The sequence below is a fragment of the Ahaetulla prasina genome, chromosome 2 (genome assembly GCF_028640845.1).
Source record: "Ahaetulla prasina isolate Xishuangbanna chromosome 2, ASM2864084v1, whole genome shotgun sequence".
Lineage (NCBI taxonomy): Eukaryota > Metazoa > Chordata > Lepidosauria > Squamata > Colubridae > Ahaetulla > Ahaetulla prasina.
The window spans coordinates 161,891,328-161,963,416 of record NC_080540.1 but is presented as its reverse complement, the minus strand read 5'-3'; the positions used below and the strand labels follow the sequence as shown (position 1 = coordinate 161,963,416).

Below are 72,089 nucleotides of genomic sequence, written 5' to 3'. Positions count from 1 at the left end.
TACTTATTATGGGATAGGGAGAGAAGAATATGAATGTATATCATGTAATAATGTTCAACTGAGAATGGTTCTGGAGCAGTGGGAGCATGTATCCTAATTGCAAATTATTCCACACTGTGGATAAGCAATAGATTTAAATATCTAAGATAGATAAAAACCATACTAAATGTAAACAGATAAGCCCAATTGTAACAAAAGAGCGTTAAAATACCCTTCAGAAACAAATTAAAAGCCAGAGGGTAGAAATGATTGTCATATTGTTGACCTTTTGGGACCATCACAAAGAAGGCAATGGCTCTATCAGAGGAAATTCTTCTTCTTCCTCCTCTTCCTCTTCCTCCTCCTCCTCCTCCTCCTCCTCCTCCTCCAACTTTGCTGGATAGTGGTCATGTAGGTAGGATAAGAAGTAAAAACACTGAAGACCTGACAATCGGATAATCCTTCTATGTAGAGCAGAGTATGCCAGGCACAGAAAGTCTTTCTTACAATATAATTTGCTTTTGGGGGGGGGGAAGTAGGTAACAGATGGCTAAGCAAATTTAAATCAAATTTAGAAATGATGCACTGTGCAATGTATACCACGTGGATTGAAGGTGATGTACAAGGGGTTTATTCAGAGATAGCTCTACATTGAATGTCGTTCCTATGTATATGCCCATTCAATCATATATACACTTTTGTTCAATATTTGATTATTCTTTTATTTTATTTGTAACCTACAGTATTGCATGCTATCGCTTATATTTTGCATAATCTTTCCTTGACATCTTTAGTATATTTCGATGCAATTGCAATCACTCTCATGCATTCAATAGCTGATAAAAAAATAGAACCTGTTGAGAGAAGGAGAGAGAAAGGGAGGGAGGGAGGGGGAGAGGGAGAGGGAAGGAAGAATATTAATTCAGAAGCATTATTCAGTATGGGCATCTTCCTGAGTGAAAAAGAACTGGTTGTACTACTAGTTTAAGCTGCTGGGTGAAACAAATGAACTGCCCATCCCTAAATTGTTTCCTTGTTTACATCCAACTCAGAAGCACCAGAAGGTTTCTTAAATCTCTCTGGTTATCTTGAGGAAACTTTTTAGTTCTAGTACATGGCTGGAGATCAGTAGAGGAACTTTGCACTATCTGCAGATGGATGAAGCCAGTTCCATGAAAACAATTGCAGGTCGATGGCTTAGGCTCCACAGTCTCTCGTCTCAGTGGCAAAGAGGCCATTTCTCCAGCTGCCCATGAGAAGCCAGATGTGCAGGGCCAGCCACCTTTCTTCTCTGATTCAAGCTGTAGCAGAACCTATCCCACGGGAGTTGCCAAGATGCAGCACTTTCCTTCTGTGACAGATGGAAAAGAATTCTCTAAGACTGGCATGCTGGTTGACAGAATCTGAACTGAAAACGAACCATTAAGCCCAAAGAAGCGCCAAAATGTCATTCCTACAGATGGCATAGAGATGCCAGTTGGGCCAGACTGAAAACCTTATCTCAGATTGATTGTTCTTGGGGCAAGATTTCTCTTTCCATACAGTCCCATCCCCTCTCCTTCCTCAATTCAAGTTCCCCAGGATCTGGTAGTTTCCCTGGCCTTCCTCCAACAGACACAACAGACCTTTTTGGAGAATAGCACAATATTATTGTAACAAATACCAGAACATCCACACACACACAACCAACCCCTAATAATCCTATTCATGAAACAGTATCAAGCTGCATAAGTATCAAGATTTGCATAAGGAAAGCTACAGCCTCTTCCATGTGAATTTAGGGACTGACCCTTTTCTTTTTGGTTTAACACAGATAATGAATGATAAAGGCATCCTCTCCAAATTGAACTGCCCAACATTCTTCTCCCTCACCACCTATCATCAAGTTGAAGTGATAATGGCAGGTGTGCAACCATTTTCAAACCACAAGCATGAAATTGGACCCCTATAGTTCATATTTCTATCCCACCACTAACTACCCCATCTTAGTTTATCCTGCTAGGCTTAAAAGCAGACTGTAGTACTCAAAAAGCAAGCATGGCTAGCCTTCATACATGGCTAGATTCATAGATCCTTTTGTCCCTTTCCAGGTGTGCCAGCAAAACAGCCACCATCTGAGTCACTGTGATCATCAGCCATGATCTCTGATGGCCTATCAGCTACACAAGGAACATGTTTGGTAATTGTTAAATGAATTGCAGGGTTCTTCATCCCATAGGCTAAACAAAATGGCCAAGCAACAACAGAGTCAACTTCGTATCTTTTATAGCACAAGCAAACAACATACTAAATTTAAATCAGAACTTGAAGACCAAATCTTTAAGCAGGGATTTTAAGCAGAGCTATCCCAAGCAAGAGGCCTTAAATCAGAGTTCCAGGTTGGTGGCCCAGAGCGGAGGATGGTTTTGTGGGTGGGACAGGCGCGCACGAGCACTCGTTGCTCGTGTGAGTGGGGCTGAGAGCGCTTCCAACACTCACGTGAGTGGAGCCCCAGCGCCTGCGACACTGGAGCAAGTGGGACCCTGAATGCCTACAACACCATGCAGCCCAGTTGCAAATAGGCCACGGATCAGGGGTGAAATCCAGCAGGTTCAGACAGGTTTTGGAGAACCGGTAGTGGAAATTCTGAGTAGTTCGGAGAACTAGCAAATATCACCTCTGGCTGGTCCCAGAGTGTGGTGGGAAGGGAGATTTTGCAATATCCTTTCCCCAAGGAGTAGGGAGAGAATGGGGATTTTGAGTATCCTTCCCCTAGAGTAGGGTGGGAATAGAGATTTTGCAGTATCCTTCCCCTGCCATGCCCACCAAGCCATGCCCACCAAGCCACACCATGCCCACCAAGCCACACCCACAGAACCGGTAGTAAAAAAATTTGAATTTTACCTCACAGCACTAAAAAGGGTAACAATAGACCTCTGCTGTCTTGTATGTTCCACATACATTAAAAGAAAACACCCATCATCCAAAGTCAGTGCCTAGGTTGGCTAGGGATGATAAGAATTGTAGCTGAAGCCCATTCCAAAGGCATCACATTAGACAGAGCTGGTTTCATTCCTCTTTGTACATTTTCCCTTAACAAACTGAATTCTGTTCTGTTCTATGTAGCAGACCTTTTCTTCTTTTAAGAACGCGCCCTCAGATATGTCCTACACTTGAAAATGGCGGGGATACTTACTTCTAAATTTCTATATTCAGAATTAAGGCCTGCTGTATCTAATAGGATTTGTTTACTAGCAGGGATGGCCCAAGACAAGTGGATGGCCTGAGGCACTTCTTTCTGTTCCATCTGCAGATGCCATTTGGTTGATAGTTGTGTCCTCCAACATGCCTGAAGGACACAGGTCTGTTTAGGAGGTGCAGGAAAGATTGTTTATCACATAAAACTCTCTCTTCCAAAAGAGGGGAATGTCCAGAGAACACAAGAAGGCCACCAGGAAACTGCCATCACTGCACTCATCCTCTTCCTGAGACAGGTGCCACACTGCTTAGTATTAAGGCTGACCCTCCTCACTAACGCAATCTCAAGAGCATCCAAGCATGAATCCGTGAACATACCTCATGTAATTTGGTAGGATATTGGTGAATAAACCCAGGAAATGAAAGACTGTGACTTCTGCTTAAACCATCTCAGGAGAGCTTTGTCACAAGCTGGTCTTCAGCATCTTAGAGGATCCTGAGGAACATTTCTCACTCCAGATAATTAGTATGTTCACTCAACTGCAATGGAGTCATTACCTGCCACAATGGTTCAGCAATAACAGACTGATTCCCAGAGATAATAGCAGCTACTTGTGTGCTTTGCAATTATCCAGTCAATGGTTTGCTTAATCATTCACTGGCCAAGGGTGCAGAAAGCAGTGGGGGCAAAGAAGATCTCTGAGGTTCTAGAATGATGAGAAGGAAACCTCCTGAGCATTGGGTTCCATATTAAAGGGAGAAGTAAGCACATGTGTGACAGGTTCTTCATGGTTGTGTCACATTTTTCTGGGAGGGTGACTTTTACAGTCATAAATGATACATCCAAAGCTGACCAGATGGAGGCCACAATTTGCATATTCACAGCCATTTCATTCTTTACATCTTTTTTTCCCCCCACAATGGGATTGGGGAAAAAAACATTTGGTTGTTATGAATTTCAACCATTACTATCATTCACGTTTATCACTGAATATATTAGCTCTGACCTCTTCAGAGTCATAAGATGAACCCCAATGTAGAACATAAGACTGGGTTCCATATTCAAAGAATGTGTATTGGTTTCATAGAGTCACATTTCTGAGAAGTGACAGTCGTGTATATTTAATGAATAAACAAATGTTCAGTAGAAATGACCTACTTAAGATCACAGGACTGGATTGGTCCCAAATGTCTTTGGGTATGTCCTCCAAAAAATTGTTAATAAAAATTTATTTGTGCCTAACAGAAAGAGAAATCCTTAAATATAAAAATTTAGATAGAGGGTAATCATTTTAACTATATTTGACTTTAAGATAATTATGTATCAAATTGCATCATTTTTGTCTGGCCCCTTGCCCTATTTTCTTAAATATGGTCCTAGGCACAAGATTCAAAGGCTAAGTGCAGCCCTCATTTTAGAAGAAATACTTTTTTTTCCCATACCCCAATGTCTAGTAATTTCAAATTGATGATTAAATGTTCAGTACAATATAATACAACAGGAGGACGCAAGATGTTAGACTGGACTCACAGTCGTAAGCAGATTTGCTCTGCAATCCAAACCCATCAAATTTATATGGCTGCCCATCTCACAAAAAGTGAATGTAAGTTGTGTAGAACAATTAATTAAAATAATAAATATATATAAATATTTATATAAAAGGTAAAAAAAAAGACACAAGATAGAATGAGTGTTAATCACAACAATTTACCATAGTTTTCAATATAATTGCTTTTGAGTAACTTGGATATAATTATAAATGAGTGCTATTTAAAGACCAGGCCTGTTTTGCTCCTGCAGGAGACCAGCATCATATCATTCTCTGAGCTTCTTCCCCGATCCAGCTGTCTAGAGTCGTGAGTCAATACATCCTTGTCAAATCATAGAGTTCATTCATATTATATGATTCAAGATCTATTTTAAACCAAAACCACTCTTATGTTGTCATATTTTATTTAGCGGGCGTGTTTATCCTGATTTATATCCCGCTCAGAGAAGCAGCTTTGAATAGTCTGTAAGTATCCACAGCCCTGAAAGAACACAAAATACACCACATAAATTTATGTGGGAATGAAAGAAAAGTGAGAGTAGCGGGATAGGGAAAGCCCAAGAAGTTTAAATGTTGACTCAGGGGAGAAAATAATGTATGTTTCACTCCACTAGGTTTATACATTTTAATGAGGGCAGTCTGTGTACCTAGTCTAGTTTATTTAAAGCCCACATTAATTAAACACCAGAAAAACTGGAAGTGGTGATCTGAGACCTGGCCAAGCTTACTTTGCTTTATCTGGTAAGATAACAGAATGAAAGAACATGTAGAGAAGTGAATAAATAACACTCTGAGATACATTTTCTGAGAATAAGTGTAGATCTTAGAAACTTTCATTTAAATGCATTAAATAGAATACATTTGTCATACTGTAAATATAAATAAAATCAAATAATCTTAAGGCTTGTCTATCTGCATTAAGTATTGTTATGTATTAAGTGACCAGATTTCAGCGATGGCAAAGCGGGACACCATTGACAGGGGGGGGGGCTGCGCATGCGCACTGAGTCTTGCCACCTGCCTGAAGGAGGAGGAGTGGCTACTGCTTCTCCACTCTTCCAGGCAGGCTCGGCTCTCCTCTCGGCTCTTCCAGGCAGGCTCGGCTCTCCTCGGCTCTCCTCTCCGCTCTTCTCTTCCTTTCGGGTGAAGTCAAGCGGCGTCTCTCCTCCCTCTCGCGCCCCCTTCTCCACCACTCTCCCTTCTCCGCCTCCTCCTCTTGCATTGCTGCCTCTCATTTTCAGAATGGGAGTGAAACAAAAAAAAAATCGGGATTTTTTAGAATTGCTGCGGGACGCGGGACAAATTATTAAAAAGCGGGACTGTCCCGCCAAAAGCAGGACGTCTGGTCACTATACATTATGGCCCTTTTGCTTTATAAGAAGAAAGATTTTTCTAAATCGCTGTAGTTTAAATGATGAGTTCAACACGACAATGCAGCAGTTCATTTAAAGGAACTCGCTAACCGGATGTTCTTTCCCCCACAATTCAGTTGTTTGATTGTATTATTTTGTCTCTTACGAACCGAAACTCTTCCCAAGAAGGGCCTTCGCGTGAGATAGGAGCTTTGCAACAGGTTCATGTGTGCACACCCCTGGAGTCTACAGCCAACCTTGCCAGTTCCACCTCCATAAAGCCTGATTTATGGCATGGGTCCCATCTTCCTTTCACCATACTGACACAGTCCAGCCAAAATGGGATGTCACAGGGCCGTCTGCTCAGACCAGCTGGGCCAAATGAGAACACGCCAGCAAGTTTGGTATTGCGATGGAGCCTTATGAATTTTAGCACAGATGCTTTCAATGAAACAGCCGAAAATAGCTCTGTGTGGCTCCAATTAAAGATATTTCTCAGTGCCTGAATTTTGAAGAGTATCTCTGTTGAAGGGGTTCAGGGCTTCCTAGCATCCAGAGTGAATGAAGAGAAAGACAAGGAGATAGAAGCAATGGATCAAGTGACCTCATGAAATGAAGTCTGCTACTTATGTCAACTAGTCTTTGTTTTCAACTCAGTGACCCCCTATGAAATGGACATACCAGAGACTTCTAGGGATAATGCTATTCTGGGACATGCCACTATCCCACTTGAGCCTTTATTTTTATTTTATTTATTTATTTATTTTGTCACAACAGTACACACAAGCATCAACATAAAATAGCTCCGTATCATATAAGCATATATATGAGCAAAAGTATGCAATAACTATATTAATTTGATATAATGAAAGGAAACAATAGGACAGGAACGGTAGGCACTTTTGTGCTCTTATGCACGCCCCTTACAGTCCTCTTAGGAATGGGGTGAGGTCAATAGTAGACAGTTTTTGGTTAAAGCTTTTGGGATTTTGAGAAGATTTAGGAAGGCTACAAAGCAGAACGTTGCATTCTGAACATCTGGCATGGAACTTCAGTAAAAAGCATCATGCATGCAGTAGCCCAGTTCAGAATCTTGGTCCAATTTTTTTGGTCTTCGTACAGAAGAAACATAGGAAACTGTTTTTTACTGATCCATCTAACTCAGTATTGTCAGAGCCAAAAGTTACAGGTTTCAGGTAGACATTCCTTCTTCTAACCCTGCCAATATACACCAAAGACAAATTCCTTGTATGTCCAATTACACTTGGCCAATAAAGAATTCTATTCTATTCTATTCTACAAAGATATATGAACTCCTGCAGGCAAAGCATACACTTTGTGACTGAACTCCACCCAGCACAACCTTTCTTCTGTTCCATAGTAATCATAAGAGACAAGATCATGAAAATCAGACTCAAAATCAGGTCTACTCATGGAGACCTGTGTGTCATACCTAAAAACAGCACATCCCATCCTTCCCTAATATGAGCAGGGATTTCCAACCCCTGGGCCGTGGACCGGTACCAATCCATGGTCTGTTAGGAACCAGCCTGCACTCCTGGAGGTGAGCAACAGATGGGTGACCAAAGCTTCAGCTGTGTTTGCAGCCACTACCCAGAGCTAGCATTACTGTTTCAGCTCTATCTTAAATAATCAGGCATTAGATTATCATAGGAGTGTGAACTCTACTGTAAACTGTGCATGCAAGGGATGGCTTTGGTCATCCCTTGGTCATTCATGGGTTTCTTTAGCACTATTAACTTTTGATCACAACATCTGCAGAACCAAGGTGTTTGTAATGCAAATATGCATTTTGGCCAGTGTAAAATATAGACCCTGTGCACCGTTGGCAATTAACAAGAGAGAGAGAAACATAACACTGCACTGTTGAACATTGAGCAAATCTTAATTGCTCAGAGTTGATTTAATCTTTTAAACCAACACACATATTAAACAAATAAATAAATGTGAACAGGGTAACAGATAAGAGTCCACTAAATAAACTTTAAGTGCTGACTGAAACTAGGAAGGATTTTTTAAAAATAGAAGCATGGAAACGCCATAAGGAAGATGCTGGAAAAATCTCCTAGGGCAATACATTATATAAGTAAAGTGTGCCCTAAAATTATCTTGCAAATATAATACAGGTAGTCCTCGACTTACGACCACAACTGAGCCCAAAATTTCTTTTGCTAAGTGAGAAATCTGTCAAGTGAATTTTGCTCCATTTTACGGCTTTTCTGGCCACATTTGTTAAGTGAATCACTGCCGTTCTTAAATTAATAACATGGTTGTTAAGTGAATCTGACTTGCTCATTGACTTTGCTTACCAGAAGGGGATCACATGACCCCGGGACGCTGCAAAGGTCATAAATATGAACCAGTTGTCAAGTATCCAAATGTAAATCACGTGACCCTGGGGATTCTGCAACAGTTATAGGTATGAAAAATGGTCCTAAGTCACTTTTCTCAGTGCTGTTGTAAGTTTGGTCACTAAATGAACTGTTGTAAGTCAAGGAGTACCTGCACTGATACAGACAGGATGCATGAGATTCCTTTGTTAATCAAAGGATAGGCAAGTTTATGGAAGGTGGTGTCTTTGCTGGTAGTTGATTTCCGCACATTTGGCCACATTCCATGTTCCAGGGTGCTATCAGGCAACTTGGAGGGAAAGAGTCACCTCTTGAAATAATGAGCAGGAGGGACGCCACAAACACATAGCTCTTCTCACAGCCTTTGATTTGAGTGATTTATGGGTTATAGTCCGAGTAGAAGGCCTGGCATTTTGAATGGATCCAAATGACCATCAAAAGCAGGGAGTCTCCAACGTTTTTGGAACAGTAAGAGTATCTGATATTTGGGGAGTATGTCCATTCACAAAACATGCACCTAGCCAGTCACAGAATATCTGTTTACTGAAAGGCAAACTGGCAGCTACCACATCCTCTAACCATCTACAATACTATTTTTTCTCCCCCCCCCATTTTTTTTTCAGGACCACCTTCACAAGCAAAACCAGGAATATAACAACCTTTTTTCTCTCTCTAATAATTCCTACAAGGTTAATGCAGACCTCAACAGCACTATGAGAACAAGGACAGCTCTGGAAGTGGTCTGTCAGTTTTGAAAGGTAATTTTCTTTTTGCTTCTTAACTGCCACATATTTTAGCTGGGGAAGTTGGGAGGGGGTTGTTGTTGGAGCGGTAGAAAGTTAGTCATAACAACATTCTGTATTCAAGGACTTTTGTCTGCGTCTGATGTAGACTGCCTGAAGACTGTATCCAATTGAGTGTGAAGAGTTGATTGGACAATGTGATGAATTTGTGGGTGTGGGGCAGGGCTGTGAACTGTCAACTGGGTATGGAAAAGCTGGAAGCTTTCAGTTTCGGGTTTTCCCAGCTGTGCCAACTTGACATCTCTAATAAATTGGAACTCTGAGGAACCTCAAGCCTCAGGGCTTTATTTCGTTGGGGATGTTCCTTGGAACCCTGACATGGTCTTTTTGTCAGGGTTCCATGTAACACACCCAACGGAATCAAAACTCCTGCTGTCAATGGTGCTTAAAAAAATTAGCCACCAAAAGAGTTCCCTGCTCCCAAAGCACATGATCAATACTTCAGCAGGTGAACAAAAGGATGATGAAGGGTAGACAAAGTCAAAAGAGTAACATAAACAAGATCTGAAAAGAACCATGATGCAAGTAGATCTAGCATAAAGCCCAGAATTGCACTTAGGACCGTTTGCATTTGTTTTTAATGAAGGATGAGAAAAACAGCAAATCATCTGACTCACAAATGGAAGTTATGGATATGTGTGTGTGTATGTGCGAGCCAAATGTTCTTCTGATGAGCAGGTTCACTTTAGACCCACTGATTGGCAGGCAGAGAGAGAAGAAAATCAGCCTGGCGCGACAAGGCGGGCTGGCACACAGTGCGGGGCTGGCCGCAGAATGCCGAGCCAACAGCCCCTTCTGTTCATTTTAATGCCAGGCCTGGCATCCGAGAGGCAGATGAGCCAGCCGGATCGAAGACTTAATTAGGTCCCTCTCAAGCAGTGGTCTCTGTTTTTTTAGCACTGTGCAGCGTCACCATCCTCCAAATGGCGACAGCAAGCTGGGGCACAGAAAACATTTTTATGCGCAAGCAACAACGTTCTCAGCCACCCACCCACCCACCCACCCACACAGATTCGTGCATTCTTGTCACACATGCATTCATGCCACCGAGAAACTTGCTGACATGGGGCTCTGTGGGATCTTAAAAGCACGTTCTGAAGATACTTCAGTTCCTGTTTTAAATCAAAGAAGAGTCTTGTTGCTTTTTATGTTATGAAGCCCCAAGTAGCTGTAAAAGTGAAGGCTCAGCAAAGCAGACACCGCCTCCTGTGCTTCCCTTCCATTGCACAAACCAGCATCATTCACACTGGAATAACTTTGGTGGGACACAGCAAAGAAGCACAGTGAGGTGGCTTTTCATGATCCGGTGGGACCAAAATATTAGGAGTCTCTCTCTCTCCCTCTCTCTCTCCCTCCCTATCAGTGCTTTCTGTTCTCTTACTTTGTCAGAATGCTACTAACAAAGTTCACTTTGCAGGGAATAAAAGAGCTATTTTAATACTAGGCTTGTACAGGTAGGCCTCAGCCTCAATTAGTATGCTGTATTTTGTTTTAAGAGGCCAACTTGGGCCATTAAGAAACAAATACAATGTTGAGAAGTAACAAAAATTGACCAGATATTGGTTTAAAGTCAATAATTTAGATTACTGACCAATTTATGTAATTTGAAGCAGATGCCAAAAACCAAATTATAGCTCGAAAGGCCTAAAAATGAAGTCAACACTTCGGTGCAGGCAAGCCATACTGATCAAGGCGGACCCTGTTAGCTTTTTGCAAGGCTTTAAAGACTTGGGTGTTTCTACAGCTATTTGAGTCAGGCAGGTAAATGAGCTCTGTTCTTAACGGTGTGCATTTTTGATAAGTGTTGTTTATTAATTTATTTAAGAAAATATATACGGCCGCCCACTCACTCTCAGTGACTTTGAGCGGCTTAGGAAAAATGTGGGGGTTATTGTTGCACTGGGCGGGGGGGGGGGGTTGTCATGTTGTGAGACTCCAGACTAGAAACCCACTCAGGATATTAGCAGCATCTTTATTGTAAGGTTACATTGACAGAATCTTGCAGGATTGAAATTATATTTCTCCACTCACTTGGAAGAAACTAGGAAGGCTCCCTTCTGAGACCTTTGCCATATTCCATTCATTTTGCCGGCTCATCTGCCTATTACCTGGCCATTGCCAAGTCTGTGACTCTTCCTCCTGCCTTCCAAAGTCATTCCCACATATCATTACTTTGAGGTAAGTTGAGCGGCCTAAAATTTGTATCAATAAATAAATAAATTACAGGGTTATGTGCGGTAGGATTTTTTTTGTATTTTAATCTTTGCAATTCATTTGTGTGAGATGGGTGGCTATATAAACCACATAAATAAATAAACAACATTTGTCCCACTCCCTTGAATGCATACAATATAACCAACAATGCAACCCATGCAGGAATGGGGTGCTGGATAGAAGCTGTTTGCGGATCTATTTCTTTCAAAGATGCGGTCCTAAAAGCATTTTCTCCACTTCTCAGTCATCTAACATTATTGCAATATTTGACATGCTCTGTTTTTCAATTTGTCTACCTACTTGATGTTTAACCGATCAAGTTATTCTTCTTCTTAGTGTGGCAATACTGTAACGCATGAAGCTTCAGCTGTCTAAATTCTATTAATATGTCAGGCGAGTAGCGGTTCATCCCGTCCCCTCCCAACAGAAGTGGACAATGTGGAACAGTAGCTTATCTATACACTAGTCAGAGGAAGCGGGTGGGTTCATTTAAATGCTGAGGGGCTTTTTCTAACAGAATATATCAATCAATAGTGATGTTGGGTACAACTGTTATTTTTTAATATCCTGGCCAACAGGTGAGCAAGCTAATTAAAAGGTAACCCACTTGCCTGTGGCAGAAATTTCCTACAATTTGTCTGGAAATTGCTTTGGCAATACTCCAGGAAGAGAGAGGGTGCTTTTAGATGAGGCTTTTAATATCTAATCGCCCTCTCACATTCAAAGAACTTTATGGAGGCAAGAATAGGGAAGAGGTGAGCTTTTATACAATGTTGCCCTCCTTTTTGTAAGCATTGTTTTAGTCTTTTTGCCTTTCCCGAAAATCTGTTATGGGGGGGGGGGGAATGAAATACAATAGGTACCCATACATTCTGGTTAAGACATCTATAAATTGTTGGTCTGGAACACTAATGTTGACTCCGCTGGCGCCTCTCCCTCTCCCTCTCTCCCTCTCTCTCTCTCCCTCCCTCACACACACACACTGAACAAAAGAGAAACAATTCTCTTATTACCACTACAAATGGAACACTAATGTTGACCCTGCTGGTCCCTCCCTCTCTCTCCCCTCCCTCTCCCTCTCCCTCTCCCTCTCTCTCACACACACACACAAATGAACAAAAGAGAAACAATTGTCTTATCACCACTACAATCCATTTAGGCCACCCTGAACAGTGGCACTCAGTAGCAGCAAAAAATGCCAGGCATGAAGTAGAGGGCTAGGCCATGACTTCAGCCCTAGCATGACGAAGGACTCTCGTAATTCAAAAATAATCTTGGATCTTTCTGTGCGCACTGTATCATCCCCTAGATTTTTCATTAATACACAAATCTGGGGCCCTCGAAGGCTATTCCAAAACATTTATGTTCTTTCCTTTAAGTTCTAAAAGGTTGTTTTGGAAGTCAGTATTTTTCACTGACTGTGGAACTTTTAATTCCTAGTATAAATTGATGTATTTGAATCCATCCTTAATTCCCTCTGGACCATATTTCCTGTGCCACTGGCACCACATAGCCTCAAAGCTACAGTGCCTGTCCCTTTTTTTCCCCTCCAAATGTATTTTATGTTAGTTTCGTTACTCCAAAGCACTTTATTCCAAAGCACTTGAGGCTTATCGTATTTTCTTTTGCATATTTTAAACCATGATTTTTATGAGGAAGTTGGAGAAAAGATTTTCTATTGGGAACTCTCCCATCAAATCATTGTTCTATATGCAATGTGTACCGTGAATCTGTGGACAGCTGTTCAGCATCAGCTAAACTTTTCAGCAGGGCATTTATAGTTAGTGTCGTATCTCTGTTGTAGATTTGACCAGTCTGGGGGCAGAACTGGCAGAGGTTTTTCTTGGTCTTCAAAGCAATGTTCTACAGAAAGTGAAGAAACTACTGAATATTTAAGCAAAACAACAATCTGAAACATTATCTCCAAATTATGCCATATTGACAAGAAAGAGATAAAGGTTTTGGAATAGCATTCGTAAGGAAGACTTCTTTAAATCATAAAATCTTATGTGGGTTAAGTGCCATTCTCTCCAGCAACACCAAGATTTCAGTCTACCATATTTTCTAGCAGGAACAGCAAACCAGAATTGTGGAACTGTTAACTGTGAAGGTTTGGTTCTGCAACCCAACAAGAAAGACACAGACTTCAGAGGATAATTAGAACTGCAGAAAAAGCAATTACTACCAACCTGCCTTCCATTGAGGATCTGTATATTGCACGAGTCAAAAAGAGGGCTGTGAAAATATTTATAGACCCCCTCGCATCCTGGAAATAAACTGTTTCAACTCCTACCCTCAAAACGATGCTATAGAGCATTGCCCACCAGAACAACTAGACACAAGGACAGTTTTTTCCCCAAACGCCATTACTCTGCTAAACAAATAATTCCCTCAACACTGTCAAACTATTGACTAAATCTGCACTACTATTAATCTTCTCATCGTTCCTATCATCCATCTCCTCCCACTTATGACTGTATGACTGTAACCTTGTTGCTGGTATCCTTAAGATTTATATTGATTGTTTCCCTATGACTATCATTAACTGTTGTACTTTATGATTCTTGACGAATGTATTTTTTCTTTTATGTACTCTGAGAGCGTATGGACCAAGACAAATTCCTTTATTGGCCAATCACATTTGGCCAATAAAGAATTCTATTCTATTCTATTCTATTCTATTCTATTCTATTCTATTCTATTCTATTCTATTCTATTCTATTCTGTTAGATGGTTAAGGTCACAGGAAGCCCTATGCTGATTTCTGGAGGATCTCAGTATGTTCATTCTCTACTAAATCTGCACCACTTCCTTCTTTTGTTTCACTCATCTCTTTTCGTGTTGAAATGTAAAAATTAGGAAAGGGTTTCTACTCACTCTGTCATGGACTTACCTCTGCAGCCGTGTTCACCAAAATATACAGAAAAAGCATTTCTGAGTTTGCCCAGACAGACAGAAAAAAAAGCTGCCTCAGTTTAAAAGCAAATGAAAATGAAAAAAAAAAAGAGGTACAGGAGAACTAAAACCACTGACTATCTATAGGATGATCTATAGGATATGGTAGGAATAAAAGATACAATACATTAGGAAACCAGCAAGCCAGGGGAAACACGATCTTACCAAAAATTGAGAAAACGGTGACAAATTACATCCTTAAACTAGCAAAACAGTATTTGAGCACACCACTAATGAAGCATGTTGCAAGTTTCCAAGTTCTAATTATTAAATGTTCATCCAACAAATGAGCATTGAAAACCCACAGAGAGATTTCAGTCACATTTTGGATGGCTATTTATATTCAATGAAATACTAGTTTACCAGAGCTGTGTAATAGAAACTAAGAATGCACAATGAAATATACACATGAGAATTTCAAAAAAAATCACTTCAACCCACATTGGTAAAATAATTTCTCATCCTGCTTTTCTTTGATCTCTCTCTAAAATGAGAACAAGGCATAAACATGTGGACAGAAGAAGCAGAGACTCTGTAGTATGGAGCAGGGATGAAATGCTCCCGGTTCGGACCGGATCGCCTGATCCGATAGCAATGGTGGCGGGTGGTTCGGAGAACCGGTAGCAAAAATCCCTGCCCCCCCCCCATGCCCAGCTGAGCCGCACGATCATCAGAGGGTTTTTTTTAACTTTTAAAAAGCATTTTTTCTTTAGCCGAAAAAATGCTTTTAAAAGTAATAATCCAGAGTTGGAAGGGACCTGGAGATCATCTAGTCCAACCCTGCTCCAGCAGGACATTGTTAATGAGTTTCTGTCTTTTGATCCCCCAGTCACATGGTTTCATAGCCACGCCCATCCAATCACATGACCCCACCAAGCCACACCCACCAAGCCACGCGCACAGAACCAGTAGCAAAAAAATTTAGATTTCACCCCTGGTCTGGAGTATTGAGAGACCGAAGACAAAGGGGTTAGGGTTAGTTGTTAAAGGGCTGACCCATATTATGACAATCCGAGTTCCTCCCGTCAAAATAATTTTACAATCCTAACACTTGGTTTAACTGATATTTAATACCATGTTTAAGGAAAACTGCCATGTTTTTCTGCCATGTTGGCAGAAAAAGACAAATTCTGTCCTTCACTTTGAGGTGCAGCAGTCCTCTCATATTTGCAGCCATCTCTCACACTGACCACTAGTGAACTTTTACATTCCTTCTCCATTTTATTATAGCATTATTATTGTTAATGTTGTTAAGATTTTACAGACTGCCCAACGCCAGAATAACTATCTTATGCTTAAAAATAGAATGCAATCAAAAGGAACCTATGTTTGGACAAACGACACATTATATAGCATTGCAAACAAACAGCTGGGGCTCTACAAACATCCTACTCCAAGACCTAGGAGAACAGCCAAGTTTTAAAGCCTTCTGGAATTAATCAGAATGGGGAAATTATGTTTATCTAAGGCCATACCATTCCAGAGGACATGCACCATAACAGAGAAGGCATACTTCTTGAGTCCTGTTATAGGCCATTGTTTAATTGACTAATATACAAAAGAGGCACAACTATAAACAGTTAGCTTTCACCATTAGACACTCCTGCTCTGCTCAGCCACATGATACTGACTTCAAGGACTATATATGCTTCCATGTGAGAACAGCAACGGAATGCTCAATGAAGCATGCCAAATTGTTTCCAGGGCAAAGCATCAAATACTTTTTCAATGCAATATGACACACACACACCCCAATGGCCTGTTAAACCACTCGCATCAAAAACCTCAATGTTAGGACCAAAACAATTTGATTGATAGACACAAAGGGCTACGTTGCTTATTCTTAGATTTTCAGGAGGCATGAAAAAAGAACTGTACTAACCATTGTTGAAGTACAGAAATTAAGGAACCGCACAATTGTGTAAAACGAACAGAGTTCTTCCCTCACACAGGTTTTGAGATATTGCATGTAAGGTTACAGGTAAGAGATAGAATGTTTATACAATATTGACACAATTTATAGCTGGTTAAATACCACTCCTCTCTTGCTCCAACTTCAACCATGTAATGCAGATTGCAAGACCCGTATAGGCTTCCTTGTGGGAACTGCAAGCAAATGGTCGATGAAGCATGTCAAATTGTTTGCAGGATAATAATTGTGTCAGGATAAGGGGGACAACCTACAAAAAAACCCAAAGAACTATCAAACCAACTTCAGGAATGGCTAGGATTAAGATGAAATAAATGTCATTAGGCTATGACAATGAACAGGGGTTGTCCATAATACATACGCCCATCTATCATGCTTGGGATATACCGAAGACATAATCCAATTTCTACAAAAATCCACAAATTTACTTACTCATCTCTGCCCATCATGCAAACCCAAATTAGACCAACTCAGTATCATGTCCGATAAGATCAACACCATGGAAACACAACTATCTTCCTTTAACAACATAGAAACACGTTTACTATTATCCCTTACCAACATAGAATCACGCTTAGTATCTCTTGAAAACATAAATACAACATAGAAAAGCGAACATCCAGTAAATCAAAATTCTATCCCAATTCAACAACCTCAACAACAGCAGCAGCAACAACCACAACAACAACTCCTACCACAACCAGCCACCTACCCAACAAATGACATTTCTTTACTCATCAAAGATGCCAATGAATGAGAACAGAAACGTCACAATGTCATTTTATTTGGTCTTGAGGACACCAATGAATCTAATGATATTACAAAAGTACGTGACATCATCAGCAATTGTCAGACACCATCCATCTCCCCAGAAGAAATCACTGATGTTTCCTGAGACAGCGCTGAGTTTAAATACAGTGATGGCTCAGCGGCCCCACATTTCTGCAGAGTAATATGCAAAAATGAGACCAGCAAAAGGAAATTCATTCATACCATCAACTCAATTGCAAGAAGCAACTGAAACTATAACAAACTTTGCTCAAGGCCTGATCTATCTACACTTCAAAGAATCCACTCCCGTGAACTACGTGCTGAACTCAAAACGTGCCAAAACCGGGGAGAAGCAAACTTATACATTGATTACCGTGCTGACTGTATTAAAAATAAGAACAGTCAACACCCCCAATAAGCACATTACAAAAAGTAGTGGTGTATCCCTCCTCAAGATCCATTACTCAATTCAAATCTTTATTGTCAGTGCACAACATATGTGCAATGAGATTGGTTGAGCTCCCTCAGTGCACCCCCCCCAACACAATACAACTCACAGTGAAGACAGAAAATCCCTAACCCAATAAATCATATTAACAAAACACCCAGTCCTATTGCACCAGTGTGAACAGGTTACACGTTGCGCCGGCCCTGCAGTCCATCATACTACGTAGTTATGATGTTATTTCATGTTCAGGAGTCTGTCAGCCCACGGATAAAAACTGTTCTTCAGCCTGTTTGTATGGCTGGCTATACTTTTATATCTCTTCCGGATGGTAGGAGGGTAAAGAAGTGATGACCAGGGTGAGAGTCATCCCTGAGAATTTTCCTCACTCTTCTAAGGCAGCGAGCCCTAGCGATCTCATCTAGTGGTATCAGGGAACAGCCCACAATGTTTTGTGTTGTGCTTACCCACCCTCTGTAATGTTTTTCTATCCGCGGCTGTCAGACCGACATGCCATACCGTGATGCAATAAGTGAGGATGCTTTCTATTGTGGACCAGTAAAAGGAAGTCATCGATTGTTGTTCCACCCTGTTTTTACGTAAGACCCTAAGGAAATGGAATCGCTGTTGGGACCCTCTGTTGGGCCTTCCTGACCATCTGGATTGTATTGTTTTTCCAGGTGAGGTCTTCACTGAGATGGACTCCCAGGAATTTAAAGGAGGAAACTCTCTCTACAGAGCCCCCCTCAATGTAAAGTGGGGCAGGTTCCTTTCTCTTGCTCTGGAAGTCCAACACTATCTCCTTGGTCTTGATGATGTTCAGATGCAGATTGTTTTTTAAGCAACATGTGGAAAGTTTTTGAACCTCCCCCCTGTACGCTGTTTCGTCTTCACCTGTAATAAGACCCAGTATAGTAGTATCATCTGCGAATTTAATGATCACAGTAGATGGGTCTGACGGTACACAATCATGTGTGTACAGTGAATACAGGTAGGGACTGAGCACACAGCCGTGGGGAGCCAGTGCTAAGATTAAGGGGGTGGATTTGACTCAATTAATCTTAAATAAATATTGCCCAATCTCCAACCTTTCATGATGGGAAAGGTTGCAAAGATAATTAGGGAAGGCTCTGGGTGGAGTGGATACCATATTTTTGGGACTATAAGATGCTCCAGGCTATAAGACGCACCTAGTTTTTGGGGAGGAAAATAAGGGAAAAAAATCTACCTCTGCCTCTCCCTCCCAGCATTTTGCCCTGAAACAGGCTGAAAATGAGGTGTGCGGAGGCCAAAAATGGGGTGCACGGAGACGGCGATAGGCAGCGACAGTGGCAATGGGCAGCGGCAATCCCTGCAGCCTGGAACAGCTGATAGGCGGTATTCCGGGAGGCAGATCCAACTGCCAATCAGCTGCTTGTGCTAAATCAGGCTGTGCTGAAGCTAACCAGGCTATTTGCTATTTGTTGCCAGGAGGCAAATTGCTGGGAGGCAGAAGCCGAAGGGAAGGGGCCGCCGGGTGGGCAGGGTTTTGGCAACATTCACTCTATAAGATGCACAGACATTTCCACCCACTTTTGGAGGGGGGAGTGCGTCTTATACACCGAAAAATATGGTAATGTTGGTCCTTGTCAGGTACAAGGAACAAAGACCACCACAAGGAGTTACTCTCAGCTTTCCCTCACCACCTGCGCTGGCACCAGGCTGGTCAAACAAACAACGAACAGAATTGATGCAAACCTGGGTTTAATAACAGAATCTGGCCGGGATCTGAGGGCGTCTTCTGCTTTTAACACGCCTTCCCCCCACACACACACACATTCTGTGAGGTGTCGAGGGGAGCTTTGACACTCGACAGTTACTTTGGAGCTGTTTCTTGATTGTTGCTTGCCTATATACAGGAATCTTGCCAGACTAAAGCACAAATCTGCATAGCTATTAGAAATACTCTGTGAAATGGTAGGAAGTGTCCTCCCTGGCTCTATTCCTGCCTACCAAAGATTTCATACTGATCTGCCTCTTTGCTTCTTAGTGACTCTGTATACATTCCACCTCAGTCTTTCTGGTCTAGGTTTAAGCCTTGGTACTGAATGAAAACTGCACCAACTGCTCTTGTGGAAGACTTGTAGCGGGACTAGGATGGGGGGACTGTATTCCTCCATCTCCCACCAATTCCCATATATTAAAATATCCTTTTGAACCACTGCAAGAATTGGAGATTGGGACATTTTTTCAGACGTTCTGCTTCTTCATGAATGGTTCCAATTAGCACTGTTTGGGTGGATAGGTTGAACCACACCTCGGTGTCAGTTCCCCAAGCCTTCATCCTCCCCATCTCTGAAACAAAGCATCATGGGAAGGTATCATAAGCATGCTAAAGATAGCTATCTGAAAATTTCTACCCCAGGCCAAGCAGGAGATGAAGTGCAAGTTTTGATCTGGTTGTTCAAACCTGGGACAGATTGGATGGGGTTGGACACGCTCAGAAAGAATCCCATCAAAATAGAGCTACTTTATTCAGAGACTCTCTAGTACAGAGGTGTCAAACTCACATTGTCACATTGTCATCACGTGATGTATCAGGACTTTCCCCTCCACTTCGCTAAACCGGGCGTGGGCGTGGCCAGTGTGTGATGTATCCGTCTATGGGCTGAGAATTTGACAGCCCTGCTCTAGTACTAGGCTAACTCCATCTTTAGTTCATGACTGAGTAACATTCTCGCTGAAGGACCATGCGTGGATTCTGGATATCCCATGCAGCTTCAGCTGGTTCACCATTTGCAACTTTTCCTGGACTTTTATGCCCTTGTAGTTTCTTGGTTAGATTATTGCAATTTACTTTACATGGACACAATGGAAACTATAGCTGGTAAACAGGGTGGCTTCTTTCATGAGTTGCTGACTGATGGAACCCAGTACAGCAAAGATACAGTTTATCTTATTTACAAATAACTCAGGACAGCAGACATATCCAACACACCTTCTATTTTCCCCAAAACAACAATCCAGTGAGATGGGTTGAATTGAGTGAGTGAGTGAGTTACTGGCCCAAGGTCATCCAATCTTCTGCTTTTTAGCTGGTGCCTTAACCATTAGACCAAACTGGCTCTCACTAGATCATCAGATATTGTAACTACTGGTTGCTGAGAGGCTTCTGGGACTAATTCAAAGTACTAGTTGTTTCCTATAAAAAAATCTTTATGATTCTAGACCTTATTATCTTTAGGACCGCTCCTCCAACTATAATCTGCCTGTGCAATATGAGCAAGTTAAGAAGACGTGTGCCACTTTTCTACCCCCAGGGGTAAGGGAAGGACTTGTCTTTTTCTAGTACATTCCCCTGACTCTGGAACAATTTGCCCCCCAAGGTTAAAATGGCCAGGTGTTGTTTTTCCTGAAAGCAGTGTAACAGAGTTGTATAGTTGGAAAAGAAAGAGATCCATAACAATGGCAGCATCTAATTGAGAGATTGGCTACTGGGATGGCTTATTTGATGCTGTTTAATTATTGTCGGTTTGTAGCTTTCCGGGTGATTTATTCCTGTACTATGTAGTATTAGGAATTTGCAGCATATAAATATTTGTATAATTGAAATACTTAAAATATTCAAAACATGGTTAGGGACAAGTACAGTGCTGTCTTGTACACAAAAAACTATGCTGTCTTGTTATTAAATCTGCAGTTGGTCTTTTATAACAATGATGTAACAGAAAATAGAGATTTACTCTAGGTATTTGCTCTCTATTTATGGTACGTATATGCATTTGAGATTGATTTCCTGACCTTGATGTTACCCACTTGAATATCTTTTTAAGCTATTTATTGGCATGATGCCCATGATTAATTTCCTATTTTTATCTTTGGATCATGATCATTGTATACGATGTCTCTATATATTCATTGCCCTGTGTGTATATTCAAATGTGTGTGTGCATTTTATAGCCCTGTTGTTGTCATCTCTGAATTTTTATGTAGTAGTTTTAGTCAGATCCCAGAGGATTTTGTGGGGGAAATTTCTCATAGTACTTAGGAAAATAACCTCAGAAAACATTCTGAGACGAACTCTCCGAATCTTAGATTTACCACCTTGGCAACTTGAGCCCTTCGCAATGATTTATTTTCCTTCCCCAGTGAACTGCTTCCTATCTCCCTGAAACCCAGGTGCTCCCTGGAACTTGGAGTCCCACTGCCACCATTTCTTCTTGTCTCCCTGGGCCTCAGAACTACCAAACCCACAATGCCAGGCGTTCTCTCGGCCCTCCGTGGCAACTTGAATCTTACCTCTTCGCTCATCTTTAAATTTACGAGCAGGGAAAGAGAACTACAACTCCCGGCAGCACTTAGAGCTTCACCGGCCTCCGCCTCTTCTCAGCTGGCTTGAAGGCTGTTATTGTTGTTACTAAAAGATTAGTGGACCAGCTGGTTGCTCTCTGGGTAAGAGACGTCTTCTGTATTGGGGAAAGGGCTTTTCTAATTTTCTCTCCTCCTTGCTTTCTCTTTGGTAATTGCTCGGAAGCATCAGATTTGGGGTGCATTTGGGGAGGGGGACACCCCTCCCTTCCTCTCGATCCTGAGTTCAGGAGTTTTTAAATCAACTGTACTTCCTGTCGGGACAGAAATCAAAATCAAAAAGGAGGCTGTGGATGCACAGGTTTTCACTTCTCCCTGCATGAAAGGGGAGAGAAAATGTACGAAAGGCTTCAGTGGGCCTTTAAACTCTGAACTTGCAGCACAAAAAAGCAGGCAATTGGGAAGAGCACTCGGTGGAAAAAGGGAATTTCTAACCCGATTAGCTTGAAAACTCTTTAAACCTCTGCTTCACCCTCGAGCTGCCCGTTTCCTTTATACAGACAAGCACTGTTCGGTGTTGGGGACACCCCAAATCTTTTCTTCCCTTTTATAACCGCTGAAGATATTCGCTGCCTGCTATCTTTCGCTCCTTTCTACTAATCTTAACTTCGGGATCCATTTTGACTCCAAAAATCTGTCCCCCTCCCTCAGCCCTCAAATCTTCCCCCCTCCCCCCCCCAAAAAAAACCCTAAACGGAACTGCGACGAAGCTTCGAGGTTCGCACGATTTGGTGTTTTACGTGGGAGAACTAGGCAGGACGCGATGAGACTTGTGGCTTCTCGCCAGCTACAGTCAAATTTTTCTTTGTTTGGCTTGAAGCTGCCCAGTCTTAAAGCGTGTGACGCCAAGAGGACGGCGCCTTTGCAGGAGAAGAGTTACAGCTTTCCCCCCCCCCACCTTTCCCCAAACAAAGAGGAGGGGGGAGAATGAAGAGCTGCCTCCATTCCCTAAAAGTCCATCAGAAACCGGGAAGGGAGGGGAGGGGTCTTTGCGCAAACCTCGCATCAAGCCAGCGAGGCGCAAGATCTTCCCACGCCTCCGTCGTCTCTTCCCATAAGCGGCTCCGCGGTGGCTAATTTGTTTTGCTGGGCTCCTTCTCGGCCTCTGATTGGCGTTTGTCTTGGAGAAGCCCCGCCCCCCCGGGGTTCTAGTCGCTCCCGGGGAAAGGAATGTAGCGGCAGTGCCGGGAGCTGCCAGGCTTGGGTTTCGTGCCCACGTGGCTCGTCTGGGTCACGCGGGGGGAAAAGCGCCTTCCCTTGGCATGCGGGGGAGAGGGGAGAGACTGTCTAGTGCGGGCAAGCCCGGCTCCACCTGGTTTCATAACAGGCCTCTCTTGTGAGGGAGGTTTGCCACGTCCGAGCATTTCCCCCACCCCCAGTTTACACTAGAACAGAATAGGATGTTTTTTTTATTGGCCGAGTGTGATTGGACACACGAGGAATTTGGCTTTGGTGCATATGCTCTCAGTGTACATAAAAGATACATTCATCGAGAATCATAAGGTACAACACTTAATGATAGTCATAGGGTACAAATTTAACACTTAATGATAGTCATAGGCTACAAATAAGCAATCGGGAAATATGTAATATGGAAGCCCAAGAAGTCTTCAGAAGAACGCCCTTATTTATCTGAAAGGGGGGGGGGGAAATCTTAACCTTTAAGATTCCTCCGTGCCCCCCTCCCCCGGCCCCGAAGGTTAGATAGAAAAATATCTGCTATATTCTCAAGCCTATGTAAGATCATCCCCTATTGTAAATATAAATCATCTGCAAGAACAGGAGGCTTGGTCTTTTCAGTGGAATACTGCAGCTGGGGAGGTGACAACGAACTCTTCCTTTTGCCGTTGAAATAATACAAGAAGCTGAACATCGGGCTGAAAGGTAGAAAGAACCACTACTGTGGTATCTCCGTGGTTAACCGGGAAGGGGGGCATTGGTTGTCACAAGAGGTAGTGATACGGAGTAACTTGAAAAGGCAATTAAATTCAGAGAAGGTAATCGTAGGAGGAATTAGGATAACAACTTCTTCAGCCCAAGTTTAATGTTAACATTCAAGAAACACGGCATTAACCATGAAAACTCAGCCACCCAGAGTTGCATATGTGAAATGGGTAGCTGGACAATTTGAATAAATAAAAAGAATGGAATAATAGAATTTATGAAATGATCAGTGGCCACAAGTCGCTCTGATAACATTAAAATGTCAAAAATCCCAAGATGAATAAAATGTGAATGAAAAAGGATTTTTCACTATGCATCTTGACTTTAAAGGTAAAGGTAAAGGTTCCCCTCGCACATGCGTGCTAGTCGTTGCCGACTCTAGGGGGCGGTGCTCATCTCTGTTTCAAAGCCGAAGAGCCAGCGCTGTCCGTAGATCTCCGTGGTCATGTGGCCAGCATGACTCTACGCCAAAGGTGCACGGAACGCTGTTACTTGACTTTAATAACAGGAAAATCCTCTAAAGAGGAGGCTGTTTTTCAGGATGGGAATCTCAACAGAAAAGCTATTCTTGTTTCTTGATACCCAATAAATGTCCATAGGATGCAACAGAACCAACAGCACATTATGCGATCATCATAGCCATTAGGCAGAATTCTTTGGGAGAAAACACTCAGTTATCCTGATAGGACATACAAATAACTTTAATACTATTTGCTTTCAAAGCAAGCAGTGTTATGCAAAATCCAGAAAAGGAATAAGCTGCAAAACAAATAAATAAAAAACTTGAGATAAGAAAGATAGCTAAATAACTCTCCATTTCTCTCTATCTTACAAAGCACCTTTGTTTTCACCATTATCCATACAATGCTTGGTTCATAATGTATTTTGTACTCTAAATCTATCATCTCTCTCTTACCAGCTCTATCTAAATAACAGTTTTCTGGGTCTTACACTTCTCAACTCATTCTTCCTATATTAGTTTTTAACTTGATTCACATTCATTCTTTCTATATTAGCAACCTACCACAATGTACTTCTTTCATACTGTGTATTTGAAAGTCCACATTCATTTATCAGCTGTTTATCTTGACCCCTTATCTTTTAGTCATGTTTTCCTACACTGTACGTGCTTCTTCAGTAACTCATTCCCACAACATTCAACTTTTGTGTTTCTCCTCACATGCCCTTCTCACTTCGGTGTTACTAAAACATTCCTAGGCCTGCCATTTTGTCTGTCAGCAATTTTCTGTAAATCATTTGGTGTAGTTAGCAATGTGGCATCATCTGCATACAAGTCTACATATACATTTCACATCTTCAATTAACATACTCCTGATGTCATTACATGCATTATTTATTATTTTTTATTTATTTATTATGCATTATTATTTACAACTAGACACAAGAACAGTTTTTTCCCCGAATGCCATCACTCTGCTAAACAAATAATTCCATCAACACTGTCAAACTATTTACTAAATCTGCACTACTATTAACCGTTTCATAGTTCCCATCACCAATCTCTTCCCACTTATGACTGTATGACTGTAACTTTGTTGCTGGCAATCCTTATGATTTATATTGATATATTGACCATCATTTGTGTTGTAAATGTTGTACCTTGATGAACGTATCTTTTCTTTTATGTACACTGAGAGCATATGCACCAAGACAAATTCCTTGTGTGTCCAATCACACTTGGCCAATAAAAAAATCTATTCTATTCCATTCTATACATTTTGTCCACAAATGCAATCAACTATTTTTGTCTTAATCCATGCTCAGCATTGAATAAGTATTTCGTATATTCTTCTATATTATTAGATGTTTGTTTTACTTTATAATTGAAGCCTATTTATTATATCATCCACTTTCTCTAAATCACCCATGGACAATGTCACATTTTTTTTCTGTTTCAGACTTACACCACATATGCCTGGTTGATTTACAAGGAGTTTACTGGTGAGTGTTTTGCAGTAAATTACAAAGATATAGTGTGGCCAGTGCAAGTTGCTCCAGAAAATATAGGGAAGCATGACCTTGCTGATAGCTGCTCAGATTCCAGTGCATCTTGAGCCTAGGTTATATACCAGGGTTTGACCTTCATGACCTGACTTCTTCAGCACCTGTTCCTATTGATTTTTCTGCTGATTCAGCCTTAGGTAGCTGATTGTCCGCTGATTTCTGAGACTGGAACTCCAATGGCTCATACCTCTCTGTCCAAAACACATTCACACAATTCTGAATGACCTATCAAAGAGCAAAAAAGTGATCTATATGCCACCTGCTATGCATAAAAGCTACACTGCATTTACAAATTTTTCCCAATGACATTTCTCATACCTTTTCATTTAGAATTTTACTAAGTGCCTTCCCAGGCACGCTTAATCCTCTTTACCTCTTACAACCTTTCCCGTTTATTTATGAGATTTATTTACTACTGCAATCTGATACAAACTATAAGTGATTAAAATAATAAAAAAAAATCTGGCACAGAATTCTGGCACTGATGACTCCACATATATCAGTTCATACATGTTTTCTGGAAGAGAAGAGTTTTTACAAGTCTGTAGAAAAGCATGACATATCTCCAGTTACACCAGGTACAGTTGCAGTTTTATCGTTTTTCAACACTTTCTCAATCTTATGATTTCTTTTCCCCCATTTTTTTAACATAGATTGTATCTATATCACTTTAATTCTGCAACGTGTTACCATTTTCACTTGTCTCTCAACTATCCCTTCCAGCATTTTCTCACTTTAGTTTCTTTCCAGATTAATTCTTAATCTCAGTCATTCAGTTGTAGGCCCTTTTGTTTAGCATTTTTTATCCATTTTCCAAAGACTATATTTTTTAATCAAAATTGTTCTGCATTTCTTTTGTCTCTTAACCGTGTTTAGCTTTCTTTGAATATATTCTTTGCACCATCTGATTCTCTGCATATGCATTATTATTATTATTATTATTTATTGAATTTTTATACCGCCCTTCTCCCGAAGGACTCAGGGCGGTGTACAGCATATACAGCATATTTCTGTCATCTTCATTTTTTCAGCAGTCACTCTCTTGTAGGTGGTTTTTCCTTTATGTCATAATTTTACCAGGCACTGTTCTTCATACTACTGTTAGCATAATTCCACCTGCTTTCATGGTGTAGTAACATATTTATTTTAAAGGATGCTCCACATTCCTTACATCCATTCAATCTACTGGGAAATTGATCGGTCTTCTAATACTTTTTCATAATGGATGCTACATTCTCTTCCTGCTATCTTATTTTCCACTCTTATTTCTTTCCCTTCTTTCATTGTTTTCCATATCTATTTTTCATCAAAATCTACTTTTGACTCTACCCAAAAAAATGCCTGTCCCGCATTCTGAATCCCCCATCACCCTCGTATCCTTCACTAATTTTCTCTCAATCCTTCATCATAAATGAATAATGCTTTAAGATTTATATTCATTCCATGGATGCATAAACACAGTTATGTTTAACACTTGCATTTGAAACAAGGTTATGTATTGAAAAGCAAATATGTTTAGTCCTTTTTCGAAGCAGCCATTTATCAAGATCACCATCTTCTTTGATCATCTTCTCTGAATGGCACCATCCTTTTTTCTGTAATTTTTTTTCTTGTTCCAACCAAAACATTCATGACACCTAATGGAATACTTTCCTCCTTCATTACTTTCAATCTGCATATTGCACAAGTTTTCTTCAAATTCATCTTTGGTCCTTCTATTATCAAAATTCATTGGAGCATAGCATGCAATTATCACCAAACTATGAAGTTTTACTAGCATATGAAACCTGTAACATCCTAAATAGCACTATTTCATACTTTCTGACATATGTTTTAGCTCTTTCATTCATAATTAACCTACACTTTCATTTGCATTTATTCATCAGCTGAATTCTACAGACCACTTCCTTATTCAGATCTATTGCATCCTTCCCCTTCCTTAAGTTTCACAGATATGTACCATATATTGTTCCTTTTTATCATTAATTCATGTTCCTTAACACGTGACATATTCCATTACATTCTAAGTTGCACTCTTCCTTTGCCATGACCGTGGCCATCTACCCAACTTGTAGCTATGAGTTCTACCACCATGGCTTTGTACAACTTCGTACAACTATTTTTTTTTATTTGCATTTATATCCCGCCTTTCTCCGAAGACTCAGGGCGGCTTACACTATGTCAAGCAATAGTCTTCATCCATTTGTATATTATATACAAAGTCAACTTATTGCCCCCAACAATCTGTGTCCTCATTTTACCTATGGCTTTGACATAATATTTTTATTATATTTGACATAATATTTGACATAATATTTTTATTATATTTGACATAATATTTTTATTATATTTGACATAATGCTTTTAGTAAATTTCACCTAAGATGTTAGCTTTAATTATATTTATGCTACATGAAGCATTCTCTGCTAACAGTAATGACAGTATGGTACCATTTAGTTTTGACACATTGTGATTGTATCCCATAAACACAACCAACATTTTTTTCACCTCAAACATGACCAGACTATTAGTATAAGCTCAAATTAGTACTTTGCAAATCAACAACTATTGTTGTTTGCATTCCGCCAACTAAGAGGTACATGCAGTTTACTGATCTACAAACAGGCTGCATTTTCAAGTCCCTTATTTATTAAAATTATATAGATTTCCCAATTTTGAGGCCTCCTGATTTGCTAAAACTACAAGCCTGCCTGACTTGAACTATTTTGAAACATATAGGCCCAAAATATCTGGAGGCATATATGCTAACCACAAACACCAGATATCTTTTTCTGAACGTTAGTTGCCAGGTCTTACAGCTATCTTGTCACTACATGTTCTGGTTTTGACTCCTTTCAAGCTCATTTCTTGCTTCAGATGGGCTGAGATTATGTGGCTGGTTTCATCCAGTATGATTCCTCTTAATGCTCCAGAATTAATACAGAAAAAACTAAACAGAGTCAGGTCCACATAATTGTGGCTGTACAGACAGGAGAAATACATTCTCCTATCCTTAGGCTATAAATTAATTTCTCTGACAATAGCGTATTGTTCAGGTAAACTATCCCTAATCTACCTTCTTAAGGTCCAACCTCATTGGAAAAAGCCAAGGTGGTTATTCTTGGTTCTGCTTCCAAATTTTTATAACTGGATACCTCTGGAAACTTGATGTATGGAACAAAAAGGCTCCTTATCTCTCAGTTCTTGAAGCTGGTATTCCAAGGTTCACTGTTTATATACATGGATGTTCCAGTTTGTTTTATGTGTCTGATCTTGTGATTTACCTACACACCAAAAAAAGCTCCCATCCCCAACTTGGGTTTTATCCTATGTTTATAATCTTTAAACTCTTTGAGGGAGGTTGTGTTCTGACCCAGCCTTAGCAGAACCACGAAATAGACTCCTTGTGCCAAAAACCCCCTCTTTATTTAGCTACTGCAAAGTCATGGCATTCACACACAGGAAAGTCCAGGCAATAATCCTTCCAAGGGTTAATTGCAGTAACAGACCTTATCATTCCTTGGATAATTGCCAGGCCGGGATCTTCCAGTCTCAAAGCTGTAAATTAATTCCTGGCGAGCAGTCTCTGAGGCATGAACTACAAATCTTCCGAAAGAAATACAGAACTGTTGTCTCCTGCAACCACCACTCCCTTTTTGCTTCTATTTATTCCCCAGCCAGGGAGGGGCCATTCAGCATCCACGTGTGCCTTTCTTCCTCAGTCGGCTCCTTGTCCTCAGTTGTTCTCCTCTCCTGACAATTCTGTGCATATGCGCATCTGGAACAAGCCCCAGCTGTTCTTCTTCCCCACTTATCTCTGACTCCGAAGGCAGCTCAGAAATTATGTCAGAGGGCTCTGGCTCTATCCCTGCTTCTGACGCAGAGCATCCATCAGAGCCTTCCCCAGACTCCAGGACTGGCCCAAATTCCTCCCCAACGTCCTCATCCTCCGAGTCTGCTGCCAGCTGGCGGGCTACAACAAGTGGGCAGTTTAGAAATCTAAAATATAAATGGATGGATGGATGGATGGATGAATAAATAAATAAATATCTTCTTCTACAGTCAGGATTTGCTGGGATGATGATGATGATGCATGTTTGCATGTCAAGTAGGCTGATTTAATCTCTTTCTTAAAGGAGCAGTCATTGCGTCGTCTAATGAAATTAATTTCACAAGTAGGTTTTGTTGGAGACCACGGTTGGGCTTATGGGTGGATTAGTCATGAAGGCTATAGCTCGGTTTGGCTTTCCTGGAGCTCATCAATTAGCCAGATGTCTGCCCAGGTGCTCAGTCTGTGAGCTCATATGTTCTAGCCCTGTGTTTCCTGCCTCGGGCAGAAAGTTGACGATGGCCTAAAATGAGGGTGAGCAGAAGGTAGATTTGGCTCTGCTAGTAGATCTCTTAACTTGAAGTAGAGTACCAAAAATTTCCAACTCCCGATTGGGCAACAGCAACAATAGAAAAAGTCTTTTGCCGGCATAAAACCAGGCTGCTGAAACAAAGAAAGTTGCACAGAAGTGGATATTATATAGGCAAAATTAATTCTAATGCAGTCACATCCTGGACCTGGCATGGTGCTGAGAAACATTTACTTTTGGGTATTTCAGGCCCAGCCCCACCATCATTTTGAACATCTAATCAATGGATTTGGGAATCATGAAAAAAAAAAAAAAGAGTATATCCAGTAGGTCTGAAATCTTATTTTTCCTCCTTCATTCCTACTGATTTATAAAGCAAGCCAGTTATATATTTCAAACGGACATGTCTTACAGACAAAGGTGTGGGTGTGTGGGTGTTTCATTATTTTCGTAATGGAGCTAAGCTTTCTCCTTCTTTTGAAAAAAAAAAACCCACACCAGTATATCAACTCTGAAGTGCTCTGCTGTACTACAGGGTGGGAAATTGTCACATGAGGCCTGCTTGCTCCTAGATCTCCTGGGTTGAAGGAGGAGAAGGATTGTCAAGCGCAGTTATATCGTTGAGAAACCACGCTGGTTGCCATTACAGTTTCATGGCCAAACTTGTTAATACTTGCTGTGACCCTTTAACTTCTGTTGTAAATGCCAGAAACCAGCAGCTATTATCTAGGCCACATCCCATTGTGAAGGACTGATCCTTTGCCTTGTTGATAGCAAAGCTTTCTCATCCTGTCCTTGTAATATTATGGTGCTAAAATGCCAGGGCCACCGCTTGGTTGCCTTCAAACAGATCTGCCCTTCATTGTGAGGTTCCAACAAAAAGTTTCATTTCCACTAAAGACGACATTAAAAAAAAAGCCTTGAAATTACATTGCAAGTGTATATTGAAAGGCACAGGGAAAAAAAGTCTTTTTAAAGCACTTTGTAAGGTCATGAACTTCTTGGAATAAAGAGCAACATCCTTTCTTGCTGTATGTTGGTCTCTTTACTGAAAGCTTTCACAGATTCAGGATGCTCTACAACAAAGGAAAGTTTGGGTGCCTCCCACTTCATTTTTGATCCCAGGTAACAAACTTGAAGGAAGATGTTTCATGCAGGCTACGTTGTGGTCCAACCCAAGCTAAATTTATTGCCTGACCCCTCTATTTATTCACTTCCTATTAGGGACGCAGTGGCTCAGTGGCTAAGATGCTGAGCTTGTTGATCGAAAGGTCGGCAGTTCAGCGGTTCGACTCCCTAGTGCCGTGTAACGGGGTGAGCTCCCGTTACTTGTCCCAGCTTCTGCCAACCTAGCAGTTCGAAAGCACGTAAAAAATGCAAGTAGAATAATAGGGACCACGTTTGGTGGGAAGGTAGCAGTGTTCCATGCGCCTTTGGCATTGAGTCATGCCGGCCACATGACCACGGAGACGTCTTTGGACAGCACTGCTCTTCGGCTTTGAAAGGGAAATGAGCACCGCCCCCTAGAGTCGGGAACGACTAGCACATATGTACAAGGGGAACCTTTACTTTTAAGTTAGTTCAGTGTATTTCATTCACATTTCTGCAGGATTCTGCTTTTTGTGTTGATTTCTCTATGAAGGAAAGCCTTATGATTTTCTATAATTTTTTTAAAAGTTAGAGAGGATTCAGACTTGCACTCTGATTTTCCACCTAGATCATGATAGCTGCGGGTGGACTATTAGGCCTTGCTGTCCCTCCTTTTGAAACAGATGTTGTACAAAAGCAGCAGTAAGCAGACTTTTGGGATGTGTTCATTTTCTTGAAGAGCTCAGTGAACTTCTAACATGCACACACAAACATAAAAAGGGAGGGGGGGGACCCAGATTGAAAAGTGGTGGATCCTTAAGAGCAATTAAGTTTTGAAAAAAAAAAACTTTTTCATCTATAAGCTGAGGTTATAGAACAGATAAAGAACTATTGTGGTCCTTTGGACGTTATTATCAGATCACAGCTTTTTTATCATCCCTGCTCTTTGGCCGTGCTGGCTGTGCCAGATAAGAATTGTAATTCTACATATCCGGAGGGCCCCAAGTTAAATGAAGACTGCTCTAATCTGACTTATTTTTCCCCCTTTCTCCTCTGAAATGAAATCCCTTAGCACAGCCTTTTTCAACCTAAGTGCTCCCCAAATTGGAGGAGTTCTTTAGTTCCTCAAATTTACTATCCATGATTCTAAGCAACAAGTCCACACATTGGTTGTGTTTCCAGGCTGGGGAAACCTGTCATAACAGCAGCATCATTGCCTCCTATGCCCAGTCTTAGTGAGGGAAAAATGGGCAGTAGTATGTACGAATTCGAGGAGGGAACCAGTTACAGAATATAAATAGCCCCACATTTAATCTATATTTGTTTTATTTGTTTTCGTTTTTTATAATAAGTTTTTATTTTATTTTATAACATATAAAAATTCCAATTTCAATTTAACAGTGTGTTGTCTGAGTACAAATCATTTTAGGAAATGAAGTGTTTGCAACAATATTCATTGCATTAATATCAATTATATTCATCATCATCATCGTAATTGTTTAACCAAGTTAACATATCTTCCTTAGATCACTGATCCTTCCATATATTTCCCTATTTCTAGCTCCTGTTTTTATCCGCTAGCCACTGATAAAATAAGTCCCAAGTCAAAAAGTATTCCTTCTTTTTTTCTTTCTTTTCCTTAATTGCAAGTGTTAGCTTATCCATTTCTGCACATTCTAATATTTTTCTAATCACATCTTCATCTGTTGGGATCTCTTCACTTTTCCATTGTTGTGCAAATACTATTCTCCCTGCAGTCAATATTTATTTTATTTATTTATTTATTTATTTTTATTTATTTATTTGTTCACACTTTTATACCGCCCTATCTCCCTAGGGACTCAGTCATATAAAACGTATACCGTATATACTCGAATATAAGCCGATCCGAGTATAAGCCGAGGTCCCCAATTTTACCCCAAAAACTGGGGTAAACTGGGGACTCGAGTATAAGCCGAGGGTGGGAAATGAGGCACCTACCGGTTGGGGAAACCCTCCCTCCCTCAGCTGAGAAGGCTGGCGGCTCCCCCGCCCCACCCTCTCACTGCACCGGCAGGGCTTCAGTCCGGTAAAATGTGAAAAAAAAAAAAACAAAACTCGAGTATAAGCCGTATATACTCGAGTATAAGCCGAGGGGCTTAAAAAAAAAAAAACTCGAGTATAAGCCGTATAGACCCGAGTATAAGCCGAGGGGACGTTTTTCAGCACAAAAAATGTGCTGAAAAACTCGGCTTATACTCGAGTATATACGGTATATGTACAGAATAAAACATTAATTAAAAAACTTATTACAAAGGCCAAATATTTAAAATAGAGATATAAATAATAAAACCCCATTAAAACCAGATTTAAAATTTAAATATTTAAAAATTTAAAAATTCTAGTCCAGTCCTGCGCAAATAAATAGATGTGTCTTAAGCTCGCGGCGGAAGGTTCGAAGGTCAGGAAGTTGTCGATACATATAAAATCAGATTTAATCTCTGTTATTGGCACCAATTAAGCAAGCTGTAAGAAAGCACAAGCTCCAATGCATGAGGGGTTTTTTTTCCCTACTAGTCCCATACTCCTACCAGCAGTCCTTGTTCAGTGACTGCCACATTTAGCATCTGTTTACAGTTACGGCAATGAAAAAGTAACTTTGCGAACAATCCTCGCGAGGTCTGTAAAGCAAAGGAAAGCTGAAGTAAGACTGTAAGGACAGTTGGGGTTTCACTTAGCTACCACTTTACTTAGTGACTGAGTTGCCAGTCCCAATTGTGGCCTAAGTGAACTGCAGCAAAATAGTAAGAAATGAAAAGGCATTGATTGTTCTAGTCTTTGTTCAGCCATGAAATACCATTGCAGGGACAGGCAAGGAGGCGTTTTGAATGCAAGTCTGCACAAGAGAGATCCTTGAGAAAGAATAATATTACTAATAGATTGATGAAGGTTTAATAAAAGTGTTGGGTGTGATTTCTCATCCTCTTTCCACGTGGAGGTATAATTGTAGGGAAGGAAAAACACTGCCATTGGTTTAGAGTTCCTTGCTTTTCCTCGGCCCATCTACAAATAGGATTAGTCTGCCTCTATAGATTCTGTGCCTATTTCCATACATAGCATCTAACCAGCCCAGAGTCATTGACTGAGATGAGCGGCTATAGAAAACGAATAAAGAAATAAAATATAAATAAATAAATTCATGTTGCTCCAGGATCCCTTGTGACCCCACAATAACGCTCCTATTTAACAACTGAGTAATTTATTTCTGGCTCAAATGCAGTGTAGTTCAAAACCTGCGAGTCCAATTTTATCCCACTGGAATGCAGAGAGGTGGAGTGGGGGGGCCACAGGAGGTGTTTCCCACCCATCCCCACCCCAAGGCTGGGTCCTCCTAGTGCTTGTGCTCTATTCAAATACCATCTTAAGAGGCCATGGATCAGTGAAAGGGCCAGCACTCGAATGCTGCTAGGGGTGGCCTTTCCGTTTAATGAATTGCTGCAATGTTTTTCTAAAGCACAAAATCGGTGAAATTGTGTGTATGTGTGTGTGTGTGTTTGCTGCTGCCATTTTTTATACTCTCCTCTTGGAGGGAGGGAGGGAGCACTAGTTGCTTATCGGGCTTCTCAGTGTCTTGTGGCAATAAGAATGATCACAAGGTCAGTATGAAAACGTCCCTCGGGGTTTAGGGAGCGAAAAGGATAACAGATCTATGTTCAGACTTTTTTTGCAAATAAGAAAAAGAGGGTTCCAGAGCTTTTCTCTCTTTCAATTTTTTTCTCTTTCCGTCCCTTCTACATCCATCCTCTGAACCATTGACTCTCCTGCTACCTTTCCCTGAACCTTGCTGCAAGCTCTTTGCTGAAATTAAGCCATTGTTCTTACAGCTCCGAACTGCATTGGCTGACATTTTTTAAAACCCTTTTTGTTTCTCTCTGCTGCTGGTTCTTTCCATCATTAACTAGACTGTAAATTCTAGTTGGGGACAAAGATTTTTCTTCTTTATGTACCTACTGTATATATAATGTGTGTGTGTGTGTGTGTGTGTGTGTGTGTGTGTGTGTGTGTGTGTGTGTGTGTATACATACATACTGCAATGTATCATGTAAACTGACAGTGTGGTATAAATAAATCATTATAACAATCAATAATTAACCAAAGTATCCCAGTGATGGAAAAACAATCTGCAAAGATTAAGAAGGCCATCCTGGCTCTGTCCCTTCCTCCTGGCTTCCATCCATGTTCCATTGTACATACGCTGCCACTCCTAAGGCTTATTCATATTTCCTTTCCTGTCAGAAAAAAACCCTCCCCAAAATGGTTAAAACGCTCCTTGTTGTTTCAGAAAAAAAACCACATACTTTAGGACCAGAGCATGTGGATTAAACACATTCATGTGCAGTAAGCAGTTTAATGCAATTACGTAATTTAATTTGTGTCTCCCATCTATCTGTAAGCAATACTGTGCAAAAAATGCTTGCAAATTTGAGGATACTGCCAGGGAAAATATTAAAGATGAATGACAAGTGGTAGATGTAGAAGACTCTTCCATATTTACTTTTAGAGCGTGCACTTTCACACATACCCATCCTACCTTTACCTATGCACAGCAGAAATAGAATTCTCCAGGAATAATCAGAAATAATATGAATTTCAGCTTTTTTCCTGATATTTTTTTTAAAATCTATACTGTATAGATCAGTGGTGATTAACCTTTTTGGTGCCGAGTGCCCAAAGCGCATGCCCAAATCCCCAAAATGCAGTGCCAGCGCCCCCCCGTGCTTGTGTCCCACCTCGCGCATGTGCACTCACCCCCATGCATGTGCACCCCGCGCATGCATCCTGCCCCCCTGCGCATACGCCCTGGGGCCCCCGCACCCTATTTTGGTTTCCAGGTTGGTGCAGGTTGGTGAGCCCCATTTTGGGCCTGGAAAGCCTCCTTCACCAACCTGCAACCCCCATGCATGTTCCTTGCCCTCTGCGCATGCACACGCGCATTCCCCAAATGTGCCCCACATCCTACGCATGCCCGGCAGAGACCTGAACACCAGCTGGCCAGTGGGAGGTGTGCACACATGCGTGGTAGAGCTGGGCAGGTGCAATAGCTGGCGTGCCCACAGAGAGGGCTCCGCATGCCACCTGTGGTACGCGTGCCATAGGTTCGCCATCATGGGTATAGATAATAACTACAGATATCCTGTTCTCTTCCCTGATGAGTAGATGATAATTTCCTGTCCTAAGACAGATTCCTTTTTCCTTTATCCTCTATTTCTGCTCCAATTAGCAGTGTCTGTTAAGGGTTTTCAGCAGGAAGAAAGGTTTTCCTCTGTTCTGCTACTGAAGGTGGCAGGGCTTGAGTGGTGGCCTTTGTCAACACTGTTTTGGTGCGTAAAACTAGCCTTGCTCATATTTCAGGTCATGTCCTGAGATGCATTTGCAGGGGAGCCAGTAGAGCAGGTCTCCCATCTTCAAAGAAAGAGCAGAACTAATTAATTAATCGAAGCAGGGCTACCTTATGACATCATAAAGTAAGTTAAATAATATGCATTGCAAAAGATCTCCCTTCCTCAACTACAACAATCCACCTGCACAACAAGATGGTTTGCCCATTAGAATAGAATAGAATAGAATTTTTTATTGGCCAAGTGTGATTGGACACACAAGGAATTCATCTTGGTGCATACACTCTCAGTGTACATAAAAGAAAAGATACCTTCATCAAGGTACAAAAATTAGAACACTTAATGATAGTCATAAGTGGAAGGAGATGGGTGATGGGAATGATGAGAAGATTAATAGTAGTGCAGATTTAGTAAATAGTTTGACAGTGTTGAGGGAATTATTTGTTTAGCAGAGTGATGGCATTCCGGGGAAAACTGTTCTTGTGTCTAGTTGTTCTGGTGTGCAGTGCTCTATAGCGCCATTTTGAGGGTAGGAGTTGATACAGTTTATGTCCAGGATGCGAGGGGTCTGTAAATATTTTCACAGCCCTCTTTTTGACTCTTTTTGACTTTTGGCACTTAATTGACTTGATTAAGTGCCCATCTGGCTGACAAAGCACCAAATCATGTGTCTTGCACTATCAACTACTTTCATTTACTTTACAGCCCAAGTTACTAAGATGGAAGAGGCACAGTCCCAACCCAGCATAGTTTTCCTGAATGTGGCCTCAAGTTATGTACCCCACACCAAGGTGGAGTGCCACTACAATCTGCTACCTGGCATGAAGCCATCGACTAGAGATTGGATCGGGATCTTTAAGGTACTGCCGCTGGGGACAAGTGGGATGATTACGTTTGAATACGTATGGTCACATTTCAGGAGTTTTGGAGAAACTGTAATCAAGTATATATGAACACCACACTTTTTGTTAGCTATTATTTTTACTATTTATAGTTGTGACAGCACTCAGGAACTGTATAGTAAAAAGTTGAAGGCTAATTCAAATCCACTTCTTGTAGCATCAAGGGAGGACATATCTTTTTCTCAACATCAGCATTCAAAGTAGGAAAAGCCCACAGACAAGATTTTCTGATGGTCTCTCACCCAAGTACTAAGCAAAATCTAAACCTGTGTAGCTTTCCAAAACCAGCCAAAGCTGATTGGTGGTGCCATCTAGCTGGATCCTTCATATTTACCAGGAGGATATATCTTCCTTCAATTAAGAAGACCTATGTTCTTCTGCCCATAATCAAAACACCCTGCAAGTCGAAAGATAGCACAGCTCAGCTAGAACTTTGCATTTTCAATGTGCTGATTACCATTGTCTTCATAATTCATAAGAATTTCTATTTTCCCCCTGGTTTACGTCAAGTGCCTGATCTTTGGACTTTTCGCCGTGAGCTGAAAACGCACCTATTTATTCAAGCGGGACTGGATTAAAATTTTATTGGGGTTATTTATATTTTAAGATTTTAAATTGTTTTAAATTTTTCGGCCACATCATAATATGTTTCCTTTTGAATTTCTTTTAATTTGTATACAGTGTATTTTTACTTGGCTGTACACCGCCCTGAGTCCTTCGGGAGAAGGGCGGTATAAAAATCGAAATAAATAAAAATAAAAATAAATAAATAATATTTATTAAATGTAACAATAATAATAACAGAGTTGGAAGGGACCTTGGAGGTCTTCTAGTCCAACCCCCTGCCAAGGCAGGAAACCTACACCACTTCAGACAAATGGTTATCAAACATTTTCTTAAAAATTTCCAGTGTTGGAGCATTCACAACTTCTGCAGGCAAGTCGTTCCACTGATTAATTGTTCTAACTGTCAGGAAATTTCTCCTTAGTTCTAAGTTGCTTCTCTCCTTGATTAGTTTCCACCCATTGCTTCTTGTCCTGCCTTCAGGTGCTTTGGAGAATAGCTTGACTCCATCTTCTTTGTGGCAGCCCCTGAGATATTGGAACACTGCTATCATGTCTCCCCTAGTCCTTCTTTTCATTAAAGTAGACATACCCAGTTCCTGCAACCGTTCTTCATGTGTTTTAGCCTCCAGTCCCCTAATCATCTTTGTTGCTTTTCTCTGCACTCTTTCTAGAGTATGTATATGCTACCCATCTCACTATCAAGCAACTGGACGTCTTTCAGCATGATAAAAACAATGTTATAAAACATTAAGACATTAGATACCATGTTTCCCCGAAAATAAGACCACGTCTTATATTTTTTTGAAACCTGAAATAAGCGCTTGGCCTTATTGCCATGCCCTCAAAAGCCTGATTGGGCTTATTATCAGGGGATGCCTTATTTTGGAGGAAACAGGGTAAATAAAATCAACAAAAGTTAGCTAGGATAGGAATTTTGTGTAAAGAGTGGCATTAAAAAAATACATTCTCACACTCAAAGATGATTCCATCCAAAATTGTTGGGTTTACAATGGTGGACCTTCAGGGAGAGTGACATGAGTACTACATCTTCTAATGCTACCTTTCCCATTCCTTGTCTCAGGCGGATGCTTCTTCGGTACGTGACTATTATACCTTTGTGTGGGGCATAATGCCAGATGGTGGAGCTTCTGAAGGAACCCTGCATTGCAGCGTCCAGTTCCAAGGTAGGCATGTTTCAAGTGATTCAGAGCAGATTCATCAAAGCATACACGGCTAAATGTTTCGGGTAACACTTGAAAAATGACTTCCTGCCCAAGCAGAATGGTGACACGAGATAAAGTAGATAAACAGAACAACTATTAGTCTTATTGAACTTGGTTTCAGCAATCTTATCTGGCCTGCCCTTTCAAAACAGCTTAGGGAAAAGTTCATGGGAAACAATAAAATGGTCTGGAGTGTTGAAATCAATTCCATGCATTGAAACCGGGAGCAAAATAAAATGCCAATTTGTACTAAAAGCAAAGAAAAAGATCTTTAACAGTTCATCAGCAATTAAGAAAAGAGAATGTTAATCGAAACTTGAGATCCTTCATTTCCTACCTCTGGTTTTCCTTTTGTCTGTGACTCATTAGGAGTCAAGCAATAAAAGAAAGCCTCATAGTCAGAAGTCAGAAAAATAACACAGTAAATATATTTGTCCTTTCACAGCCAGCTACTTACCTAAGCCAGGTCCGCAGCAATATCACTTTCGTTATGTGGATCACCACGGGGAGGTGCGTGGCCAAAGTTCTCTTTTCCAATTCAGCGAACCCCGTCCCATGGATGAGCTCGTCACTCTAGAGGAGGCCAGCGATGACGGAGGAGGAACTGATATGCTGCTGGTAGTTCCCAAGGCCGCTCTACTTGAGGTAGGATGCTCTTAAGCCAGCGGTCACCAACTGGTGGTCTGCGAGAAAATTTTGGTGGTCCAAAGAAAAATTATTTGCATTTTTTATATCAGGGGTCCTCAAACTACAGCCCCTGGGACAGATACAATGAATGTTTGTATTACTGCAGAGTCTCCCCCTTCGGGGTCTTTTTGTGTGGGTTGGAGGGGGGCAGAAATTCCGACTTGGGGTCTGCTTCAGCCTCCTGGTGAAAGGCTTTGGGCGAAGGCTGAAGGGAAGTGCCACTGGTGGCGAAGAGCCCGAGGACCTTGTTTCAGTGGGACTGCATCATGGCCTGGAGCTGGCTGATCATCTCAGCCCACTGAGCCTCCAGGTGCCAATACCTGGCTTTGCACTCCTTAGGTCTTTCCTCTGCTTGGAAAGTCTATGCACATAGTCCTCAGTTAGGTGCTTCTACTGAGCCTCCTTCTCGGTCAGATCCAATTTGAACTGGGCTGTTTTGCCAACTCTTTCTCTTAGCTCCAACTCCTGCTTCCTGTTGGGGCCCTAAGGAGTCCAGGTGGGGAGGGGAGGGGCGAATAGAGGCTAACAAGGCACCCCTCGATGTGAGTGACATTGAGTTGGCCATGCCCACCCAGCCAGTCTTTAGGCAGATCATATTAGTGGTCCACAGGATTTAAAATTATGAATTTAGAGGTCCCTGAGGTCCAAAAGGTTGGTGACTCCTGCTCTAAGCAACCCTTGGTTCTCACTGTAAGCCAACATTCTTGACCCTAAACCCACTTGAGGTATTTCCTCCCTTAGGTATAATTTTTTTCATGACTAGTTGCTTGCTGCCTAACTATAGCATTCAACTCAGCTCAGGAAAATTTAAGATTTCACTCAGCTATGAAATGCTCTAGATTTTAGGCCTGTTACATTTTTTTCAACCCAACCTATTTTGTGAGGTTATTATAGATATTCTTAGCGCCCTCTAGAGAAGGGATGGCTTAGAAAATAAACTGCAACAAACTCACGTTTCCTGGTTTTAATTCTGTTCCATATCATCTCTAGTACAAAGGGAATGTTATCATTTCCATATTAAATATACAGTATCTTCTGATATAATGAAAGGTTAAGCAATATCAGCAATGAGAGAAAGGCCCTATCCCTGGTGATTATTAGTGGAAAATATACTGGTTGCTTTCTTTGTGTCTGCATCTTCACTTTACACATTCAAATTTGGAGTTACATCATGGCACAAATTAAAGTATTGACCTATGACCTGATGTTTTCCTCAGCATTGGTGTCAGTAGTTGGTCTTCTTAATGTGCTTGGTCTCCAACTTCCATCCACCTCAGCTAACTTGGCTAGAATTCTATAAAGTAATCCATCAACATCTCTGTGCCCAGTCGTGTTATGTCCCCTCCCGACCACAACCCAAAAAGACATGCGAGCTGACTTTCCTTGCCAGCAATTTACTCCGACAACAGATAACAGTCCTAGCAATGACCTGCGATTGCCTGCCAAGTTCTCCTTAGACCAGCGTAATTTGCAGTTCAGGAATAAACAGAAGTCAAAGTCTGAATCACAAAATAACACAGCCAAAGCTCCCAGAAGTCAGTCTTTGTCCGTCACGGAGCCCAAAGGCAGTTCCACCCACTTTTATACCCTGTGGGGTGTGGCTCCGTGACTCAGCACTCCCTGGGCCGGCCCCTTCCTTCCTTTTGCTGTGCATGCTTTGCTCGGAGCTGCTGCCTTGCATCCAACCACACTGGATTCCCCTCAGCTGGCTCTTGGAGCTCTGCCAGGAAGGAGGAGGAGGGGTCGGGGAAAAGAGGCCATGTCGGCTCCTCCTCCTCCACCTGGCCTGCCTCTGGGACCTGGAGCGGAGCCAGAGAGGAAGGTCCCGCAGGGGGAAGCCCTGTAGGCTCTACCCCCTCACTCTCTGAATCACTCTCAGCCAAGCACTCTCAGCTCGGGGGGGGGGGGGGTGCAGTAGACACAACAAGTCAGTCCTCCTAAGGTGCCAAAATGCATGAGATGGAGGAGGAGTTTTTTTAAAAAAAATTCTCTTTGTATTAGCTTATTTATAATTCTGTTAATTATATTGACATATTTATAATTATAAACCATCTTTATATTTAATTCATACATAGCAATAATCTTTCCTCATCTAGTTTCTACCTCTTATCTCTAACCACTCATAGAATCTATTCCATATCAAGTAATATTCTGTATCTTCTTTGTCTTTTATTTTTAAAGTCTATCTGTCCATCTCTGCACAGTCTTAATATTTTCCGAATTACATCCTCATCTGGTGGAATATTCTCATTTTTCCAATATTGTGCAAATACTATCCTTGCTGCTGTTAATACATGCAAAACTAAATATATAGTCCCTTTATCATAACCCTCCAACCAATTATGTATTTTTTTCCCAATATTTTCTTGCTTTCATACAAATCCACCACATATGATAATAAGTACCTAGGGTCTGATTACATTTCCAGCATTTGGCAGACATATTACTAAACATTTTTGCCAATCTTGCCGGTGGCAAATGCCACCTATAAAACACTTTATAAAGATTTTCCTTATATTCAGTAGCCATTGTCAGTTTATAGTTCCTATTCCCAAAGTTTTTGCCATTTATCTAATTCTATAGTGTAACCAAAATTTTTTGCAAGAGTTTTAAGATGTCCTGGACCATCCATCCAGTATTAAATGGCTGACCTTCTGCTTTCATCAGGCTGAAATAATAAGAGTTTTTCCAATCTTCTGGAATTATACCAGAGCCATTAAGCTGCTACTGAGACATTCCGTATTTGGCTTCGCTGTATAAAAAATTAAAGTATCTGAAGGGTGAGATAAATGCTTTTCCCTTGCAGGTTGAGTTTTCCTCGTGCAAAGCTGTTTTGTAAAAGCAATGCAGCCTTGAAATATTTCAGCCTGGAAAAATTATATCATGATTTCAGATCTTTATTGTCAGTGCACAACATATGTACAATGAGATTGGTTGAGCTCCCTCAGTGCATCACCACCCCAACACAAAACAACTCACAATGAAGATAGAAAATCCCTAACCCAATAAATCATATTAACAAAACACCCAGTCCTATTGCACCAGTGTGAACATTTTACACATTGCAGTCCATCATACTACATAGTTATTGTGTTATTTCTCATTCAGAAGTCTGACAGCCTATGGATTAAAAAAAAAATTTTTTTAATCAGTATTTAATCCTAGGATAGTAATACAAAAATGGTAAAATTCAGCCCACTGAATGAATGTGTCCCCTGACTTTCTACTTCGGTACTGTATCTCTCTCTCTACTTCTCCACAGACTCAGCTGGAAGAGAGTCGTCTGGAACAAGGAGCCCTGTTGCGTGAGTCCAGCCGCCTGAAGGAAGAGGTTCAAGAACTGAGAGGCCGCACAGCAGATCTAGAAGCAGCACTTAGCTCGCTACGGGATGAACACACCAAGCTGGCTGCACAATATAAGGCAAGGCAGAAAGCAAGGTTCTGCAGTAGGACTTTCCAGCTCTTCCAGATCCCACCTCTTCCCAAGCTTCAGGAAAGGTGTTGTGTTCCCCTCATCTTACTAAGCAAAAACTCAGGTGGCCGCAAAACTTTGTGCAACATCTGACTCCAAGCCTGAAGTAAGAACTGGGTATCCCTTCTGTACAGAGGGATGCCCCTCTGCCGTAATGCTTGCATCAGATTAGTTCACATGCATGCGGTGATTATTAAAATGTCTGCAAAGCATGCTCCCATAGACCAGGTTCAGGAGAACATTAGTAGAAAAGAAGTATGTCTCCATCTCATACTTTTATGTCTGGTTGGGCATTGTGAAAAATAACTATTCTGGATCAAAATGAGCCTTATTTTCATCCAGTAGGGTTATTCATACATTGTTGTGTTCAATTTTGTCAGCAAAACTAGCTACTGGGTTTTTAGACTTTATTCAAATGTTATAGACATTGTTCACTTTTCTTCCTCTCTACCCTCAACTAGGAACTGTCAAATTCTTACACGGAAATCTCCAAGCAGAGAGATACTCTAAGCATTCAAGAAACTGAGCACTTGGCCCGAATCCAGGAACTGGAGGGCGATATCCAGGGGATTGGAGAGAAGATGCTTCAGAGAGAGACGGAATTAGACAGGTCAAGGCCATGTCAAAGAAAGCACCTCAAGTACAATCAAAAGGGAGAGGGATGGCGGGAGGGAAAGAAGGAGAGAGAAAGAGGAAGAGAGAGATGGGAGGGAGAAAGAGGAAGAGAGAGATGGGAGTGGGGGGACGATACCTTCTGACCTACCGATAGGCAATTAGTCCTGTTGATGTTCTGATTAGAATTCCTATTAACTCAGATTATTAGAAGTTTCTAGGAGCAACACAGCCAGAGGGTATCGGATTGGGATAGGCTGAATTATATCTTCTCTCATGCTAAAGTCAGAATCATCATGGATTCAGTTCTCTGTGCCATTCTAGCCCAATCTCAAGGAACTGTCCCAGGATTTAATATATTGTGTCCTAATTTCCATCTCTTTGGTTTTATCAGAGGATGTCCACTACTATTCAGATCATGGATTAAACGTTGGTGGAGGAAGTACAGGAATGAAGGAAGTTTAGAGATCAATATTGATTTTTACATTGTTTGTAACAAGCCCACTCTCAGTGAATTAGATTATGTTGGGGAATGTTTTCATACAGAGAAGATCTATTTAGTAACCTAGTGATGCCTTGAAATTAATAGGTTGTGGCTAAAATGTCATCTTGGAATTAGGCTGCTGGGCTAGTGGATGCTCATGCTATATTGAGGAAGATGCAAAGATGGTGTTGTGTCTTGTCCGCTCTCACCGCAGCCGGGGTCTGCTTATCTGCTTCCGAACACGGAGGAATGTATGCCTCCCGGCCCCAGTCCTGGCTTCATGCCCAGACAAGCTGCAGAGGGGGCACCTCCCGGTCCCAGCCCTGGCTCCATGCCCAAGCAGGCTGCAGAGGAGGGAGCATCCCCTGGCCCCAGCCCTGGCTCCATGCCCAGGCAAACGGAGCAGCTAGACCCCTCCCCCTCCTCCACAGCATGTGAGCCTGAGGAAAGTTTACTTCCAACAGCTGATTGGAGTGACCCTCGCATCAGAAGATTGGATAGGCGGAGGCAACAGAAGGAAGGGAGGGGCAGGCCTTAATGAGTGCTGAGTCATGGAGCCACACCCCATGGCCTATATAAAGGATCTGCTTTCTGGCAGTCTCTGAGTCAGGCAAAGTCGAACTTATCTTGCTGAAGTCACTTACTGGTCTCCTGCCTGCTCTGAGGACTTTGCTAGGACTTTGGGCAGAGCTGCAGAGGCAAGCCTGATTCGGATTTCCCTGACCCGGCCGTCAGCGGAGGAGTGGGACACGACATCTGGTTTCTTTCTAAAGGATGGTTTCTAAAGAGGTACAGTAGGTTAGGTAGGTAGATAGAGAGACAGACAGACCTATTTTAGAGATGCCCCTGAATAGAAAGACCACAGTGAATATTCCTCACATGTGCATATACTATTTGGATCGTTTCTGCTGCAGGGTGAAAGACACAGTGAAGTCACTTCTGAGGGAGCAGGAACACATCCACCATCAGCTCAAAGAAGAGAATGCTGAGAAAGAGCAGTACCAGGTGAGCATGGAGCAACAGGTTTGAAAAGAGGGACACAAAAGAGGAGCGGGAAACCAGAGCTGGCATCGTTAGCCAAGCAGCTGGCATCAGAGGTGGGTTTCAGCAGGTTCTGACCAGTTCTGGAGAACCGGTAGCCGAAATTTTGAGTAGTTCGGAGAACCGGTAGTAAAAATTCTGACTGGCCACACCCCCTTCTATTCTCTGCCTCCCGGGTCCTAGCTTATTGGGAGGAAATGGAGATTTTACAGTATCCTTCCCCTGCCACACCCACTAAGCCACACCCACAGAACCAGTATAAAAAAAATTGAAACCCACCACTGGCTGGCACGTTGGAAACACGTCTTCTCTCCTCTCCAGGTCAAGCTGCAGGCTTCCAAGGAGGAGAGCCGTAGCCTGGCCTCCGACTTGCAAGAAGCCAAGACTCGTCACGGTGAGAAAATCTCCCAGGCACTCATGCTGCAGGAGGATATTCAGAAGTTGCAGCAGAAGCTGGCAGCTGCTAACCACCGCACAGTAAGTACCTGAAGACAGGAAGCCTTTCGCAATATTTAAAAAAGTAAGGTTTATCAAGTCCAGCACGCTGTCTCTAAAGGGATGATCTTGGTGTTCTCCCACAACTTCTCAAGACACCCAGTCTTGATAACCTATCTCCAGCACCTAGTAATTTCTGTCCTTATGCAAGGAACCCTCTTTTTGCCCATCCTAAATGCAAGTAACTGTCTCATTTCCTTGATTATGGAGCCTTAAGTAGCCATCCAGTGGATATCTCTAATCCAATGGTCTATTCCAGGGGTCTCTAACCTTGGCAACTTTAAGCCTGGAGGACCAACTCCCAGAATTCCCCAGCCAGCAAAGCTGGCTGGGGTATTCTGGGAGTTGAAGTCCTCCAGGCTTAAAGTAGCCAAGGTTGGAGACCCCTGGTCGATGCTATTTCCATTACCAAAAAAAAGGTAGTAGTTTACAACAAGAAAGAATCCAGATTTCAGAACGAGAGCAATAGCAATAGCGCTATATATACTGCTTCATAGTGCTTTTATAGCCCTCTCTAAGCGGTTTATAGAGTCAGCATATATTGCCCCCAATAATCTGGGTCCTCGTTTTACCCACCTCGGAAGGATGAGTCAACCTTGAGCCTGGTGAGATTCGATCTGCTGAACTGCAATTAGCAGTCAGCTGAAGTAGCCTGCAGTACTGCCCTCTAACCATTGCGCCACCTCGGCTCATATTTTAGACTGATAAAAAACAAGGTTGGACAAGCAAAGGACAGGTCAGGACATGTCATAGGCAAAAATAAAAAATAAAAAAATCTAGGTTGATGTTGCTTCAGGCCCAACCCTTTTTCTCCAAACATGAGTTTTGTGGAAGAAGATTCACGTACAAAACGGCGCCAGGTTCTACTGGGCACTTCATGAATTAGTTTTAAAAATTCTAGGAGAAATCAGGTATTTTAATTATGAGTGAAGTCCCTTAAACCCATGGACTTTGTTTGGTAAATCGTCTTGGAGCAAAGTTACAGCCCACAGAGCTGGTTTTGTGTTAGAGAACAAGAAAGAACTGACAAAAATCACCTAGCCCTGATCTAGGCAAAACCACTTGTTCTGTCAGGATTTGCAGGGAGAGGAGTGGATGGGTGGGAACCAGAACCCAGGGATGTAATCTTGGCCCAGGAAAAGAAACTAGATCAATATCTCTCTCTTTCTTTGCAAAAAATCAGAAAAGTTTTTTTTGCGGGGGGGGGGGTACAAGAATTAGGTTAGTTTAGAATATCAATGGTAGACAGCCTGGTCCCTACCGCCCACTAGTGGGCGTTCCAGCTTTCATGGTGGGCATTAGGGGTTTTGTCCAATATTGAAGCACTTTCCTTTTTTTTAATTTAATTGACTTTTTTAAAAAATTTCATAGCATTATTTAAAAACATTTTCATTAGGTTTTCATAAAATTCACCCTGACAATTTAATTTTCTGAAAATATACTATTTGTATCGCCTGCGCATAAGTTGAGTTCATGGTATCCTGCTGCGCCGGTTGGAGGGATTGGGAGTGGGAGGCACCGTTTATCGGTGGTTCTCCTCCTATCTCTCCGACCGGTCGCAGACGGTGTTGACAGGGGGGCAGAGGTCGACCCCGCGGCGCCTCACTTGTGGGGTGCCGCAGGGGTCGATTCTTTCGCCCCTTCTGTTCAACATCTATATGAAGCCGCTGGGTGAGATCATCAGTGGCTTCGGTGTGAGGTACCAGCTGTACGCTGATGACACCCAGCTGTACTTTTCCACACCGGGCCACCCCAATGAAGCTATCGAAGTGCTGTCCCGGTGTTTGGAAGCCGTACGGGTCTGGATGGGGAGAAACAGGCTCAAGCTCAATCCCTCCAAGACGGAGTGGCTGTGGATGCCGGCATCCCGGTACAGTCATCTGAGTCCTCGGCTGACTGTCGGGAGCGAGTCATTGGCCCCGATGGAGAGGGTACGCAATTTGGGCGTTCTCCTGGATGAACGGCTGTCTTTTGAAGACCACTTGACGGCCGTCTCCAGGAGAGCTTTCCACCAGGTTCGCCTGGTGCGCCAGTTGCGCCCCTTTCTAGACCGGGATGCCTTGTGCACAGTCACTCACGCACTTGTGACGTCTCGTCTGGACTACTGCAATGCTCTCTACATGGGGCTCCCCTTGAGGGGCATCCGGAGGCTACAGTTAGTCCAGAATGCAGCTGCGCGGGTGATAGAGGGAGCCCCTCGTGGCTCCCGAGTGACACCTATCCTGCGCAGGCTGCACTGGCTACCTGTGGCCTTCCGGGTGCGCTTCAAGGTGTTGGTGAACGTCTTTAAAGCGCTCCATGGCATAGGGCTGGGTTACTTACGGGACTGCCTGCTGCTACCGAATACCTCTCACCGACCCGTGCGCTCTCACAGAGAGGGACTCCTCAGGGTGCCATCGGCGCGACAGTGTCGTCTGGCGACGCCCAGGGGAAGGGCCTTCTCTGTGGGGGCTCCCGCCCTCTGGAACGAACTCCCCCCAGGACTCCGTCAACTTCCGGACCTCCGAACCTTTCGCCGTGAGCTTAAAACTCACTTATTCATCTGCGCTGGACTGGGTTAGTTTTTTAAGTTTATGGGTTTTTAATGGGTTTTACTTCTAAATTTTAATTCTGGCCAATTTAATAAGTTTTTTAATAGTATTTTAATTGTATTTATAGTGTATTATGTATTTTTACTTGGCTGTGAACCGCCCTGAGTCCTTCGGGAGAAGGGCGGTATACAAATTTAAATAATAAATAAATAAATAAATAAATAAATAAATAAATGTTACGTAAGTGAAACTAAATGGCGCTATAGTGTGATCGCAAACATAAGAGCCTCGTCCCAGAATAGCTTGTGCATCTCCCCCCACACCACCCAGCTGTAACAGAAAAGCAGAGCTGGTAGCCGGCACCCCCCCTCCAAACTTACTTTATAAATCACCATTAATGTGGAATCGGTGGGCGGTTAGAAAATTTTACTACTAACAGAGATACACAAGTGGGTGGTAGGTATAAAAAGGTTGACTACCCCTGGTTTAGATAGTTAGGTTAGATAGTGATGGCTAACCTTTTAGCTATCACGTGCCAAAAGCAGGGGGAGCGCAGAGGGAGTCATGTGCGTGGGTGCCCTCACTCATAATGCAATACCTCCCAGCACACCCCGCCCCTCGCGCATGCGCGTGTGAGCAGCCCCCAGCTCCCCCACAGACGTACATGTGACGCCCCCCCCCTGTGCTTCCTCCATGCATGCCCATGTGACCCCCACAGACTGTTTTGGGCCTGGCAAGCCTCTCTGAAGCCACCTGGGACCAAAAGCGGGCCACAGGGGGGCGCACCGCTCTCCCCGTGGCCCGTTTTGGCATGAGGAGGCGCACCGCTCCCCCGCACTCCCACCCCCCTCGCGCATACACATGAGACCCCTGCACATGCACGTGCATCTTCCGCATGCACCCCGCCCCTGCGCCAGAGACCCGAAAATCAGTTGGTTGGCGGGAGGCATGCGCGGTGAAGCCATAGGTTTACCATCACAGGGTTAGACCTTGAAAACCTGAAATACATCAAGTATTGGAAGACCTTCCCATCCTCTATAATCAATGCTTGTACTTGCTGGGACCGGTTCCCACTTCAGGATTAGAAAGTGTGCTGAATCCTAATGGCTGCTATTATAGACCACTTATTCTTTTCCTGGGACTCTCCTAGTACCCTAAAGGTTGGACATGGCCTCTCCACCTTCTCTTGGGCCTCTTCCTCTCAGCCCTCTCTCTTTCCAGGCACAGATGGAGTCCTTGTGTGAACAGTTACGCACCACACAGGACGTTCTGGCTGCCAGCCAGCAGAAAGTGGCTCTTTTAGGGGAAGAGCTAGCCAGTGTGGCGTCCATCCGAGACCGCACCATCTCTGACCTCCACAAGAGCCGCCTTGAGGCAGCTGAGGTCAACATCAAGCTTGCTGACATGACCCTCAAGTGGAAAGAAGGCAAAGGCCAATGGTGGAAGGAGAAAGCCATGCTGTTGCAGAACGTAGAGGTATGTGGGACCTAAAGCAGTTGAGCAAACTTCTGTGATTTTTTTCCCCTTCTTCATCATTTATGTTCCTTCTTCTCATGGGGAGTCTAAAACATGCATGTGGAAGCCTCATCTCATTTGCTTTCTCAGCAATCCAGGGCTGAGATTGGACTGAGAGGGAGCAAATGATCTAGACTTATCTATAATCAAGTGGAATTTCGACATCAGATCCCCTTCACCCTTGGCCAATATTTTCAGCACTGTATAATACTACCTTCCCCAATCCACATAAGCATTGCCTATTTTCTTTGTAGGAGAGAGGGAATAAAGCAAAAGGATCCTGACATCCATTGATGCAATCATTGATCTTTTATTTTGGATTGAAGTTCAGCTCTGGGGAAGTTTTTAAATTAGTTGTGCATGCAGAAAGAACAAAATCCCCAAGCAGTTGAATGCCGAGATTGAACGTTTGGGAGTTTCAAAAGGAAAAGAATGATACGGCTTTGGAACTAAAGTATTCTGTATTTTAAAGGGATAAAAGATAATATTTGTAGCTCAGGATTGAACTGTGGGGTCCTTGGTGGTCTCTGAGCTTGGTTGTTTCTCGCAGGTGTTTCATTACCAAACTAGGTAACATCATTAGCACATCGTTAGTGCTGATGTTGTCACCTAGTTTGGTAACGAAAAGTCTGCAAGAAAACACCCAAGCTCAGAGAGCACCAAGGGCCCCACAGTATTTTAAAGCATTTAGATCAGGGGTGTCCAAACTTGGCAACTTTAAGACTTGTGGGCTTCAACTCTTTCAACGCTTTGCTGGCTGAGGAATTCTGGGAGTTGAAGTTCACAAGTCTTAAAGTTGCCAAGTTTAGACACCCCTGATTTAGATGCTTCCCCAGATTCCCCTTCTGGGGAATGTTTCTAGTAAGGGATAAACTTTTCCTAGTATGCTGCACTACATTATCTTCTATAAGCTAAATAAAGAATAGAATGGAATGGAATAGAATTTTTTATTGGCCAAGTGTGATTGGACACACAAGGAATTTGTCTTGGTGCATACGCTCTCAGTGTACATAAAAGAAAAGATACCTTCATCAAGAATCATAAAGTACAACACTTAATGATAGTCATAGGCTACAAATAAGCAATCAGGAAACAATATCGGTATAAATCGTAAGGATACAAGCAACAAAGTCAATAAGTGGAAGGAGATGGGTGATGGGGACAATGAGAAGATTAATAGTAGTGCAGTTTTAGTAAATAGTTTGACAATGTTGAGGGAATTATTTGTTTAGCAGAGTGATGGCCTTCAGGGAAAAACTTTATTTTATTTTATTTTATTTATTTATTTTATTTTATTTTTTATTGAGAGGGATGTGTTAAAGGGTGCAGGTTTCCATCATTTCAGATTTTATGTGTAGGAATTTGGAACATTTGAATTTGAAGGTGGGCGTTTTGCCTGTAGCGTCCTTCCAACCATTCTGGAAGTGTTCTGAACTTAAAACAATCCTATAGAATTGGCCTCCTGAGCTTAAAGTGGGGCTAATTCGAATTTCAAACACTTCTGGTAAGGTCAAAACAGTTTTGAAACATCCAGTGAAGTCTGAGTAACTGTTCCAAGCTCCAGTTGGGATGATTTGCCTTGAAAGTTTCAGATTTGAAGCGTTTTACTTAACTATTAAAAGGAATCTCATTTTATGTTTGAATTGTGTACATGTATCAATTTTCTTACAGTATGACCACAAAAAAAATGTTCAGCAATCGAGTTTGCTCTGTGGGATCCCTTTTATCAATAGCGTGGATCTTGTGGAGAACTATTCTGTCAGTATTAACTATGTTGAGTCCTCCTTGGGGTCTTCCTTCCTTCCTCCCTTGCTCCTTCCTTCCTCCCTTTCTTCCTTCCTTCCTTCCTCCCTCCCTCCCTCCTCCCTCCCTCCTTCCTCCCTCCCTCGCTCCCTCCTCCCTCCCTTCTTCCTTCATTCCTCCCTCTCTCCCCCTTCCTTCCTTCCTAACTCCCTCCCTCCCTCCCCCCTTCCTTCCTCCCTCCCTCCCTTCCCCCTTCCTTCCTTCCTTCCTCCCTCCCCCTTCCTTCCTTCCTCCCTCCCCCCTCCCTTCCTCCCTCCCTCCCTCCCTCCTTCCTTCCTTTCTTCTTTCCTTCCTTTCTTTCATTTCCCACACTCTGTTAAAACAAGGACAAAATTGCTGGGATAACTAAATCTATGGACAAATCTATAGACGACTCTTTCCTAACCTATCTGCTCTTTAGAGTTGTAGATGTCCCTGAACTAAAACTTTTGCTAGCTCTGTCAACATAGTCATTGCTGAGGAGTTGGTGGGTTTATTTGTTTATTGAATTTCTATTTATACAGTTGCCCATCTGACTTTCACGTGACTCTGGGCAGCATACGCAATTAAAACAAAATTTACAAAGTTTACATAATTTATTAAAACCAATTAAAAACTGTAGTGAGAACCATTATTGTCGTTAAGTAACATCTAGACCTCCTTGGGTTCTCCGGCCCTGCATATTTCATGAAGAACCCAACCTTGCCAAGTACTTTAATAGCTTTCCATAGAGCAGATGGGGGGGGGAGTAATCTCATCCTGCACTGACACTTCCTTTCAAATTTATGTTTCGTTAGGCCGAGAAAGATAAGATCCTGAAGCTGAGTGCTGAGGTTCTCCGCCTTGAAAACAACTTGCAAGAAGAACGGGCACAGCGCCAGGTGTTGCGTATGGAGCTGGTACAGGAGCGGGATGCCAGTCTGGTAAACTATCTCCCCTGGGAAAAGGATCCCATCATTCAAGGAGGGAGGGAAAGCAGAGCCTTTGGGCAATGATTTCAGTCTTCTCACAAGTAGGAGCCGTTTACAGATTAAGATTGCCAAGATTTCCAGGAAGAAGCTTAACTCCCTTGCCTGATGTCTAGACAAGTTGCAAGATACCTTTATCTTGCAAGGATCAACAGCAGAGAAAGTTTTGAAAAGAACTCTTGATACTCTCCCTCCCTTACAGGATGCATGATTCTTTCTGTGACTTTTGGATTTATTGACTAAAGGCGGACAGAGCCTATCCTTCCATTTCATTTCTCTTTTTTTCCCCCAATTTGCCAGTCACTATCCTGTTGTCGAAGGGACAACAATCCTATCTATATATTTATATAGGATATATAAATATCCTATTGAAGGGATACAATGGCTCAGCGGCTAAGACACTGAGCTTGTCGATTGAAAGGTCGGCAGTTAAGCGGTTCGAATCCCTAGTGCGGCCGTGTAACGGGGTGAGCTCACGTTACTTGTCCCAGCTTCTGCCAACCTAGCAGTTTGAAAGCACGTAAAAAATGCAAGTAGAAAAATAGGGATCATTTTTTGGTGGGAAGGTAACAGTGTTCCGTGTGCCTTTGGCATTTAGTCATGCTGGCCACATGACCACAGAGACATCTTCAGACAGCGCTGGCTCTTCTGCTTTGAAACAGAGATGAGCACCGCCCCCTAGAGTCGGCAATGACTAGCACATATGTACAAGGGGAACCTTTACCTTTACCTTATCCTGTTGTCACTGACCATCCTTAGTCCCCATTGAGAGGACTAAGACCTTCAACAGTCCTGCATATCCAATTATTTGGTTAGATGCATCTACAGTATAGGTCTTCCTAACTTGGGTGCCAGGGGTGGGTTCTACTTACCTTTACTACCAGTTTGCAGAGGGACCGTGCACACGCGCCACTGATCCCTTCCTGATGACGTCAGGGTCGGTGGCCAGAGCCTCCCCCCGGTTTTACTACCGGTTCACAAGAACTGGTCCGAACCGGGGGCAACCCAGCACTGTTGGTACTCTCTTGACTGCAACTCCTTTATTTATTTTATTTTATTTATTTATTTGATTTTTATACCGCCCTTCTCCCGAAGGACTCCGGGCGGTGTACAGGCAGAATAAAAACAAACAAGACAATATATAGTATAAAATACAAAATTAAAAAACTTATTATAATTAGCCTAAAAATTTAAAATGTATAGAAAAACTAAAACCCCATTTAAAATTCATAATAGAAAATTATAAAATCCATAAAATTTTAAGCCAGCCCCGCGCGAATGAAAAGATGTGTCTTCAGTTCGCGGCGAAAGGTCCGAAGGTCAGGTATTTGGCGTAAACCCGGGGGAAGTTCGTTCCAGAGTGTGGGAGCCCCCACAGAGAAGGATCTTCCCCTGGGGGCCGCCAGCCGACATTGCTTGGCGGACGGCACCCTGAGAAGTCCCTCTCTGTGAGAGCGTACGGGTCGGTGGGAGGCATGTGGTAACAGCAGGCGGTCCCGTAAGTACCCAGGCCCTAAGCCATGGAGCGCTTTAAAGGTCATAACCAAAACCTTAAAGTGCACCTGGAAGGCCACAGGTAGCCAGTGCAGTCTGCGCAGGAGCGGTGTTACATGGGAGCTACGTGAAGCTCCCTCTATCACCCGCGCAGCTGCATTCTGGACTAACTGAAGCCCTCGAGTGCACCTCAAGGGGAGCCCCATGTAGAGAGCATTACAATAATCCAAGCGAGAGGTAACGAGCGCATGAGTGACTGTGCATAAGGCATCCCGATCAAGGAAGGGGCGTGTTGTGTCTTGCCCGCCCTCAGAGCAGCCGGGGCCTTCTTACCTGCTCCCCAACACTGAGGAATGTATGCCTTCCGGCCCAAGTCCTGGCTCCATGCCCCCACAAACTGCAGAAGAAGGAGCATCTCCCTGCCCCAGCCCTGACTCCATGCCCAGGCAAACGGAGCAGCTAGACCCCTCCCCCTCATCCACAGCAGGTGAGCCTGAGGAGGGTTTACTCCCAAGAACAGCTGATTGGAGTGACCCTCGCATCAGAAGATTGGAGAGGCGGAGGCAACAAAGGGAAGGGAGGGGCAGGCCTTAATGAGTGCTGAGTCATGGAGCCACACCCCATGGCCTATATAAAGGAGCTACTTTCTGGCAGTCTCTGAGTCAGGCAAAAGTCAAACTTATCTTGCTGAAGTCACTTACTGGTCTCCTGCCTGCTCTGAGGACTTTGCTAGGACTTTGGGCAGAGCTGCAGAGGCAAGCCTGATTCGGATTTCCCGGACCCAGCCGTCAGCGGAGGAGTGGGACACGACAGGGCGCAACTGCCGAACCAGGCGAACCTGGTGGAAGGCCCCCCTGGAGACGGCCGTCACATGGTCTTCAAACGACAGCCGCTCATCCAGGAGGACCCCTAAGCTGCGCACCCTCTCCTTTGGGGCCAATAACTCGCCTCCAACAGTCAGCTGCGTCTGCAGCTGACTGAATCGAGATGCCGGCATCCACAGCCACTCCGTCTTGGAGGGATTGAGCTTGAGCCTGTTTCTTCCCATCCAGACCCGTCTTGATCTGTCTTGACCATCCTGGCCAGGAGGTCAAAGAATTGTTGTCTCACTGTATCAGGAAACCACCAAGTTAGGAAAGGCTTAAATGGATCCAGCATGCCAGTCCTCTTATTCTGGATAAACCTTTGCTGGCACAATCTCTAAGACCAAGCTGGACCACATAAGGCCCGTGGACAACACAAGGCTTCATCAAACATCCCTGTGCAGTTTGATGCTGCTTATTAAAAAGTCATTAAATTCACTACCACCCAAAAAGGTGTGTTGCTGAGCACCTCGGGCCTCAGTGCTGCTACCCCTTGTTCGAGCGCTGCCTCCTCTCTACTAGCCACCGATTGGCCCACCAGGTTTTGCTTTGTGGCCCACAATTATTTTTAATTCTTCAGCGTGGCCCTTTCCCCTCTCCGGGTTATGCAGGCCTGCTGTAAGAGGCGAGTGCAATGTGACAATAAATCAAAACAGAATCCTAAAAGTCCTTTAGGAAATGGAGTTGGCCAGTGATGAAGGGGAGGCTCTGCCCCATGAATAAAATAGAGGCCCTAGAAAATAGACAGAGCTTTCCAAAAAGGAAAAGAGCTTTCTTAAAATCCCAGCATTGGGCATGGGCATTAACTACAGATAGTCCTCGGGTTACGACCACAATTGAGCCCAACATTTATGTGGCTAAGTGAAACACTTGTTAAATGGGTTTTGCCCCGTTTTACGACTTCTGTTGCCACAGTTGTTAAGTGAATTTGTTAAATTAGTAACCCCGGTTGTTAAGTGAATCTGGATTCCCCATTGACTTTGCTTGTCAGAAGGTCGCAAAAGCTGATCACATGACCCCGGGGCGCTGCAGCCATCATAAAAATATGAACCAGCATCTGAATTTTTCATCACATGATCACGGGGATGCTGCAATGTGTGTGAAAGATGGTCCTAAGTCACTTGTTTCAGTGCCGTTGCAACTTTGAACGGTCATTAAATGAACTGTCGTAAGTCGAGGACTGCCTGTATTTAGTTCCCTAGTGGGCTTCATAACTCTCTACGTGTTATTCGAAAATTGTGCTTTGGCAAATGTCACCTTTGCCCCCATCAGGTTCAAGTCTCTGAGAGCCGCCGTGAGTTACGGGAACTACGGGCTGCCCTGCAGGTTGGCCAGAAGGAGAAAGAGCAACTGCAGTCCGAAAAACAGGTTGGTGTGGCATCCAAATAGAGGGAAGAAAGGCTGACCATAGCCTGAGTTTAGTATGAGAAGAAGACACGAAGTGGCGAGAGGAGGAACACACTGCAGTTCAGGGCTTAATGCTGACGTGTTGTTGCCCATTGTCTGCCTTCAGGAGTTGCTGGTGTACATACGCCGCCTTGAAGAACGTTTGGAGAAAGTAGCAGATGAGAAATGGAGTGAATCAGTTCTGATTGACGAAGAGGAGAGAGCTCTGGATACTCCTGGTTAGTCCCACCACCATCAGCTGGCAGCCCTGCCAATTACCGTACTTTTCAGAGTATAAGACGTACTTTTTCTCCCCCTAAAAGAGGGTGGAAATGTTGGTGCCAAATACAGCCATTTTTGGCCTCCAGAAACCCCACCCCGCGTGTTCCATTTTCGCCAAAAACAGGGCCGTTTTTCACAAAAACAGGATGCGCAGAGGGTTTGGGAGGCCTGCAGAATGTTCCTGGGGGCTGGGGAGGGCAAAAACTTTTTTTTTCTTGTTTACCTCTTCGAAATCTTGGTGCATCTTATACTCCGGTGCATCTTATAATCCAAAAAATACGGTATGTTTAGTGACCCCGGTCCATGCTATCAGTGACAAAGGCAAAAAAAATATTAAAATGTAGGGATCAACAGACATTGCTGAGTTCTAAAACTAGCCTTGTGAATCTAAATGTTCAGGCACCCTTAAACTTACTCAGAACAGAGTGGCCAGGGGTCTTGATGGAGTTTACCTTGAGACTGAAGTTGGTTCTCCAAAATTTTGTTTAGCTAAATCTTTTCTTCCCATATTTAATCTGAAATGGGCAATATAGGGTTGATGGATTTTAATTCCTATGAGTCTGTGGCCAAGGGCAGGTTCCAAATCCTGTCACTACTGGTTCAGTCATGTGCGGTGCTTCTGTGCATGCGCAGAAGCATCTGGGCAGATGGGCAGAGCTTCCTGCCGCTGCCGCCACCAGTTCGCCCAATCCGATGTGAACTGGTAGCAACCCACCACTGCTGTGGCCAATGGTGAGGAATGACGGGAGCTGCAGTGCAGCAATATCTGAGTACTAAATGTTTACTACCCTGGTGGTTAGGGCCACAGCTGGGAATATCTGTTGTCTCTGTTGGTGCACTTTTCAATTCTTCCATTTTTTTTCTCACTCTGTGGGAACTCTGTAGAGTATTCCATAATGAAGATGTAAAATCAGACTTTAGATTTTGTGAGATATTTCTTCTAGGTGGACGGAACATCCTTTCCTAGGAACTTTCAAAAGGAGAGCTTTTTGCTTCTGTTTCCCAAATCCATGCCAAGCACATTAGGAAATATGCTTGGCATGCCCTCCTTTTTCTTTTTCTTCTTCTTTACTTTTCTTGCCTTCAAGTCAGCATTGATTCCTGAGGACTGCCCAGCCAAGTCCCTGCAGGTTTTTCAGCAAGGTTTTTCAGAAATGGTTTGTCCTTATCTCCTTCCTAGGATTGAGAAGAATGACTGGCCCAAGGACACCCAGCTTCCATGTCTACGGCAGGACTAGAACTCATGATTTCATGGTTTCTAGCCTGATATCCTAACCACTACACCAGACTGCTTCACTATCCTCTTATCTGAAATTAATTCAATTCTGTTGACAAGAAGATTGGAGGGAGAAGGCAACCAAAGCAAAAAATGTCAGATAAATTCCTGGGATCAGGACAAGTCCGGGTGTGAAGAAGTAGAGGAAGGGGAGAGAGGTGATGAAACAAAAAAGGCCAATATGCAGGGCCCAGCAATAACAGTATGAAAGGCCCTTATTTTTCAACTTTTAGAGGGCTCCAGCCTTCTTGTGTCAACGTTCCAAGTAATGCGTTCGCCAAAAGCAAAACTCCTAGGCAGGTAGATTCCTCAAACAACATGTTCATTGGCTACATCATATCGGCACAGCTAGTAAAAACCAACTCTAAAAATTCCCGTGGTTTTTAGCCTAATTAAAAGAACAAATGTTTCCTTCTTCAGATGTCACTGGTCACGTTGTCCAATTAAAGTAGCTGGCAGGCTGCTTGGTCACTTCTCTCATTCAACTGCCACCTGTTGGGATGACCTTGGTTCCCACAAGAAATCTTTTTGTTTTGACTGTTAACCAGTCTATCTACTTCCCCCACTTCCTTCCCCCCTTCAGAGTTCGTGGCAGTTATGAGGCAGCAAAAGATGGCTTCAGCCAGGTTTGCTTCAGAGTTGACATCTTGTTCTTCAGAGCACTTTGCATTTAAGCTCCTTTTTGAAGGCAGGGATTGGATGTATCCCACCCAGCAACCCTAGATTAACCATTAGCAAAATAAGCATGTGCTTGGAGCACCAATGGACAGGAGGGCAGATTTACCTCCTGGACAGACATCCAGTTTCAGGGTCAAGCCCCACGAGGAGGCTAACTAAAGCAAACTGACCAATATTTTTCTCTGCAAGGTCAGTCTCTACTGGAAGCATCATTGCTTTCTGGGAGAGATTTGTTCTTACACACATAGACTTAATGCCATCTCCTTCATTTTCATCTTCCAGGCTCCCTGGACTCCTTGTCTGATTCTGAGGACGAATGCCCTGAGGACATGCGCCTGCCTGCCCAGCTCAGTTCTTACAGCCTGTGTGACACCCGGGCAGTGACCACCACGCCTCCCTGTGCCCATGGGTTATCTCACACAGTGGTGATCAGCCAGCCTGCTCCTATTGCTAGTCAGATCAAACAGCTGCCCGAGGATTCCAGTTCTGACTCGGTGAGGCCCTGAGAAGCAAGGAAGGACCCAGCCCAGCCCATATATAGCTGTCCAAGGCAAAGGGTGAAAGAGTTGCTTTGGGGATCCAGGCGAAGAGATGATCTAGTCCAGGGATAGGGCAGCTGTTTTGAGGTTTTGAAAGCATACTGTGAGTACCTTCATGCCATGGAATCCTCGAAGGAGGCCTGGCACTTTCACAAAATGTTTACTGTTGGAGCATAATCACTAGGAAGACAACGTGTTAAAAATGCTGCCCATCAACCCATTAGCCTTTCCTAAAAGATGTTTCCTATCGCACTGGCTTAGTTTTTCATCTTTTTTTGGGGTTGGGCAGGAAGATAGCAGGACTACAGCTACTCACCATTTTTATTTTCTCAGTGTCTGTCAGATCCAGGGGCATTATGGGTTTTCTCTGTGTGTGTCTGTGTGTCTGTGTGTCTGTGTCTGTGTGTATGTGTGTCTATACACGCATGGATATCTGCACTAAAGGTTGACGTGCTTACTTACTTTCCGTGATACCAGCTTCCAACTTTGTAAATTCAGAGAAACAATAATAATTAATAATATCCGAAAGGGGCAAGAAATGTGATTTAGCACCAAGAGAAGTGCCTTTTGACCTGGGTCTGTACCCATCTTCCGATGCGGTTTAGCCTGATTAGCTACAGCTCTCCAGAATTTTAGGCAAAGGACTCTTTCCTTCATCTGCTTCCCGTAATTCTTTTCGCTGGAGAGATTGAACCTAGATCTTTTCTGTGCAAATTGGGTGTCCTGATTTGTATGTATAAGATTCTGTATGCATGCCTATATTGTAGATAACTTGACCCATAGGAGTTGCAGTGCCCTCCGGCATAGGAAGAACAGGTCAGTTGTCGTGAGCATGAGCCAAAGTCAAACCTACTGAAAACATGCCTCTCTTTCTATTTGTAGGAAGCTGAAGATGAGAAGGCAGTTCTGATGGCAGCTGCTCAGAGTGGTGGTGAAGAAACCAATCTACTCCTTCCAGAACTGGGCAATGGCTTCTGTGAAGTGGCCAGGTGAGGGGAAGTTATTCTACCTGTACTGCATTTTCTCTTCAACCTTGTCCTCTCTCAGATGTATTCAGTCATAGGATTCTACTGGTTCGGACCGGTTCACTTGAACCGGTAGTTCCCACTTCCTGCCGAGAGTGAACCGGTTCTCTGTTTCTGTGAAAGTGGGCCCGCCTGCCTGCCTGCAGGTTATACTGACCTTTATTTCTGCTTCTGAAGACCAGCTGATTGGGGCGGCAGATTGAATCGGCTCACCTCAGCTGTTCTCCTTGCTCCTTTCTTTGTTTGCAACACAAAAATTCAATTTTATGGAAACTGGGCACATTCGCGCAGTGCGCATCTGGTGCACATGCAATCAGTGAACCGGTTGTTCACTGGGAGGATCCCACCCCTGGATGTATTGGACTATACCTGTAATCACTCCTGGCACTGGGCAAGTGCCAGATTTGGGAGTATGCTGAAGAATAAGATGAAAATTCAGAAACTGCAATTATTTCTGTAAGAATCGTGGCTTTCTTCATCAGTGAGGGTGGAAAAGTGTCATCAGCGACATCTGAACGTTTTCTAGACGGTACTTGTTAAAAGCTCAGAACCCAGGAACCTGGCCAAATTAGGGTTCCAGTAATTCGGTAATCTGCAGTCCTCCCTAGCCACTTTGTAAAAATTGCAAAGCCAGACAGGTCGTGGCTTGAAAAGAAGAGATAGAAAGAAAATGCTGATTATGCAAAATAAGAAATGCATGCAAGTGCACCCCCGTTTAATTAAGGGTTTCATCTTCCAGTCACCCTTAGTGCCAGTCTGGATTGTCTAACAGCCAAACTCTCTCTCTATATATAATGACACAGAGAATATACACAGCCTTAGCTGTGGAAACCTGGGATCAAAGTTTCCCAGATTTTTTTTTCCAGAATAAAAGCTGGCTCTGGTATGTAAGCTCCTTTTTTTTCCTCTGCCCATTTTTCTCTCCTGTAAATTCATCATGTCTTAGTATCCTCTTCCTTTCCATCCTTTCTGCACCCCTAAGCCTACCACTTACAGGTGTCTTCTTTCTACCTCCACTGCTTTTCTTCTCTCTCCTTGCTGATTGCCACAGATGTTAGCTATATGCTTAGTGAAGGACTTGTTTAGCTTAAGGGGCCCGGAGGATGAAACCTTTCCCCTGCCTTCATTTGTGATGAATGTATCTTGGTCTACACTGGAGGTCAAGTCTCACTGACCTAAATTCTGTGACTCCAGGCATTTTGGACCTTGACTCTATTCTGGTTTTGCACAGTGATTCCTATGGGAGAACATTCGGCACCATTTCAGAAGATTGGTTTATTAAATTTCAATGTTTGAGCGTACCTTTTAATTTTTCTCTCTTTTTCCCATACTTTTCCTCCATGCTCAGTGGGCTGACAGGGCGGCAGATGTCAGAACCCTCCGGAATGGGCGCATCTCCCTTGGACCTGCCTTCTCCAGGCTTTTGGAAGGAGTGTCCCATCTGCCACGAGCGCTTCCCACCTGAGAGTGACAAGGAAACTGTTGATACGCATGTGGACGGCCACTTCTTTTTCAGCACCCATGACCCTTTTACTTTTGAATAAGCTCCTTGTCTCCATCACCACCATCATGCGCCCCCTTGTTTCCCCCCGGCCCCCTCTGTCGTTTCAGTAGGATTCAGGCTGGTTCCTTCCCTCTCTTCTTGCTTCCATAGAGAGTTTCTTAAGAAGAACGAATTATCCTAGCACAATTCTGTCATTGGGTTGACAGCTGTAAAAAACAACAACAACTGTTGTCTTCCAGGGACCCTTTCCAAGGCAGAACAGTCAGAGCCATCTTGCATCAGGAGTTGTATCCTCAGGGATGGGGACTAGGTGATATTAAACAGTAGCGGGGTGGGCTGTGTATCATCATAGAGCGGTAGTTGTCCAGGCATTTTGTGTGATCTTTTACAGATATCCACAATGACTTTGCCTTCTTGTTTGCCTGCCAAATATACCGGTGCTGCAAAATTCTTGTATCCACAAAACCCATCAAATATATGTAGGTCCTCCCTGCGCATACGCCCAGAAGCTTTATGGTCCCTATGCCGCGCAAGGGAAGTCGGGTGTCCCTATGCCGTGCAACGAAATCAGCTGTTTTGACACTATTCAGTGACCATCAGATCTCCTCACTATGGAAAGTAATGATATTCTGACTTTTGCCCTGAAAGAACTCTGTAGACTTTCTAGAAAGTCAGAAGCAATTGCAAGTGAGATATGATAATATCACTTAGCACGTAGGCTTATTTACACCACTCCCACCCCCATAGTTGTTTACAGCTATATAGCACTCCCTTGGGCTGTTTACAATGTCAGCATATTGCCCCCAACCACCTGGGTCCTCGTTTTACTGACTTTGGAAGGATGGAAGGCTGATTGAGCTCCCTCGGGATTAAACTCCAGGCTGTGGGCAGAGTTTGCCTGCAATACTGCCCTCTCACCATTGGACCACCTGGGTTGCTCATTAACAAGCAAATGGAGGCAGAGGAAGAGGCTTCAGTTTCCTTATGGGTAGCAGCTGTATTGAGATGAATGGGAAAGGAATGCCTTTAAAAGTTGTGTAGGTATTGAGGCTCCAGTCAATCATGCAGCACCACATTTGGTTTCCCTACTGTTGATTCCTGGCCTCCAGATCTAATAAGATTCCTTGTGGCTGATTTCAGCTGGAATCCAGCCATACCTGGGGAGGTACAGACTCTGTAATCCCTGGAATAAACCAAAAAGTCAGTATTTGAAAAGTTCTCAAATGAAGGACGTAAATTCCTTGGTTATAAATAGTTGGATGAATTTATATCTACGACACAAGTGTTTGGGGAAAAGAGTCTGGGGGCAAAAATGTCCATGTTTAGAGGGTACTTCCCTCTCTTCTCAGTGTTCAGGGGGCAATAAAAGTTGACTTTGTATCTAATATACAAATGGATGAAGACTATTGCTTAACACATTGTAAGCCGCCCTGAGTCTTCAGAGAAGGGCGGGATATAAATGCATTAAAAAAAAGTGTTAAATATAGAACAGCTCCACAGGAGATGAAAGCTTGGCCCACCTATTGTTTAACTCCTCAGTATATAAAAAGAAAGAAAACAAATGAAATGCAAATGAACGGACTGTCTATTTATTGGTTTAGCTACTGGTAACTCTTCCAACAAAACCTCAAAGGATTTTATTGCTTATATTTATACATTATATGGCATTGTATGTGGGCTTTTTAAAATAAAAACTAAAGCAACCAGACTCGCAGACATGTAAATTAGAATAAAATAGAGAAGAGATTCCATAAAATCTCTTTCTGCATGTCTCATCACCACGAGGGAACAAAATTACCGTATATACTCGAATATAAGCCGATCCGAGTATAAGCCGAGGTCCCCAATTTTACCCCAAAAACTGGGGTAAACTGGGGACTCGAGTATAAGCCGAGGGTGGGAAATGAGGCACCTACCGGTTGGGGAAACCCTCCCTCCCTCAGCTGAGAAGGCTGGCGGCTCCCCGCCCGCCTCTCACTGCACCGGCAGGGCTTCAGTCCGGTAAAATGTGAAAAAAAAAAAAAAAAAAACTCGAGTATAAGCCGTATATACTCGAGTATAAGCCGAGGGGCTTAAAAAAAAAAAAAACTCGAGTATAAGCCGTATAGACCCGAGTATAAACCGAGGGGACGTTTTTCAGCACAAAAAACGTGCTGAAAAACTCGGCTTATACTCGAGTATATACGGTATACAAATTCACAGGCAAGGCTGTTTTTCTCCCGTAAACATGATCAATAACTTTCCTAAATGAGGCTGTTACCTTTACATAAATAGCAAAAGGCAAGATTATTCAATTATAATTCCCGTTCTCAAATATTCAAACGATATTATTTAAACTGGGGAAGAAGGGACAAGGACATTACAGTAATGTACAGTAACTGCCATTTCTTTTCAAGGAATGGAAAGTGGTGAGGAAGGATATTCATAAGACATATTTTTAAATTAGAAATTAATTGAAGTGGTTTTAATCAAGTTAACTTTCTTTAACTCCCACCAGAACAGCAATCAGTGCATTTTCCTTCCAAAAGGAACCAAAATGAATAAAGAGCAGAAAAAATAGCATTGGCTATTACATGAGAACTTTGCAGCATGTAATTAATTGATCAGATAATTCACTCTAAGAATTAGCAAAAGGAATAGCATAGTGTTATTTGTATTAAGCAAATATATTTTTGAGCTAGCGACAATGCATCTAGAGAAAACATTGAAGCATGCTTATCTCGATGCTTTTGATCATAGCTGTGCGTAAATGTGCTTTGGCTCCATATTTCCATTTTCTCACCACAGAATAAATGAGCCCCATTATGCAAGTCAGCTCATGCTAAAATAAATTATGCTTCCAGAATAAAAGATAGCAAATGTATCTGTTTCAGAAGAAAAACCAAATTAAATTACTATAAGATATAGAGTCCCAGGTTAGCTTAATTACTCAATTTTATATTTAGCACAAATATATATGATATATTATATTAGCACAGATATACACAATAGATTTATATTAGCACAAATTTCATCATAAATAACACAAATCCAACATAGCAAAGAATGTCAATAACAGAAAAAGGCAGAAAATGGAGTTAAACGATGTGAAGAGCAGGGATATTCTACAAATAGCCGTTATGAAGAGTGCCAACACCAACTGCCTGGTGTGCAAGAACCTCATTAATTAGAGAGTTAAAGCAACTTTGCCAGTCCTATTTAGATTCTTTTGCCTTAAAGGGGTTGTTGTTTGCATTATATCTAGAGTTCTGAACTTTTGAGAATGTGTTGTTAATTCCGTGACACACAATTTATAATTCAAGGCTTCTTCCCCCTTCAGATCATGGCCTTTGGTGCAAATCTCAGGTGAAGCTCTGGGGATCATCCATATGCAATGCTAGCTCTGACTGATAGGCGTCTAGAGGCCCACCCATGAGTATCTTTCTTCCAGCAAGGATTCCGTCTCTTGGACAATACCTGCAGCTAATCCCCCATGGAAGCATAATCTGAGGCTTTAGAGATGGCCTGCACCATTTTAAACTGCAAGTGAGGGAACCTATGTTCACATGTTCCAACGTAAACATATCTCCCTCTGTGCAAAATAATAATAGTAGTAGTGGTAGTGGTAATGGCAATTCGCAGTGTGACAGTGGGAAAGGTTCTAGGATAATGCACCTAATACATCGATGTAAAGAGAGTTTGGAGGAGCACTGGAACCTGAGACATGGCATCAGTAATTTGATCTGGTTCTTTGTAGAAGAAGCTGTCAATCATGATAGGGTTGAATGAGTAAATGAGATCCAAGACATACAAGAAGAGATAAGTACAAGGGGGCAAATGTGAAGGTGGTTCTCAACCAGCCACAGTTCCTTAAGTAGACTTGGTTTTTGGTTTTTGGTTTTGTCTTCACCTCTTTTCTTAAGTTGCTCTTTCCCAATGCTGTGCTGAATCTATTGCTTCTTTCTCCACTTGCTGCCTTGTGACTACTGATGCATGTGTCTCCTTTCTGTGAGATTGCGCCTTTGGCTTTAGTTGCCTCTCCTTTGACATCATATAGCCCTTGTATATATTCCCTTTCCCGCACTTGCTGAATTTTGCATCTGCTTCCTTCTAATTGTGAGGTGGGATGGGTGGGTTGCAGTTTCTTCTTGCTTCTGCCTTTTGACCTCTCATTTGAGTCACAAGAGAGGAATGTAAGATCCAGGTCCTGCTGTATCAATATAGAAGGAGAGAGACAATACCTCTCTAGGGACTGTGCCTTTTGAAGATATAATGCTACAAAATGCCTCTTCATGCCTGAACAGCTATCAGAATGGAAGTCAGAATGACCACTAGATGGAAGCAAAGAGTTAGAGGGTTTTTTTGGTATCTTTGCTGCCATCTATCAGACAATTACTTACAGCACAGGTTTGATAGCTATGCATTCACATTTTTTTGGAAATCCTTTTCATTGTTACCTGCATTTGTGGCTTTGTGTTCTCCTCATCTGTTTTTTTTTCCTTTCCCTAAACAGTTGAGGGTGTTTTTCCCCCCCACTAAATATAATAGCCGCTCAAAGCAATAATCACCCTTTCCCCAAGTCTATGTATAGGGTGTATATATATATGTATATATTTATATTTATATTTATATGACATGTTGCAGCTATTCTAATAAAATGCGGTCTTTCTGCAACTCGCTGGTTTTTGTTGTCTGTTGAATTGAGCAAATTATGATTTGGAAAACGTGATATATATTTTTTTCTGTTTGAGGGTCCTGCTGCACATTGCTGATGGTGAGTGGGGCTGAAGGAAGCTGGATTCCCAAAAAAACGGGTGTGTGGGTTGAGTATCAACTTTTTTTTTTCTTTTTGGCATTCCTTTTCTTTCTCATGTAGCCAGACAGGAAACTATGATTGTCAATAGACTTTGGTTCAAGTGAATTATGCTTGGAATTGGAACCTAATGAACAAGCTTGTCCTACTCCTGCTGGCAGAGAGGGCCTACTTCGGATCCAGCTGGTCAAAAGAACTCCGATGATCAGAATCCAGGAGAAGAGCCAAGGGGCCTCAATAGTAAGTGAGGAAAATCCTACTTCTCAGCAAGCCGTTTTCCCTGCAGAAGGAGGCAAAGAATCAGGGAATGTCCTGCAGGGAACCTAGTACATCCAGGATCCTCTTCATCCTCAGCAGCAGCAGATATAAAATTCTTATTAGTAGAACCAATCATTGTATTCTGTTCAGTATTTATTTGCTCTTTCATCTGTGCAGTTCATATCTATGCAGTATCTCTGCTCCCTTGTATTTTGAGAAGCCCATAGCAGTGTCTCTGGCCTAGTCCAGAAAATCTGCTTCAGCCATGCCTGTTAATTCCCACCAGTAAGTCCCAGTTTGCTGTAACTCCTCACCATAGCCAAATCCCAGCTGGGGAAACCAGCAGGCCTGGGAAGGAGGGAACAGCTTTTCCTGTTCCAGCACTGGAGCAGATAACGACAAAATCAATTTTTATCACCCTTGGCTTTTATGGACCCTTTAAAATATAACAGCAAATCATTGAGGAATTCATTATCCCTCCGCCCTTTCTTTCCCAGTGTGTGTCTGTCTCGGGTGTCTGTGTGTGTAATTTTATTTAATTAGAAATGTAAAATACAAAAGACCCACAGGCAGGTGAAGATGGACAGGCAGAGTGGGGCTGAGTGATGGCCCAACGAGGCTGGATTTATGGCTGTACGGATGGAAGCTCTGCCCTTGTATAGCCAATAGTAATGGAGTGTTGCAATCCAAGTCTTAAGCGCAATGGGTGACCTGGGATCTATAGATCATTAATACAACCTGACTCATGGCTGCTGCAATTATCCGGGGTGAATAAGATGGAAACTGAGCTGGGCAGGAGGGGCAGTCAGCTGGCTTCAGAGAGGCCAGGTGCTGTGTTGGGAAATTTCTACAAGGATGATCCGGTGGCTGGAGAATATGGATGATAAGAAATGGGTGCCGAACATAGGACTTGTAAGAGAATTTCCTCAGAATAGATTCAGATTTATTTACAAGCAGAGTCAAAGGCTTGCCAAGGGACGCCTGCTCCTTGATTTAACTTGTTCTCATGCTCTTTGGGTATTTGGGTGGTTCAGGAATGTACCAGCTGCTTTCTAAACTAGGAAATGGGGAGAAGACAGGAATATAACTTTAAAATAATTTATCACTACAATGTGCCTAAAAGTCCCTTAACGCCACTGAAACACGAAACAAGTATAGTGAAGTCTACTAATTTCAATAGCACTTAAGCATACTTGCTTGGAAGTTGGACTCTGGGACCCAGTCAATACAAAATCAATACATTCAAAATTCAGTTCTCCCCATAGGTTAAACATGAAACAAGCGGGCGACCTTAAAGAATGCCTTTACACAGAATGAATTAGACGAGTTTATGAAATAATTCAGTTCTGCAACGAGTCAGGGTATCTTCCTTTTTATTATCTATTCTGAAACAAAGTGAAAGTGGTGGCCAGCATCTTAGAGGTAAATTCTGTACTGCAATAGCTAAAGACGACAGCATTGGAGACTTTTCCCCCCAAGGATAATCTAAAAGTCAAACAATTGTTTATGTTGTAAGCCACCCAGAGTTGGCCGTGGCGAGATGGGCAGCAAATAAATTTAATAAATGAATAAAAATTGTGCAAATCTATTGCATGTCTAAACTAGAAGGGAAAGGGAGAATGTCCCTTTTCTTCCAGCCATTCTTGTCCAGTTTGATCTGAAAGGAAGAGCTTTCAAAAATATTTTAAAGGAAAATAATATTTCAGAGAAATTCTCACATGCAGGGTTCCTGAACTTAACATTGTGACCAAGCAGTATGTATGAATGCCTTTTATCTCATATCCTTTCTTTTATCGTATAATCATCTCTGTCTGGTCACCTTCAGACACAAAATCAATTAAGTTCCAAAGGAATCATGTGGGAATTGTTCCCTTTGAGCCTAAGAATGGCATAAGAATCAGCATTTTTCGTCTCCTTGCAAGAATAAAGTTGGTTCTGAAACACTCGGAGAAATTAAACAAAAGTCTTTTTGACTAGGGAAAACCCCTGAAAATTGAAGGACATACTTTGACATAGATTTAATCTGAAGCAAAAGAGCAGAAATACATACCGTAATATCCAATTTATTAGCTTCTGCACTTTCCAGTGTTCCTGCTCCATTACACCACTACTTAACGGCTCAAAGTGTAAGCCTTTGAGAGTCAGGTTAATGGCCATGCTAGCCGGAAGATTATGGAAGCTGAAACCCAAAGTATCTGAAGGTGAACTTGAGAGAACTGGCCAGGATGCTTTTGCAATCCTATCTATAGCTACTCAGTACGTTCAAAACCCCAAGTAAACTGGAGTGAAACAGTAACCTTAGGTAGACTTCTTTCCTTTGTCCCCCAAATCACATGCTATAAGAAAAATAGTGCTAGCTAAAGTCTAACTGAAGATACACCACCAAATATTATCAATTGCATCAGGCAGTTCCACTGAAAATGAATGTTTAGGGAAAAGATCTTGGGATATTAATCTTAGTGACCATAAAGTTCAGGACAAACTGCCCCCATTATTTGGGTCTTCCAAAACTATTCCCATCATTGCTATAGCTGGTGATATAATAAAAGAAGCCAATTTGGTCTGGTGGTTAAGACATCAGACTAGAAATCAGCGGACTGAGTTCTAGTCCTGCATTGGGCATGAAAACTGGCTGAGTAACTTTGGGCCAGTCACTCTTTGTTTCAAATTAACCCTTTTTCCTTTTGGGAAAATAGGAGGAAGGGATATTATATATATATTCACTGCCTTGAGCTATTTATAAAAATAAAGAGATATAAATAAATATAAATAACTGAGTGCATTTTTCTTCCTGCTACTTATCCTCATTTTCTCTTTCCTATCACCTTCCCAAGCATTAAAAACTTCATCAAAGAATTAGGTGTTCTCATCATACATCTATTGAATGATATTTTCATGCCTTGAGTAAGAACTGCTGATTGATTAGTTCACTTACGAATGTATTTGTTTCCCTGGCTATGTGTGCTATTCTCAGCTACATATTCTAATCTTCTCCAGCATCAAAGTTCAAAAGTGCCACTACTCTTGAGATATTGATGGAACATAAAATGATTACAGGGTACCAATGTGGCACAAATTAAAAAAGATCATCAAGATCTTTCCATGAGAACCCAATGCAGAAGGATGTATGTACTGTACCAGCACTCTCGGTTTTCATCAACTGTGATTATGAAGCATGGGCTATAACAGCTCTTAGAAGGCACTTGAGTGAAGGACAGCTTTAATAAAATATATAGCAGCATTCCTCAGCTTGAAAATAACTCTAGAGGTCTGAATTTCAACTTTGAAAAAATTCTCAGAAAGGGGGTTTCTAGGAATGGAAAGCAATACTCCTATGCAAACCAGAATGACACAAAAATGATGGCATGCATGTGGTGATGTTATGATGCACATCTGGCTGCCAATCTCTCACTTGCCTCTCCCAAATATCTCTGCGCATCTAGAAGGTACTCAGCTTGGGGAGGGCTGGAATACATGTCACTTTATAATCATTTACCTGAGAGTCAGTTGCATTTAAAAGCATGAGACTTACTGTCAGACTGTAACCCCGAACCTATTTATCTGTAGGTACCGTATATCCTCTTGAATGAAACTGACTTCTGAAGGTACGAGCAAAATATTGCACTGCAATCCTTTCAGGTGGGGTTAAGAGGGGGTGATATAACCACAGATTACAGCTGCCCTTTCTAGAACAATAAAATAGGGGGGGAAATGAAGAGGGGATGAAAGGTGCCACATAAAAAAGAAGCTAGCAGCACATCTAGATGGGATAATTCAAAAATAGGCTTGGATCCTGTTCCTTGATCAGGCAATAAAGGGCCTCAGTTCTTTCAAGGTCATTTCATAAAGGAAGCTGAACTTCATTGCTGTTTAAATGGTGGCAGGTCACATATTTATGTGAAGGAAATCTAGCAGTGGACAAGCATATTTGCAGTAATCCTTGTGCGAAAAAAAATCCTCCAGAAAAAACACTCTTTCCTTTTCACGTACATAACTTCACCTCTTAAGAATTCCTCGCCTTCACTTCCTCTAAGACTTGGTTGCCTCTTCATAAGCAAACAGCATCTTTTACCCAAAAGTCCTTCCTGTTGAAGACTACTTCAGCTTCAATCACAACAATACACGAGCAAACAATAGATTTAAGCTTAATGTGAACCGCTCCAATCTTGATTGCAGAAAATATGACTTCAGTAACAGAGTTGTTAATGCCTGGAATACACTACCAGACTCTGTGGTCTCTTCCCAAAATCCCCAAAGCTTTAACCAAAGACTATCTACCATTGACCTCACCCCATTCCTAAGAGGTCTGTAAGGGGTGTGCATAAGAGCACCAACGTGCCTACCATTCTTGTCCTAATGTTCCCTTTGATTGTATCCAATTTCATATAGTTATTACATACTTACGATTATATTTATGCTTATATATCGTATAATTATTTCATGCTTATGCTTATATATACTGTTGTGACAAATAAATAAATAAAAAATAAAAATCCAGTCGATTTAGCACATTGTCCTCTAGTGCATCCTGGGAAAATCTCAACTTTCAATGCTTTGGTTCTCTCATTGAGCCAAACTAAAAGCATGCTCTGTTCTCTCCTACTTGCTCTCTTGCCACCTTTGATTCTGTAGAATTCCCACCCGTTCCCCTGATTAGTGGCATTTCCCACACACACACACACTTCCCTCCTCCATTCAACTGCGCTGCACCCCAATGTGAGTTTTTCTAGCATGTTGTTTTCTCTGCGAAGCATAGTGCCTCAGGTGGGAGGGGATGGCTGCAAGGGGAGAAGGATATATGATGTCGTCAGTACCCTGTGACATTCCTATTTGTCAGGGGAGCAGAGAAACACTTTGCCTGGGTGATGAAAAAGCTTTTCTAATGAGAAGTGATCAATATCGCTCCTGCTGCATCATCCATCAGGGGCTGTTAAGGAGCCAGCGTGTCCATTCCTGACTAACTCCTGATGTTGGGGGGTTGCAGAATGGAGGGTGGAAACTTGAAAGAGTAGAGGAAAGGAAAAG

General features: G+C 42.5%; 1 protein-coding gene across 2 annotated transcripts; it reads left to right on the top strand.

Annotated features, from left to right (window-relative positions):
• The first annotated feature begins 21,852 nt into the window (after window positions 1-21,852).
• Window positions 21,853-66,667, top strand: CALCOCO1 (calcium binding and coiled-coil domain 1). Of its 2 annotated transcripts, none has more exons than XM_058167614.1 (16): window positions 21,853-21,979; window positions 25,759-25,801; window positions 37,395-37,549; window positions 39,239-39,341; window positions 39,826-40,025; window positions 43,330-43,488; window positions 44,001-44,179; window positions 45,550-45,640; window positions 45,998-46,153; window positions 49,924-50,178; window positions 52,797-52,922; window positions 56,597-56,692; window positions 56,838-56,949; window positions 59,229-59,440; window positions 60,368-60,474; window positions 61,859-66,667. In XM_058167614.1, exons 3-16 carry the CDS (start codon window positions 37,409-37,411, stop codon window positions 62,052-62,054), a joined length of 2,133 nt encoding a protein of 710 aa, XP_058023597.1. In that variant the 5' UTR covers window positions 21,853-21,979; window positions 25,759-25,801; window positions 37,395-37,408; the 3' UTR covers window positions 62,055-66,667. The 2 variants fall into 2 exon arrangements, with proteins under 2 accessions (XP_058023597.1, XP_058023598.1); XM_058167615.1 differs by having other exon boundaries at window positions 21,855-21,979; window positions 44,001-44,149.
• The last annotated feature ends 5,422 nt before the right edge of the window (window positions 66,668-72,089 follow it).

Coding starts and splice junctions, on each gene's coding strand:
- CALCOCO1 (XM_058167614.1), top strand. CDS start 37,409: ATGGAAGAGGCACAGTCCCAACCCAGCATAGTTTTCCTGAATGTGGCC. Junction 44,180..45,549: donor TGTCAAAGAAAGCACCTCAA/GTACAATCAAAA, acceptor TTTCTGCTGCAG/GGTGAAAGACACAGTGAAGT. Junction 60,475..61,858: donor GGCTTCTGTGAAGTGGCCAG/GTGAGGGGAAGT, acceptor CTCCATGCTCAG/TGGGCTGACAGGGCGGCAGA.